The sequence below is a fragment of the Pelecanus crispus genome, chromosome 16, assembly GCF_030463565.1.
Source record: "Pelecanus crispus isolate bPelCri1 chromosome 16, bPelCri1.pri, whole genome shotgun sequence".
In the NCBI taxonomy this organism is placed as follows: Eukaryota; Metazoa; Chordata; class Aves; order Pelecaniformes; family Pelecanidae; genus Pelecanus; species Pelecanus crispus.
In genome coordinates, this window is record NC_134658.1 from 1,726,166 (window position 1) to 1,797,194 (window position 71,029).

Consider the following 71,029-nt stretch of genomic DNA (forward strand, 5'->3'; position numbering starts at 1 on the left):
TGTTCTCATGAGCTAATGGGATGCTGTAGTGTTTTAGGTGGAAGTTAAAACAAGCTGTAGCCAAACAAAACAAAAAGATAATGCCCCACATTGGTGGGGTTTTGAAAATGTAAAAAATAAAAGCTGACCTGTATTTTGCAAGTTTTAGAACTCATACCAATGGGATTTCTGAAAGGCTTGGCCCCACAAACATTCACTTCTGATACAGCTGACCTGCTATGAGCAAGTCCAGCAGGAACAACATTACTCATAGTAACCACGACACCTAAATACACGAATTTGCAGGGTCATGCCATAAACGATAATTAAATTGTATGACTCTGCCCCTTCAACTTACGGATCAAAATTCAGAGTAAAGACCTCTGGGGACAGTAATGACTAAGAAAAGGCTGCCAGATATTTTGGTTCAAAAGGAGATGGGAACTGTATTTTTTTTTTAGAGAGACATATAAAAACGTTTGAAGACATCTTTAAAGGATATTTCACTTCTCCAATCTTGGTATTACATCTGGTTAGGACATTGAAATTTTAAAAAGACGATACTGCACATAAACAGTTTCTGGAGTTCGTAACTCCCACCCTCCCTCAACAAAACCCAACTCAGATCAGTAGGGAAGGGGTTGGCTTCTTGCCCGGCCACGCCTCCTTTGCATATTTCTTCTTCTTGGGTTCATTCACAGCTTCAGGATTAAAGACAGCAGGGTTTGGAGCTGGGTTCATGTTAACTGTTGAGGGCACAACAGGAGTCAAGTCCACATCTGGGGCAAGATTGGGGTAGGGCATTGGCAGACCACCAATGAGTGCTGTCCCATGGACGCCATGCGATTGGGAACCTGCCTCATTGTGAGTTGGAGGTAAACCACCATATAATCCTCCACTATAGGGAAAGTTTTGCATACGTCGTGATGCAGAATCATCTGTGGTCAAAGAGCCTGGATTCTCCAAACGTTTTTTCTGTAGACGGAAGTATTTAAAGAATTATTAAAAATACATGAAAAGAGCAATCTATTTAAACTGGATGCCAACGTCATTTTCCCCAAAAAGGCACCTAGACCAGCCACATATGAAGTGGTTACAGACGATGTCCCAGTCTTTGTCCCAGAAGATTTCTTCTGGGTTTCCTTGAAAACCACTTAATAATAAACTCTTAGAGATGCACAATGCAGGAAGGGGTGACAGAGTTGAAGCTCAGGTTTAACTTCGATCAGGTCTGAGCACCTCTTTACTTCCTGCACATCCTTGTCAGTCTTGAGCTTGTCCTGAACCCAAGACCAAGGAGGTCTTCAGTCAGTAACACAGACCCTCCTTTCCCCACAGTAAGAAACTGCAACTTGTAGATCACTTGTGTGATTTTGTCTAGCTCTTGATCATTTGAATCTTCTCCTGCAGCCTGGGGTTTATGCAGAATTATCCTTTTCCACATACATTATTTAGTGTATACCAGCAACAAGCAAAATTGCTATTACACTGTTGCTTAGCTACCCTGAAGTTTTATAAATCTTCCCTGCTCCTAGGCATATTCAAATTAAATACAGCACTAGCAGCACACTCATCCTGGAGCAAAGTCTAAACCCTGCTAGTTCTAGTAGACAACCTTATGAAGTCTTTAGCACTTACAGTATTTAAACAAACAACCTATTATTTTTCCTTTTCATTTTCCACACTTCCCACAATTTTAACTGATGCCTAGAACTACCATACTGAATTTCTAGAAAGCATTTCTTTTTTTGGGGGAAAAAGTTGCCATTGATCCCACGTGTTATTAAAGAGAAGAGCTAAAGCTGGATTTGAAGGGAAATGGCCAAATCTGCTAAAAAAAAGACAATTGTGAAACACGAACACAACTTTTGCTTAACAATAAAACACTTTCCACCATAGAACATTATGTTTCTAAGATGTAACTCAAAGTGAGTTCATCAATGTAATGTATTAATTAGAAAGTTGGGAGTTACTCCGTACCTTAACAGGGACTACTGCTGTCTGTACCATGTTCCTGAAACGCCCAACAGAAGGGTCCACATCCTCTGTAAAGGCAAGAACAGTGAAGCTTTCAGTAGGAATACAGGAAAAGATAGAACATCTGTCAGGTAAAGGAACCGGTATGAAGAATTGGTATGTGGACCTTCTCTTCTCAAAGCCAGCACTCTAGCAGCTCTCGCTAAGCACAAGCATGCCCAAACAAAGAGGGGAGCTAAGGGGACACCTAGTGGCTTTGTCTCAAGGTGGGCTCATCAGATACTGTGGTAAGAAAGGCTTCCACTCAGCGGAGAACGGGGAAAGGGGACAGATGAACGGCCAGTTTGCACTGATCAGACAGACTGGAGTTTGGGCTGAAAGCTGCTGCTGCTGAGGCACTGCACAAGCTCAAAGGCACAGCAGCTAGCCCTGGAAGTCCTTAGGGGACCTTGAAGGAGGAGTCAGAAGAATTCAGTGTAGAGTCTCTGAAAGTCTGAAAAAATTACCCTTTTTGTAATGTGAATGGCTGCTGTTTACATTAGGATGTTCTGAAAACTAAACTGCATAACCTTGTAAATCAAAATAGTTATTCTAGGTGGCATACACTGCCAAATGAAACTAGCTGCAGACTGTATTTTAAAATGCATATTCATTAATAAGCTACTCTTATTAATAGGAATATTACACATATAAAATATTAATAGGACTGCCATTAATATAAAACAGCTAAGGGAGAAAAATGACTATTTAGGAATTGGATACATCTTCAGAAGCATCGTTTTGAATGAGAATGACTTGTTGCAGATATGCAGACAAGCAGCAAAAAAGCTCTAGCTTGAGACAAATATCCATTAGGCAACAGGTAAGGAAAGAATTAACAGACAGATGAAAAACTAACACGTTCAGTTCCCATTTAAATTCTAAAGAAGGCAAAGAATTTAAAAGAATTTCCTCCTTTTGGACCCATGAGATCTTTCCAAAATCCAACAGAATTTTGTAGAATGAAGCCGAGTGTGACATCCCTGTCCTGCACAAATCATGCAGTTATTTTACAGGTAGAAGAAACAGAGAGAGGTCACAGACATAAGCGAGACATGCGGCAGCTTCTCTGAAATAGCATATCCCAAATATTAACTGCCAAATTTCTGTTCTCCTTATCCATATGCAGCCATGGGTAATCCCTATGAGAATACTGGAAAGAGGGCCTTAAAGGCTAAAGATTCAACTAAATCAACATACTCAACTAAAGATTAAAGCAAAATACTTACCTGGATTGATGATTTCATCATCATCACTGAATGTCACTCTGGAGTTCTTCCGTTTTCTCTTTGGCCTCTGAATATCCAAGTTCCCTTCCTCAATGGTTAGCGTGGAAATTCTTTTGTTGTGGGCTGTATTAAACTCTGTCAGGTTCTAATGACAAATTTGGACACGAAATAGTTTAAGCAACTAGTGCATGAAGTCTGATTTAATCATGTGATCGTGCGTATCAACAGCACACTGTTTAGCTTCAACTTTAGACCCCTAGGAAGAAAAGAGTGCTCCAGTGCTGCAACAGGTTGCCCAGAAAGGTTGTGGAGTCTCTGTCTGCAGAGATATTCAGGACTTTACTGAGCACGATCCTGGGCAACCTGCTCTAGCTGACTCTGCTTGAGCAGGGGGGCTGGACTAGATGATCCTGAGAGGTCCCTTCCAACCTCAACAATCCTGTGAACGCCACACACACTGCTTTCTCCCTCTTCACTAGCTAACTGTAGGAAACAGGGCAGCATTCACTGTTACCTGGCCATGAGGAACAGTGTGGGAAATCAGCCCAGACCTGGGGTAATGCTAGTTGGAGAACATGTACTCCCTGGCAAGCCTTTGTGAGAAGGCCATTGGAATAGACGGATTATTAGCTCACTGATTCTGGGAAGCAGCATGATCACAGGCTTATCATGGCAGAACGAGATGGACACCTCAGACTATCTTCAAGGCCAAGAAATTAAGAACCGGAACCCCAGCAAACAAGTGGGGAATGCCATCCGTTCAGCTGGAAATGCCATCTAGGTACAATGTGCCATTGTACTCACGTCAAGTTCTGTCTCCTCCTCTGGCAGGCCCAGCAAGCCCTTGAGCTCTTCATCTTCACCGCCCATTTTCTCATCTCCTTTAACTGCTGATGGCAGCGTCTGAGGCTTCTCTCGCAGAGTATATGCCCGTGTAGAAGCGCCAAATGAAACCGTGGAGTCAATGGGTATCTGTTGGGGTTTGTGCGGTTCCAAGCGGATATGACCCAAGAATGTGCCATGTGCTGATAACATCAAAATGCAAAATAGTCTGTTAAGTCACCAGCTTGGGCTCACAGTATTCACATTCAAGTCTTGAGAAGTTCAGAAACTGGACATGGTTGCTCCAAGATACAAGTCACTGAGGTTCTGCTGAAAACATTAGCTACGTACATTTTACCTACCATCTCACAAGCTAAGATAACACACATCAGAAGTCCTCAAAACGTCATGGAAATAAATGACAAACACCATTTACTTTCTGGATTCTTGTAGGTCCCAACGTACCGTGTCTGGAATCATTCCATCAGTGGAAGAAAAAGTATATCACGTTTTAGATCTCGGGGAAACCACCCGCAGAAGAGAAACCTTCATTAAAATTGTGAAGGGAAGGCCAAGTCACTTTCCCCCTCTCCCTTAGCCTCTTAGTCTAGAAATGTTGTTTTAAACACCAAGTGAAGCAGATGTAAGCCGACTGGAGCAAACACTCCTTTGCTCCTAACCCTTGCCAATCTTTCACTAGGATGCTAATTCAGATTATAGTCATCTATCCACACAGTGTAAACACCACAACAAAAAAAAAGAAAAAGCGTCTCAGATTCAGAAATGCTTAAGCACCGAAATATTGTACTTCTATCTGGTTAAATGTCACACTACTTACTGCTGTTTAGATCTATGAGGAAAACCCTCTTGAGATGTTTGTGATAGACCAAGGCAGCATGGACCCGAGAGCAAGACTGGTGGTCAATGGTAAAATCGCACAGATCAGGATTTCTCCCAAAGAGATAGTATTTCTTCTCATCAATGATGAGTTTCTGAGGTAGAATATCAAACAGAGAAGCATATTAGACTCCTATAATCTTTCGGATCTTCCTGAAAAAATCCAAGAACATAAATAAACAGAGCAAATTCAAAACAAAGCATCAACATCTAATCAATATTTCAGTTTTGTCTGACACTGTTCAGTACAGAAACTCAAATCTTCTCTTTGTAAAATGAGAACAGCTGAACACGGAAGAGTCCCAGTTATTCCCTTCTTTAACAGCCAATACAAGACAGCCTGGGAAGGACAATAACTCTTCAAAGCATGAGACTCTGTCATACAAGAGATTCTCTCTCACACCTGCTTCCAATGATTTTTACACGTTCCTCGAGGCACATGACCTTGGGCCTTGCCTAAGCCAGGTATCTATGCTAAATGATCTCCAGTCCGATACAGAACGTCAGAATTATATTTCTGTACAGAAGAGAATACAGGAGATTTCAGACCTTTGTAATAAAGATGTAAAACTATACCAAATATGTACTGTGATATGAATCTGTATTAGCCTATTCAAGTAAGCCATTAATTTTAGGCATTTCTTCTTAAGTCATCCTAGTTCTAACCTCTTCTTCAAACAAGATCTTACATACTGTAATATCAGTTACATAAACCATCTCTGAAAAGCAAAGGAACATTTTGACACAGTCCTACAGCATACACAGCATATTTCTACTAACAATGTTGTTAAAAGGAACGCCTTGCGCCTAAATCCTGATGTACCTAAGCACTGCAGCCTTCTTTTTCACTGTATCCCAAGATCTTAATCTAACCTGTGTTTTCTTGCTTCCAGCTGCACAAGTCAAAGGCTGGCAATGCATTACAGATTTGTTAACAGACGGCTTCTCCTGCTTTTTGAAGCATTTACCAAAGCCCACACAACGTTTCAATAGCATGATCAAGGAAATGCTGATAATACATTTTCCATCAGAAAAAACCAGATCTTAGTTCAGGAAAGCATTGCTTTCATGAGACGGTCTGAGCTGAATGAACACTTTGCCTGCTAGACACGAGGATTTCTTCCCTTTCCCTCCTTCCACTCCCAGCTATACAACCCTCTCCCACACATCTGAGCAAAGTTTTCAGCTTGCAGAGCACTTTTTTGCTGTGTTAGTCTACTACTGTTTTAGTGGACTGAATCAGTTTGCCTTCAGTCAGATGCGCACCCCAGCTGGCTCTAGCGAAGCAATGGATGACACACACTAGGGCTGTGTGATGAGGAAGGACCTCCCTTCCTAGCAGTGACATTCACATCAATCAGCTGTTTGCTCCTCAGTTTTGCCAGCTGTGTAAACCACATGCTCAGCTAGAAAGAGCTAATGTATCAGACTAGTTACATGTAGGTAGTTTGCAATTTTTTCTGAGCTATCAGAAAGACTGACACAATGAGCACCTAGACAGTTACTTATTCCGTGGCACTACCAAGTCATACAGAAAATAAAGAGACAGCTTGGAATAAGACATAGTATTTATACTCCTCTGCCTTACCTGCAAGCATAAAAATCACATGGACCTCTTTTTCTACGACAAATCACCTGGCAAAGTTACATCTATTTAACTGCCCACCAATTATGAACTTCAAGGCTTTTAGCACTGCTGCATTCAAATGTCACTTCCCCACTGATTTTTTTTTTTTTTTTTCCCCCCAGATGTGTTCTACATTTTCCACGTTGGATTTCTCATTGTTCTGCTGAACATTTGTCAGCCCCCATGCTGCAAGTTCTCGCAATCTGGTATTCAGTAATAAGTACTTAATTTATTTCTGTATGTTTATTCTCTCTTTTAGGTCACTAGAAGAAATAATTGAACAACTCAACTCCACACTAGTATACATCATGACAACTTTACAATTAATTGGTCCCTTAGGTAATAATCTGCTAATGTCTCATTCCCAACTAACTCAACGTATACATTTTAAGCATGATTTCATGAGAGTAAATGCTTTGTGAAATCTACTGACTTACCTATTTTAGCCTGCTTTCTTAAAACAACAAGATTTAGGTGATCAAGCTGTGTGCATATCCATCAGCTCCTGACACCCACTACTAAACCAAATAACTTCTCAACCAAGTGGACAATTTCAACCAGCACTACAAGACACTAAATTTCAAGAAGTTCTGGGAAAACAAACAGCACAACAACTTCATCAGTATCCTCAGCGATACACAGGCTGGCAGAAAATGCACAAAAGTGCCAATACTTAAGACTTTAACTATATAAAAGAAAAAAAAAATCTTCTTGGAGTCCACATCTCATTTGATAAGACAGGAATCACAGCTTCATTAGCAATTCACCTTCAAGTACATTATCTGGTGACAAATGAGGTGCAAATGCAAAAAATGCAAGTGATTTTCCTCCAATTGGGACATTTAAAACATGCAGGTGTCTCCTCTGAATCTATTTGTGTCTGGTGGGGAATAGCATACCCCGAGGCCTCAGTATAATTCAGACAAAAAACCCAAGAAATCGATATACTGAAAGAGTCTTCTGGATTCTGCTCTCACCTGGCTACTTTATTATCACTTTCTGTCTCTTTACAAATACTGGTTTTCACAAGACCCTCCCCTCAGAATTAACCAGAAAGTGTAACACACTGACAAAGAGCTTAAACTAGCATATGGTTTCCTCAGTCCTTTCTGGTTGAATATTATTTCTTTTTTTTTTTTAATTCCACCTGTAAATAGATCAGTCTCCTCCCTATACATTCTTCATGCTAACGTACTTTTGCTACGCTTTTCCCTGCAAGCCTTAATCAACACCTATCATTCCATTAGTCTCAGTGATACTTCCCCTTAAGATTACAGTTGTTTCATCCAGCTATTGATCTGTGAATACCACAGCGTTTGTCCCAATACATCTTTTGAGAAATGCTGGTTAGGTTTTCTGGGGATTCAACTTCATAGCAATGGATTTATGTCCAGTATTATGCAGTATTATACCTTACTCATTCAGTTCAGCACTCTTGAGTCTTCCTAAATTCAATACCTTTATACTAATGAATTCTATGATTCCACTCTTTGCAAGAAAGACTTTGCAAGAAAGCACTAACTTTTCCTTTTATTCTTGTGTATTTGAAAAAAAAAAAATTCTGTGCAAACACAACTCTGATACAAACAAGTAGATCTTCAGAAGCTGATTCATTACTCCACATTTCAGTGCTCAGCTCTGCAAGCAGTTATCTTACGATTTCAAGTACCATAGAAATTGGTCCAATAATTTCTCATTCTTGTCCACAACTGAAAGCAAAAGAAGTGTTCCATAAGTTTTCATTTGCACCCGTTACACACAAAACAATACCATTCTGACTTGACAACATTTAAAGAGATTTTGCAAAGACACAAATTCATAAATTGGAACTATTGCAACAAATCAGAGAAAATAATTTTATTGCCTTTATTTCAAGAAAATGTTTCCAAAATTTTCTGTGCCTCTGAGTTATAACCCGGTGTTATCCTTTATACACTGAGCTTAAACACTTCATGGCTTGTTTTAATGTTGCACTTTTCAGACCCAGCAATCACAAGGTGTACCTCAGACCTCTGCACGAGACCTGGGATACGGATGGCTCGGTTAGTATCAAGTGCTTAGTAATCCACAAGATTTAAGAATGTTCCTTCTTGGTCACTGCTGTCTACCGTAAGACACAAAACCAAAAAACTATTTGCCAAAAGAAATTTTTTACCATGAGGGTGGTGAAGCACTGGCACAGGTTGCCCAGAGAGGCGGTGGAGGCCCCATCCCTGGCAACATCCCAGGCCAGGCTGGACGGGGCTGTGAGCACCCTGGGCTGGTTAAAGCTGTCCCTGGCACTGCAGGGGTTGGGCTGGGTGGGCTCTAAAGGGCCCTTCCAACCCAAAGCATTCAATGATTCTATGATTCATATGTACCAAAAAGGGAAACAGATGGATCACATTCAAACACTTAATTTGTTGCACAGTTCCCATACATACACACAGTACATTGTCTCACGTAACCACCACAGTCTGGAGGACTTAAGTCCTCACCTGCGTACAGTGTGCAAGGCATACACGCAGGCAGGCATGCTACGTGGAACAGTCTGCTAGAACTTCCCCCGCAAGCCAGCTCTGCTGACTTCAGCAGACAGAAGTACGATAGCAGGCCAGACCTCTGTGCTACACACGTAGGTGCCTGCGCCGGGTCACCACGTGCCACAGCATTCAGCACACATATTACACACTGCATGGCAGGCAAGCTGTACCTCACTGATCTCAGTGACATTGATAGCCAACATCAGATATTCAGGTGGTAAAACACAAACTCTACAGTCATTCTGTAACCTCTGTGTGATCACATCCTCTACCAAACCTCGGAGTACTTGGACAGCGAACTAGCAATGGCTGTTAACAGTGCTCTGCATGACAGCAACAAGAACCTCTTTCAGGTTATCAAGAGAGCTGATGGTAGAAAGAGGGAATCAGGATGCTTGTACCACCTACCTTCCCAATGTGGACAGAGACCCCAGGCTTACAAAGCCAGCTTGGGCCTCCTGTAGATCCAAAAGCTTTGGGCAGCACAGCCTCAGAGTCTGACACCACCAGGATGATATTCCTGACTGTCATTTATCAACACCAAATTTGCTCATCCACTGCCAAAACCAATGCTGCAAACTCAGCTTCCGTATGGCATTTTGCTGCGTTTTTTTCAGTCCTGACCAGGACTCCCATGATAGATTTGCCTAGGACCTGAGGATTAATTCAGCAGAGAGCTCCATATAACCTCTTTCACCCTAAAGCTCTCTCCACACTCAAAAATCCAAAAGAAACATGACAAGAAACAACCTCATCTCATAGAGTAAGTCTCCCAGGTGGGAAGGCTGCAGTACATTTGGCCACCTGGCACATACCAAAAAACCTGAAGTCACTGCCATTTGGCTTAGCTTGCTGAATCTCATCACACGGCCTCAAAGAAACACTGGAAGACCCAGTGCTGAGTACAATCCTTACCCCAGATGCTGCTGCTAGGACGGGTAGTGAGAAGGCTGAGCTGAGAAGCAGTCCTACTACAGCTCTCTGATCTCTGAAAATGATTCTGAACATGTAACAGTACCATGAGAAGCAGAATACATGGCCCATTGTTTGAAGACAAACGCAATGCAAAGGGCTTAAAAGCTACAGTGCCTAGAAAGAGCCAGTGAAGGATTGCTCCAACGTAGTCCAAGTAGCAGGTGTGAACCAACTCGGCCATGCCTTGTATGAGCTACTTTGAAGATGCAGTAAATGTACGTTAGTATCTAATTCCTTTCAAATTAGGGCTGAGCAAAGATGTCTTTTAGGTCAAGACTGGTTTTGCCCATTTTCTGTGTCTTTAAATCCAGAGCGAGAGCACTCTCTCAAAACAGTGTAAAACCAACAGTAATGGACTATAAAGAAAAGCCTCATTTTACTGGTTTCTGGTCTGGGAAAACACAAGCTTATTTGCCAGATACCTATTTGTGACATCTCTATCTGCTTTCCTATGCAAAGCATATTCTGGTAACTTAACCAAATTCTAACCAGTAAATCTCTCCTGCCAGACACCAGAAGGAACACTTAATACTGTCTGATGCTCCTGTGGTGGCACACATTAAAAACCAGCCAAGATTTTAAGGTCCCTAAATGTTTCTTGATCTAACACCGAGTTCTTAATTTTTCATGTTTCTATTCAGAAAAGTTGGCTCAGCTTTGCAAACTTTTGCTGCCCAGAAACATTCCTCCATTTCAGTCAATTGCAAGTTAGGAGTCTTTCCACAGCTAAAATACATTTGCTGGCTTGGGTCCTCTCTGTCAACTATGCTAAAGAGCCTTTTTTTTTTGTTATTTACTACTTTTAGTGTGATATAAGACAAAATATGAAATAGAGAATAAGGTTGTGTATATCAGACAAATCCCTTTGCTGTAATAAAAATAACTCATTGTATCTGTGCTAATCACAACACTGTTCACAGATCTAGAACATGGAATGAAAAATCATACTGTAGTTCATACTGTAGGACAGGACAATAATCCTATAAAATACAGGATGCCTAGTTAACCTCACTAGAGAACAAAATAAAAAAATAAACTGACAAGTATCTCAAACAAGCAGTACAAAGTGAAGAGTTTTTACTCTTACTCTTTTGTATTTGAGATTTCTTTCCCCGTGTTATTTGAGTTTCTGCTCCTTAAGTTCCTAAGACAAGGTGCCTTCTGTCTGCAGTCTGATACCTCCTATAAAAGTATCTTGTAGGGAACAAAATGTCAACTTTGGTCCAAAATTAAGTTTGCAAGAAATAAAGTCTCTGCAAAGTATCGAGTTTCCCTTATAAACATTTTATTTTTTCTCTCTCTTAGTAGGACAGGTTTAATGTTCACGAATCAGAGTGTCATTGTTTGCTAGCTGAGCACTGCGGTTTTGTATCCCTTCAAACAGTGCATCCAATCAGAAGATAACTGATGGAAGCATTGCATAGTACGAGACAGCCTTAGAATACAGGCAAGGGAAAATATACTTCGTTCTGAAGTTTCAGAGTAAAACGAACTGATTTGAAAGTAATGAGATGAAAGTATGAGAGAGAAAGGAAATACTTATGAGTAAGTGTGGAAAATGCTGGGAGATGTTCTACTGCTGGTGCCTATATATATGATATACCAAACACATACAAAACCTATTTTCATACCTCAATGAGTTTGTCTCCTTTGACTACATCCAGATGTAAGCCAGGTGGTGGTTTCCCTGCCCTGGAAAATAAAGAGAGGAAAATATAGTATCAAAATATTTAACAGAAAGTTTATTAGTGTTAGAGGTAATATTCTACTAGAGCTACAGACCAAACCTACACAAATGTAAGCAGAATTATTTTGGGGAAAATATTGAAATGCCATAATTTTCTTTTCCTCCCTGCAGACTCCTTCTGACAACACATAAAACATGATTTTTTACAATAAGAGTTAAGCTAACAGGACACGAGGCATTTCAAGCTTTACCTCTCCAGGTGAAAAATAGCTAATTTACCAAATGAACAGAGCAGCTCCTAAGAGAACATGATATGAGGCCAGGAAGAGGCTAACAACTAGAGAACGGGACAGGCTGGGACTGTTTGCTTAAGGGCCTGCTCAAGGGATCTGTGTTCTCACGTTACCTTCAAAACAGTAGATCTCTACCCTTAGCTGCTGAGAAGAACAGAAACTTCTACCATCTTTGCCGTCTAGGACTGGTAATGGCAGAAAACCTGAAAGGGGCTCAACACGTAGCTGTAATATTATAAAAATGTTGGCCAATAGCCAGCGCTCCTCCACACTCACCCTACAATCAAATTTTCCTACCAACACAGGTAACATGGAAGAGATTACAGTATTAGATAGCAGAGGGACCCCTACCCTACGATAGCACAATCCTCCCTCCACCAAATTCTCAAAGAGCAGCTCAGCTGCCCCAGCCCTACAGCTCCATCCCTGCTCACCTCCTGTGAAGCAGATTCACCAGTCAGACAGCATTATTCCCACGAGGGCAAAGGCAGCACAGAGGCACATAGGACTCGGCAATGCACAGCAAAACAACATTAACATGCGTGAGAACCCATGGGGATTAGCAGCATCAAAAACGTATTTGGTATTTACAGTGCTCAAAACCAGGACACCACTGTGGTATCAATACGCCGCCCTTCACTACATAGGATCTTTGGCTGTTGACAGCAAATGATCTTTTCCTGCTCAGATCTCTAAAAATCTGCATCTCTAGTACTTCTTCACTGATAATAGCACTGCTCCTTGTCTCTACGGCTGGACCAACTTTCTAGGTGATAGCAGTGACGCAGTTCTCAGCTGTACTGCTGCCCTTCTGAAGAATAACTGCAGAGGAGATCACATTCCCATTTACTGCTTTGCTCACTGCACAGAGGAAGCCAAGAGAACAGCGACAATGGGTAGTGACATTCTCAGCATGGCTGTAGAAGAAAGAAAGGTCACTTGTAATTGAAGTTGAGGAGGTTAAATACAGATGTTCATGTTTCTGGGACATGTCTTAAAATTTGAAGGCTTCTTCTGTGTCCCCAGGCTATCTGGTTACCATACACATGCTCTCCCAGATAACTTCATACAAGAACACAGTTCTCTTATTTCTACTTCATTTCTTTCTCAAGTATTGCACAAGCTTTTTCCATTCTTGCTCCAAATCCATTATACTAGCCTGCTCAGATCACTCTCTGGCCTTTCTTGAATATGCCAGTTGGGACTTTCACAAGTTTTCTTACCAAGCCTTTCTCTAAGATTGTGGATAGTACCATCCTAGCAGAATAAGATGGATATGGCTGATACTGGTTGTTATTCTTTTGGATGAACAAACAGCAGCAGCAAAAGCAGAGGATGCAAAGCTCCATGACAATCTGCTAATACGGTGACTGCTTCCTAGAAAAGGGATAACAGTGGTGTGGGGGAAAGACCAGCAAGTAAAAGTGCTCCCAAAGAAGATACACAGTCTGTCCGATGAGTTCTACAAGGATTGATCCTTCCAGTCACTCCAGTACAGCTAGGGGACTGCCTCCTCTTAAGTACTGCTCTAGGATCATCCAGCCAGGCTACACCTGAGTGTTGCTGTCTCTTCCTGTGCTCCCCTCAGATCTCAGCTCCCATTTTTCATTGAAAGACAGGTTTCATTCATGGATTCATGTCTACTTCTCAGTGTTTCCTCTTTCTGCCCCTGAGCACTGGCAAACTTGTTTTTCTCCATTCCACTGAAATTGCCAAGTTCTAGTTACTCTGCAACACAACTTTTGATAATTTTCACAAAGCCTGCCTTACTTTGATCAAACAAAAGCTGCTTCCCCCACCTTTTTTTTTTGTTTTTCCAAATAGGTAAACCTTTCAACAAATTAACTCTACAAGCAAGTCTACTTACTTACTCAATCTGGCCTCTGCTTTTATTTTCAGTGATCTCTTCCTGGATACTCAACAGTCAGTCTGTCCTAAAAACATTTTAGGAACATCCTCAACGTACCTGTTAGGTCACGAGAAAGCTCTCAAGTGCTCTAGCACAACCCCTTTCCTCTTCTGTAAACTGAATCCTGTCTGATGGTCATCTTCTGCCATATACAATTGCTGACTTTTCATTACCCCCTCTACTTCTAGTCTCACCCTTGCTGTTATTTTACTCTGCTTTTACCTTCAACTTTATTTTGAACACAGAAAAAGAGCCCAGCAACAGCACAAGATAGTGCCTTCCACTATGAGTTAAGTTTCTTGAAAAATTTATCTATTCTCTGGCATCTTTTGGACCAAGAATCCTTTGTAAACAGTATTTCCCCTATCTACCTATGCCTGCAAAACACTGTCATTTCTGATACAGAAATGATTTAGCCTGTCCCTTTGGAACAAACTAAATCAACACCACAGCTTAGGCTGCTGAAGTTAGATACTTGAAAAGTCTTTTAATTAAAAAAGTAGAAATATTTTCCAGTTCTATATTGGAAACTAATTAGTTCCAGTCACCAAAGGTCAAAAGCACTGGTTGTATTTGGAAGTATCAACAACCCCTCACGTGCTCTGCCCTATCAGACCCCTCACCTCATGCATCAAGGAAGTAAAACATTGAAAGGAAACCTCTTGCAAAAATCTACTAGAAGAAAGTCTCTTAGAAAGTTGGCACTGTGCTGTTAGAGGGGAGCAGGTTTTTCCCTCTTGTTGCCAATATTAAAAAAAAGTCCTCTCCCACTAACTAGTGTGCGAAAATACCCACTAAACTAGTTTTCCTACGCTGTTCTGAAGGATGGAGAATTACTTGAGGTCAACTGACTCTCCCCTCCATAGAACACATACAGACAGCCAGGCTTAGCACAGCTCCAAGACAAACGATCTCACATCAGAACTTGGCTCCAGCACAAGTTGCTTGCGTTTGAAAGAGAAACAAGAAGCTGTTCTGTACCTTCCAGATTGTGTATTATAGTCCCCATTGCCTGAATGTCTTCTGCTCTCTACAGGTCAGCGTTCTGCAAATGACCTTAAAATAAGACCTGCGAATGGACTAAGTGTTAATGATTGCTAGTTCAGCAAGTTTAACTGAGACAAAGTATGCTTAAACTGCCTACTGAATTGCCTAAGCCTTACTTGGGAGAAAAGAAGCCTTCCAGAGAATTAATGATGCTGATTGGCAAAGAGAACATAAGCATAACCGTATCATTAAATTAATTCTCTGGGTCAGAGAAGAGGTGAAAGGACATCCCACACTACAGCTTTTCTTCACTAAGAATGAGTCCACGGAACTCAAAGAAGTGTCAGAATAAGAAAGTTTGAGAATTGATAAGAAGAAGTAACAAACTGCAAAACCCAGATGGTATTCAGCCAAGCATTCTAAGAGATATCATACCAGTTTTCTACACTTAATAGCCTAGGAATCTGTTGTCAGAAAAATGGAAGTATCAACTGATGATGCTAATTTTAAAGCATATTTCAGGAGTGATGTGGAAACTACATACAGTAAACTCAAGCTCTGACTGGGAAACCGGTAGAATAGAGTATTTCAGTTCGAAGAGACATACAACGATCATCTAGTCCAACTGCCTGACCACTTCAGGGCTGATCAAGTTAAAGCATGTTATTACAGGCATTGTCCAAATGTCTCTTAAACACTGACAGGCTCGGGGCATCAACCACCTCTCTAGGAAGCCTGTTCCAGAGTTTGGCCATCCCCTCAGTAAAGAAATGCTTCCTAACGTCCAGTCTAAACCTCCCCTGGTGCAGCTTTGAACCATTCCCATGCACCCCATCACTGGATACCGGGGAGAAGATATCACCACCTCCCTCTCCATGTCCCCTCCTCAGCAATCTGTAGAGAGCAGAGCTGTAGAAACTGTACTACTGAGTAGAACTAGCAGCCAGATAGGAATTGAACAGCCAGACGAGAACAGAGTCATTGAATCTGCACTTCAATACTTAGCAGTAATTATCCTTTGGAAACATGACAATATGTGGGGCATGACAGTTCTTCCAATGCCAGCAAAACATTTTTCTTGGATTAAAGGAGGATAAAACTTGTTTTGAATTACACATAATCTGCTCCTTTCAGCCTTTGTAAGAATCCCAAGACAACGACCATGCTGAAAGAACGTCTTGTTTGACAGAATACAACCAAGCACTGAAATAGTTTCTGTTCTACTTAAGATGAGTTGAGTGTCCTGGGAAAGGAGTTAATGTAGTATCTGGATAAAATTGATGTTTCTTAGCCAAATCAGTTGACTTCTTGCAAGAGAAAGTGGGCGGACTCATGGATCATGAGAAATGAGTAGGGAATTGAGACTGTTGTTCACTACCTGTACAATGGATGGGGAATTAACAAAATGGACTGTTTTCATACTCAAAATACTCCTAATTGGATGTTGCAGTTTTGGGTTTTGAGGTTTGGGTTTGGTTTTTTTTTTGTGTGTGTGTGGTTTTTGGGTTTTTTTTATTGCAAGGTGAACTTTCCTTAAAATGATACTCCTGCAAGATGTGTACTATTTACACAGTGGTCCAAAAATACTGTATTCATGTTCCTTCAGACCATTTCTCTTGTAAAATGAGCACCCTATTTAATCTAGAGAGCAGTGCTGCTTCTGTATGACGTCAAGAACCCTACTTATCTTTCACATTCCTGTAGAATTGTATCAGGCAGATCGAACTGACAAACCCAGAGTAAGGAACCTTTTGCAAAATAAAAAATACCTCCAGTAACCAGTATCAGGTGCCTCACACAGAAATACTCTCCCAGTTTCCAACAGTTACCAACTCAAGGACTTCCTAAGCCAGAGCTTTAAAAAGGTATCTACATAAATTGCTCTAAGAACCCATGTAAACTTAATGCATTCACTGCATCTTACACAAACAATTTCATAGATCACCTACATATAGCTGAAGCACCCTCTCCACTATTTGGCCACAAATCTGGTTGCTATTAATTTAGCAAACTCTAGTAGTTCTCCTCAGAAGGACAGCAAACACTTGTCTCCTACAGACTTTCTGTTCACCATGCAAGACACCCAACATACCTCTCAGTTGTTATTCTTCCAGACTGAAGAGGAGCCTAGGCTAACCATCTGTAGCACAGCTTCCTGTATCTTCGACTGAGATAATACTTAAAAATAATACTTGAGCTAAAGAATTCATATGTTTTTTGAGGAGGCAAGTAGTATCACACAATCTAACAGAATTACTGGAGACAACCAAGAAGATGTAAACAAGGCTACCAGTACAGTAGACTGGCATTTTTAAGAAAGCTTTTGGCAAAATTATCAAGTGGTCATATGGAAATTAAGGTGCGACAGGGAAAAGAAACACTAATCCATGAGGGAATGTATTAAGAGTCAGGAAGGAGCAGGATTCTGCATGGGCTCTATGATCTTTATACGCAGTCTGGAAAAAAGGAGCCAGTGAACAAATAAGAAAAATCACTTATGACAATAGTTATGCAGGAAACTCATGACACTGAACTACTGCTTGAGAAAACATTGGGGCGGGGGGGAATCAGCACTCTTGAGTGCTAGTACATGCTAGAGAAAGACCACCTCAACCATGCAAACACAACCAGGAACTCCAAGCTCCTTATTGCCACTCAGGAAAGACCCAGAGCCATCGTGACTATGTTCAGAAAGAATCAGAGCAAAACTCATCAACAGTTGACAAAGCAAAGACATCATAAGGAAGAAACTATAAACCAATGTTTTCAGGTCATGAATGTTGTATTAGTTCTGGTTCTCTTGTCGAGAAGGGCAGTAAGAAGGATGATAACCAGTACGGATGACTACAAAACTAGTGTATTCATTATTTCTTGAAGCACAAACAGCAAGGTGCCCCAGATATGAAAACAAGGAAAGTGCCTTTTCCACTATTTGCATAATTTGTAGAAAGAACTGTCACTCAGTGTTGTGGAATTAAACTGTAAGTTAACAAAGAAAAGTCAGAAAATTTGTTGAGATTCGGTCTGGCGTTAGTTGTAACCATGACCACCCAGACAGAGTCCTCAGCTCATAAACCCCCTTTGCTTCTGATGGCCAAAAGCCTAGAGCGCAGACAAGAGGATGGAATACTTAAAGGCTTACGTGTAAGTTATTGGTCACTACCACAATATGATAGGAAACCATCTGGGCTGTTGCTTTCAATTAGCACGGTTGTTTTCATGCTCTTTTCTATAGAAAGAAATCAGGATAAAGAAAAATCCTCCTCTTACCAAGATGCTGGTTGAACACAAAGTTGTTGCTGATCTTGTGCATTAGCGATGGAAATGAGTCATATGCCTTCCTCAAAGCACAGCACATACACCACAGAAACTGAGACCAAGCTAGCACTGGAATTTGTTTAGGCGACTTAGTTTTGACAATACAAGGAGGTCTTATGACAAAGTTGAAGTCAAAATCTTTTGGGCAATTATCTTAGCTCACGCAGAATGGTTCCTTCCCATGTGGAAGAAGAGGACTAGATAAAAAGCTGACCAATAATTGTGATCCAACCTTGTTATGTCTGGAAGAAATATGACGGTTAGGGCATTTGAACTTTAAAAAAAAAAAATGCAGGTTGATGGGAGGCATTTATGATTTCCTCTACTCTTAGAAGCATTAAAATAATTCTTGCCAAACTTCCAGTTGTAAGAAATACAGTTAAAAAAGCTTGTGGTTCAAACTTGATGATTACAGACCCTTCCTGAACACAAAAAATTGCACTGTGTTTTAGGAATATTTTATGGAAGATTTCTGATGAGAAATGTAGCTGCTTCAACTGAACAAAGCATTCCATTTGTATTAAAGCATTTGCCCAACTTCACCTTGGCACTGTGTATGTTTTCTTGTTACAATGCAGTTTGACAGAGAACTAGATTTTACTGGTTCACTCTGGTTCCCTTGGTTACTTACTCAGGAACAAAGTGTCCATGAAATACAGTGAAATTTGGAAATTGTATACAAAATTTAATTCCTGAGAGCAGGCCATAAATATTCTATTAGAGAGAGCTACAGGTTTTATGACATCAAAAAAATGAATTCAAACGGCACTGAATTAAATAGGAAAATGAATATTAAGTAGTGAGCAACAATGCGATGATTATTTGATAAGATTATTCCTACATTTTCAGAGCGAGAACAGGTATGTTGGAAGTATAATTTACTTGTAGAAGTCCAAGGAAGAAAAGACAGGACCTCCAGAATCAGCAAGTCCAGCCACCACTGTTGCAGGTCATCTTGCTGTAACCTTTATGCCTACCAGAAAGCTGTTCTGAAGTTTCTTATTCTGACAGTTTGAATTCCATCCTAAAGTTTTGATCAAATCCTTCAATTCCCATCCTAAATTTTTTGTTCTTTCCCTTCAGCTATAAAAATTCCCCCTCTTCAGCCACTGAAAACCAGTATTGTTTTTATTTTACTACACAACTAAAGCTCTGTTCTGTCTTAAAGTAAGATGGTTGTTTCCCCATCAATGAACCTTCCCACTGCATTTGCTCCAGTTTGAATTGAGCTTTATTAAGTACAGGTAACTTAGACTATGCATTTTTATCAGTGCCTTCTACAACAGCACTGACGCTTCCCTACCTTACAAATAGATATATATTATTATACATCTGGTAATTAGTCTTATTTATTTTTGAACAGTTATAAGTTCCTAGTGATTGATGGTCATTCTGTGATTAGCCTATGTACTTGTGTATATGTCCCTTTTATTTCTGAATATGAACTTGTGTCCTTTTACTTCTGAACAGTGATTTCTGGGTTTAAGAAGTCATCTTGTTCTTAGTCCCTATTTTCCACCTTCAACACTTCTGTCTTCAAATTATACCCAAAAGACTGGATAATATTCTGACCTCTATGTTGACTCTATGCTTGTGTCACTAGTGAGTATGGTGGTCACTTTTGTCAAGGTAATTAATAAAAAAACCCCAACACTAAAAGGGTCAGCCCACAGACTCTATTCACATGCTAGCGCCTCCTCCAAGTCAGTTCCTTATACGCTCACAGTTCTTGTATGAACCCCTCTATTGCTCCCTAAAATGATCATTTCCTGTATGTTCTGAAAGAAACAGTCTTGAAGAAAGCTGGTTCATCTGACAGTCAGCCTTTGTCAGACACAGTACATCTACTTCCCTGCCTTGAATACTTAGTTCCTTCACAATATATTCTAGCAGCTGGACATGGTGAAGTTCAGGTTTTCCCACAGCAGCTACATGTATGGATTTGTTGGCCTTGGAGAAGATGCCAACTGCTTAGAACGGTTAGTAATGAAATATTTAAGAAGGATGTCACTGAACAAAACCAAGTTCCAGCGTAGGTTTTTAAAAGACCAAAAAGACCACCTACGAACAAGAATTCTTTCTTCTGTATTAGAAACAGAAAAACGTGTTTCTTCAGTTTCTTCACCTTGTGGTCCACAGGCCAGTCCACTGCTCTGTACATTACATCAGGATGATTCTGTGAGGAATCTGTATAGATTATTTCTGCTATCAATGGCAAACCCTCTCCTGCAGAACTATAGAGCAATGGGAAAAAGCAGGGACAGACAACTAAGAAGAGGAATAAAAGCCCAAGCTGAGCTTAACCCTGGAAGGAGCACACTGAGTAACAAAAATAAAACATTTCAGAAAGAGAAGACAAAGCCATTAATGCTTTGGGATGTGATGTTAGCTAGAAGCACCGAATAACAGAACTGAAGTTTTACAAATTAGCTGATGGTATCTCTTTGACAAGGCTAAGATTCAATGTTGACGTGCCAACTGGGTTACAACAGCTATATCCAGTTGAAACTCAGCAGCCTAACTGAAGTAAGTCCTACCCAATCTAAAGAGAAATTTTGAGTTGTAGCTATTAAGGACATAGGACAACTTTAATTCTATTGTGTTAGTTTAAAATTGGGTCAATTATTTAGGTTTCTAAATGTGGTCTCAGAAGCCTAATTTTAGCCACTTCCTAAAAATCTTGGCCTATGTGACTCCTATACACACCATCATGCCCAACTTCAAGGACAAGGTGGAATTTCCAGAACTCAAGAGCTCATCTTCTCCAGAAATTTGTGCACAATCATTGCCAGGAATAGCTTGTTCTTGGCTCAGAGAAACTGAAAAGGAACGATTATTGCCTTTAAAACATACTATTTCAAATATATGTACATTCCAGAACAAGCTTGACTACCAACCAACTAATGGTGCGTCAAGATAGAGAGTAAAGAAAGATTCACGATCCCAAATGTAGGTTAAACCAGGACAAAAGGAGACAGGCAATATCCAGTAAAATTCTGATGGTCACCTCAAAACTACACCGCAGACCATTTGTACCTCATGGAAATTACTTTTACTCACTAACACCACCTCAGAAGGTATGCAAAAATCTTATTAAAACTAGGATATGTAACCGTTATTGAAAGACGTTTTCTAATCTCATCGTATGGCTAAATTTTAATCTATAGAAAGTATTGGCAATATCTTTATTCCAACTTTAAATTTATAGCCCATGTCTTTGCTAACATGTACGGAGGTATTACAGTACATGCATAAAAAAGTACTGGCAATAAGCGAGCACTACTAAGACAGCATTCATTATTTTTCATCTGTCCTGAACTAGTTTAACTGTTGGAAACACAAGGAAAGAAAGAATAAATATTTTATGGACTGTGAAGAAGTAACCTGTAACGGCATAAAAACTAAATCAAAGCCAGAACTTAAACCTGATGAAAACCTTGAATTTCAGCAGAGAAGTCTTTTCTGGAAACTGGATACTAAAACACTAGCCATGTTAGGAAAGAACAGATACAATGATGGAGGCAAACCTCAAAAGCATGGGCAACGATTTAAAGACAAGAAAAAAAGCGCTATTTCTGTTGATTATACTGAAGACCTATTTTTCATATGATTGGTGTTTGCAGTCCCCAAGGCAGCTCTACTTAGGGGCAGAAAAATAAACAGCTAGGTAAAGACTGTGATTCTGATTTTAGTATAGGTTGATGAGACTGAAAGATAATTCACTGCAGAAGCTGCTACTGACCACGAAGACTCTCCGCAACTCCATGTTTTTCGGTCACGCAAAGCTCTCCCTACAAAGATCTATACTGCTACCTATACAGTAGGCTTTTCAGTGCTTGCATAAGACATCAAGGATCCTGCACAATACGTTTACACTGGGACTTTCTTGGTAGCCAGAACTTCAAATTGGTCCAAGCCTGCTACTGCAAACCATTTTCACTCTGGAGAATCCTATCCGTGAAAGACCCATCACTTACTCAACATCATAACTGTGTGCTCTTTGGTTTGCTCTGAAAGAAATACATACTTTAAAACTGCGCACTAGAATCTGTAATTCAGTAGATGACAGCAGAATTCATGTAAAGCTTTAACATGAAATATATTCTACTTTTTTTGCAGACTAGAAAAATAAACTGTAAAAGTAAATAAATCCACCTGGTAGGAGAGCTCCTCCCTGCTACTGGATGAGCCAGTGGAATACCACCAGCCATAACTACCTAATACTTCCCATTTTCAGTTGCCTATTCAGCAGAATATAAAGACCATAACTGGAAGTTATCTGTATTTATATATATGGCTTCCTGCTACAGGTTTTTGTTTGTTTATTTGTTTTTTAACACTTATGAAACAACAGCTTACCTGTTTCAAAAAAAGCATTAAGGAAAAATGTTACGTTTTTCCACACAAAAACAAATCTTTCTCCGATATTAATTGCCACATCTACGCGTGACAATTTGACTAAGATCAAACTGTATCAGGTACACCTGTCACTACACTGGTGTAAACATACAGCTCGCCCACACTCGGTCTCTAAAATATTACAATATGCATATGTACAACAGAGGTGCAAGGGAAAATAAAGAGCTTCCTTAGAATGCATAGGGACAGAGTCCATATACGAGCTTTGTTTTACCTGAGAAGGATTTTAGAACATTATAGTGAAAGGACACTCAGGTTGCAAAAAGCAAATTACTGAAAATCTTAGAAATGTCGGAATGAAACAGGCCCTGGCACCTGAACATGACCCCCTTACTCCTAGGTGTGAAAACTCTGGCTTGGATCATCTCCCTGATGCCCCTTCCACCTCATTTCTCTAGCATTCGGCGCAATGGATTGTGCTTCAAAACCACATCAGGTCAGCACCAGCACAGCGAAGCAAGCTGTCTGCCTGTAAGACCCTGCCCTGTTTGTAGCAGAAGCCAGAAAGCACGTAGCTAAAGAGGCCCTCGCCATTATAGCTGTTACAGTCCTCCCCTCCAGATGGTATTTATTTAGGAATTCTTCTGCAGTAGCGTGCAAGTTGCTGGAACTAACCATTTCACAACTTATACTTCTCCAGCTGTCTAATCTATAGCTTTCAAATGCAGAACTCACTCAAATTTACCATTGAACATAGTGCAAGTTGTGAGCACTTTTTTATAAAACACTAAGGAAAAATTTAAAGATATGATATTTAAAATTTCAAGTCGAATATGCAGAAAGTACTAACACTGAATAATTCTTGGCTTTATCTACTCTACCGTGACATCATTTTACAGAGCACCATCTTGTCTCATATCGATGTTTGTCATTGTATATGTTCAGCACAAATAAAATACTGGAATACATGAGCAATTCTTTTCCACAAGAGAGTTAATGGTTTTACTAACTAAAGCAGGCAGTCATAAAACAGGTCAAAATTAAACAGCATATTCCCTAAGCATCCATTCATTGTGTACTATCATCAAAGCACTGAAAAGTAGGGGCCCTACAGTAAAAACCAGATGACTATGCAATCGCAGACTGCAGTCATGCGTGCACATACATAGCTAGCTCATGCAAACAAACGCTTGACTCTTCAGCTGTAACATTGTGTCATTTTCTGTGCCATTTAAAAATATAACTGCATACGTCCCCCGAATCATCAATGCTCTGGCACCCAAAGAAGACGGTACAGCAAAGATCAAAGCAGTAACACATCAAAAAATCCAAAGCAAATGAGACGGGCCCCCAGGTAACCTTATCTTAGGCCCTGCTTTCAACAGAAGGTCGGACCAGGTGATTTTCAGAGATCCTTTCCAACGTGGGCTTTTCCACGACTCTCAAACCAGCCGAACTCATGGTTCCGATGCTGCTTCCCCAACACATCGCTGTCCCCTGACTTCTTGACTCAGTATAATAAAAACATCCAGGCTGGTTTCAAGCCGGCAGGTTTCTCATACTGAATACGTAACTTGAGCAGAAAATTCAATGCGTACTACACCACATTTTCTGTTTGAGCCCTCGGGAAGAGACGCAGCACCTCCGCGGAGCCTCCTAAGCCCCAGCCAGCGCCGCCGTCACGCCGAGGCCGCCCGCAAGCGGCCGCTGCCGACGGGGGCTCCGCGACCCCGAGCCCGCGGCCCCTGACGGGCCCAGCGCCGCCGCGGCAGCGGCCACCGCCTCGGCGGGCTCAGGGGGCGCGGGCCCCGGCGGGCGGCCTCAGCCCCACGGCCCTCCCCACCGCAGCTCCCCACGGCCGCCCGCCCGGCCCGGCCGGGCCCAGCCCCGCGGCCCGGCGCCACTCCCCCGGCGCGGCCCGGCCCGGCGGGCACCCGCGCTGCGCCGCACACCGCAGGAGGCCCGCGGCACAGCGAGAGGCGAGAGGCCCCGGCCCCGGCCCGCCCGCTCACCAGCTGGGGCACTCGAAGAGCGAGAGGCCGCCGCCGCCGGCGGAGTTGGCGTTCGCCGCCATCTTGCATCTGCCCCATTCAGGCGGGCCGGGGCAGGATGGGAAGCTGGCGGAGCGGCGCGGGAGGCGGTCCCGGCGTGCCCCGCGCGGCGGGGCGGGGCGGGGCGGGGCAGGCCCGGCCCTCGGAGCGCGGCGCCGCCGCCTTCCGCTGCCCGCCGGCCCCGGCCGCCCCCCTCGCTGCGGCGGGAGGAGGGGGCTGGCGGGGGTCGGTCAAAAGTGCAACAGCAGGGGAACAGCCCAGATCGCACCCTGCTGCAGCGGGTCTTCCAGACGCCATTCTAGCCAGCGCTTCAGCGTCTCGGCTCTTAGAGAACAGCAGACGGAAAACAGACGGTAACGCGGGCCACGTACTTTCTTACACGTACAGGTAATTGAGCTTACATGAGGGAGAAATCGCGTTTCTCCGGTGTTATCCCCGTGAGCTGCAGCTCCCCAGGAGCCGTGGTGCAGAGGCCCTCGCACCGCAGAATGGCGGCCTCGACGAGCGACAGGAGCGAGCTTATCCCCGCGCTGGCTCTCGGCGAGCACCGGCCCTCCTAGAGCCGGCGTCCAGCATCCCCCAGAGTGGGAGAAAACACATCTGAGAGCCTGGAGCGCTTAGTGCCAGAATGCTGCAGCAAGAGATGAGAGTTTCCAACAGTGATTTTTCACGCTCAGAAACGTTAGTCAAGACCGCTTGTTAGAAACAGTTTCTGCAGCAGTTCCACCGCTAAGTTCAAGGATGTGAAGGAAGAGGAGAAAGGAGTCAAGCGATTACAGCAGTCTCGAGTCTGGCAAGCTGGGCTGGCATTCTCAATTCCAGTTTCCAGAGGACTAAAATAGGCTAGAGTGAGGATGGATCCCACAACTAATGCACCCAGGCTCCCTTTCAGGCATGGGGATGAGGTAAGCGCCTTCATTTTCATATGGACATGTGCCATCCCTGCAGCAGGCAGTGCAGAAAGCAGCAGGCTCTACCATTTAGGAGGAGTATTTTAAATAAGGAGCAGAACAATACACAGTTCCTTTCCCAGATTTTACCCTACAGGCTCAGCAAAGACTTGAAGTTCTAGCAACAGGCAGCTAGTCAAAATTGACCTAACACTGTTCTGGGGCATCAGATTCATTTTTCTGTGATCAGCTTTGTACAGAGCTCTGCACAGGAGTTTTGTGTATGTCCACGTGAAAGTCATTCAGTGTTTCCAGTTAGTTTCAGTCTTAAGCATCAGGGACCACAGAACTAAAGCTGGAGGAAACACTGCTGTCACCGATATAAAGTCATCTACCCTGCTTACGGAGGGATCTGCAAACATACCCACGCCAATATCTAAACTGCAAGAGAAAGAAGCTCTGACATAGGCTTTTAAAAGTGTTTATTGATGGTTATTAGATGGAATGATGGTGCAATAGTGCAAACCACTGTGCAATTGGGAGAACACACTCCCTTCCCAGCTTTCACATTTACTTTATTGTACAAGAGACATGGAATAAGGATTAAATACAAAATGGGTCAGTATGCTGCATTTACCACACTCTTTTGGGCTTTGGACAGATCACTGTTCCCTCAGTGCATGTCAGTTCAGAGCTACATCGAAGCAGGGAGTGGCTGCTACGTTCTGTCCGGCTCTACTAGCAACACAGTTGGAACCAGCGATCTTTTTCTTTTGCACGCACATCCTCAGTCTGAAAAACCTAGCACTTCACTGAGCTGGTTTCTGCACTTTCCGTTTCATAAAGAATGGAAAATACCAGATGTTCACAAACTACACATAATATTTACTAGTATGCTACAAGTGAGCTTCAAGAGTACTTCTTCAGAAGAAAGCTTTCAGCTAGTACTCATCTATCTTGCTAGCTTGTAAACTTAGGTGCCCACTTTCTCATCTTTGAGTGATTTTCTCCCTGGAAGCTTCCAAAAAACCAATTAGAAGTCAGCAGCTAAACTTTGCATTTCTAGTGCTTGAGAGTCAGCATTAGAAGAGATTTATTAGTCCAATAATAAACCACCAGCTAGTTTCTCTAAGGAAGTCGCCTTGTTAGATTGTAAGTCAAAGAACATTCTGTCCTCAAATGATGCATTTTGGAAAAAAACCAACCCCAACCACGCTCAAAAAATTAAACAACATACAGTTACAAGTCTCAAGGCTAAACTGACCAGCACGCAGTGGTTCCAGCTATCATCCATGCATACTTCTCCTTGCTTTTCAAACCTGTAACAACATCTTTCTCTTCCAGAGAATCTAGAACCACAGCGACTTGGAGACTAATAAAACCATGGGGCAGATACCGGAGACTTTAGAAACCACTGGATTAAGGTAATGTGAATTGGTGTTGTGCCCTCTTTGAATGTCATTCTTATTCCAGTCCAACAAAGTTACCTATACACATAAAATGTTAAAGTTGTGCCACTTGTTTTTGACAAGACATCTCCAATTATTCATCACACTTCAGCATACAGTTGGGACAGGGAATAATACATTACAGAAAGCAAAACCACAAGATTTTAGTTACATAAAACAATATAATTTGTATATAAACTGATAAATACTGTCTCCATGGTTCACTAATTCCAAATACTAGTTATCTGCACATTAGTTGCTAATATCTATTACTAGTAGTTCCAGCTTGTGCTCTCTCAGGGTGGTTAATTCATTTCTGAGACTAGTCAGCCTGCTCGCTCTGAGGGGAAAAAAAAAATCTCAGCAATGAGACTAGGTTCCACGTGAAGATTTCATTTTGCTGTCTGCCAGATAATGAATCCTATGATTATAGAAGCCACAACAAGACCAAGAATCAGGATACAGATCTTCTTACGGGATTTCTTCTAATAAAAGAAGAAAAAAAAGCCACTGACACCAGGAACAGATGACAAGAGGAAAGAGTAAGTCTACCAGTTAACATTAACTTCAGCAAACTAGAGGACTTGATACCCATACTTATTCAGAAGTAACCAGTATAGTGTGAACACTTTTACATGTTCCTTAACACATGATCTTACAGATAAATTTTTTTAGTTTTAGGGCCACAGTGACCTAAGAGATGCAGTTAAGTCAAAATGTGACAAGCTTTGCTTCTCTTAAGGAAAATGCAAGCTGTACTTCAACTTGACACCACCTACCATGTGCTTTTCATCCTAAGGGACAACACCATGGCTTCAAAGGAAAGCCAAACATCTCTATAGCTGCTTAGATTTTCCAGGTAAGACTAATAAAACCGCTAGGCAGTTCTCAGATACAATCTCCCCTTGGCCACTTGGAGCTGGTGTAGAAACAGTATTGCATTTTACAGCTTAAATTATTTAATACACACTTACTGTACTTTGATTTTACAGCTTTGATTATTCATCATAGGAAACTACAGTCTGTCCATATACACCAAATATTTTTAACTTAGTATCTAAGGATTTGAGGATAGGTATATATAACCACTTCCTTCCCCATCCAGAAAAACACATCCAGTGCATGTCCAATAGCTCCCAAGCTTAGATTTATAACAGACATCAAAACTTTATAAAGGAAGCCATGGAGAGAGCCACTACTACTAAATACTGCCAGATGGTAAAAGCTACTTTCCCTCCCTTGCAGCAGCACTGGAGTTTTATCGCCTTCTAGTACCTCCCCACTTAACAGCTTGAAAGAGTCCAATTTTTTATCTTGTGTGGAAGCCTGAAGTCCCAGCAGTGAAACTCTGTATAGGACTGACTGAAGTAGAACCCTTGTTCCTTCACAGAACCTGAACCTACAGGGACAATAGTGATGAAAGGAACCTACAGAAAACATAGAATATCATACACAAAGGAGATTTAAGCAGCAGTGAGAACCACTGCAAAAGATTTGATGGGACAGGGAAGACGGACTACAGGATAGAAACTCGGCAGTTAGAAAGAAGGGTGCTGCAAATCCCAGAAGTTTCCCTGAGTCTAGGCAAGGATTTTTGCACATCAGTGTCTTGGCTGATATGTTTACAAGATGGATACAATATGAGAATTTGTTCTTGTTTAACTGTTCTGCTAACTCCTGAGAATGGCAAAGACAGCTAAACATTTAAACTTGCTGAGCACACCTACACGAAGGAAAAGACTGACTACATACCTCTGAAGGAGAGGGGTAACTTCAATACTGTGTTTTTGACTCAAGTGCTTTAATAATCCTCACAGCAGTTTTTGAGTGAGTGCCAACTTGCACAAGCTGTTTTTAATAACTTGTCTGGTGTGCTGCAGTCACAGAATCATTGAATGCTTTGGGTTGGAAGGGACCTTTAGAGATCATCCAGCCCAACCCCCTGCAGTGAGCAGGGACAGCTTTAACCAGATCAGGGTGCTCAGAGCCCTGTCCAACCTGACCTGGAATGCTTCTAGGGATAATCCTAGTCCTCAGTATGTGTTGTTATGCCTGTTCCATTATTGCTCAACTGTACATTGACAATAATGCAAGCATACAGAATTTACCTGATAATAGGCAGCTCTCTGTAACTGCTCACTGGCTCTTTCCACATGGACTTCTGCACTTTCCACATTTGCCTCTATGCTATCTATGGAAAAATAAAGAGAACTCATTGTAAAAATATTTCAGAGCTTCAGTGTTTAAAAAAATAGTCAGAAATACAATACTTTTTACACAAAATACTGGAAAATTTCACCTACATAAGCAAAATATGTAATTGAACTAAAAAGAAACTTCCTAGTATCCAAACAAACTTACCAATCATATCTCCTTGGTCATGAATCATCATGGCTAAATCCTTAAATATCTGATTGACATCCAAAATGTCTGCCTGAAGACAACAGTTTGACAAGTTACAACAAACATTGGTTACAATTTTTCTAATCCTCATTCTTAGTAACCTCTTCTGACTGTCGCTTAAAGTGTCAGAACAGATACCGTCATTCACTGACTGAGGTGACTTGATGCTACTATCTATGGAACTTGGGATTAACACAAAAGCCTATAATATTCCTGCTACCGAATATGTGTTTCATCACAATAGCAATTAGCACAGTATGGAACTGAGATGAACATTGTAACATGAGTTGCTCCTACCAATCCTGAAGGACCACCAGTCAACACTGAAGGAAAATATACCTAGTCTCCTTCAACAGGAGCAGGGAGATTGATCTTGGCATCAATCCTCTCTACAAGGAACTCTGTTCCTCCACCTTCAGATCTCCTCAGCCCATCCCATTAGTTAGCACTGCACGACTTCTTTGGTTTATCTCCCAATACTGCTAACTGTGCAGGATCTACTGGTCACCTCTAATTGCCTGATTGCTGTTTCTCTTTCTTTAATGAGTTCAAGGTCCTGTTCAGTTATTGCCACATCTTCTTCCTGAGACTGCATTTGATTCCAATCTTCACCACTGGAAAGAGATGGAAAGAAAGTACGACTTTTTCTCTGAGTACAGGTACTTCCACACTCCATTTATAGCAAAGCACCAGCGAGTTAAAGTTGAAAAGTTTCCTACAGAACAACCCCCAGGTTCCTGGCCCTGCCACTGTATACAGAGACAGGACTGATTTGTGACAACAGTTACGAATTGGAACAACTGAAAAAAGGGACAGGTCAGGAAAAATGAAGAAACTGGAAAGCAGTTACATGCATAGAATACTCTGTTCTCGGATGTGACAGTCATCTACAGCATTATAGAAGAAACCTCCTTCTTTCAGTTCTGCTTTTTTTTAAAAAAAAAAAACAAAACAAAACAAACCTGTGCCTTCCTTCCCTCTCACCATCCTCCAAAAAGGGAGAAATCAGGGTGAAAGTTTTGATAGAGAGTAGCCTGCAAGCGCAACATTTTCAGAACAAAAGAACTCCTGACAAGCATCTGGATTCAAAGATTCTCACTTGCATTTGGAGATACGAATAAAGCGTTTTAGTATTTTAATGTATTAGTCTAGTAAGAACTTCAAATTACATCACACACCAAAAGAGATGTTAAAAACCAAGCAATTCTGCATCCCAGTCTACCTCTCTCCTGATGCGCTGGTACTTCGTAACTGCTGCACAGTTACACCAGTTATAGTGAAGGCGGTACCTATAATCCAAGGCCAGCTATATGTTCAGCATAGAAAGTTCTTCAAGGGCAACATCCCCCTCTTCTCAACAAAGAGGAGTGTGCTGGAAAGCACTGTAACATTCCAGTGCTAGGTATACAACACTAAATAGTAAGTTTTAAAGTCTCGAAGTGCCAGAAGAAATGAAGATAAACTACATGACTAGGTCAGAGACAGCTGACCATCAATTCAGCTCTGAGATGACAGTAGGTTTTTTAGATATTTAAGGCAGGAGTTTCTGACATGTAACACACAAGAACAACTTCCAACATGGAGTAGCTGCTGTGTGCCACTATTTCCCGCTGTGCTAAGAGCCTATGCATGAACAGGTACCTGTCTGGTTCCCCTTGCTTTAGCAAGCAAGGCCTTCAAACTCATCATAGCATCTGTCTAAAACTGGACAACCTGGGGTTTTCACTCCTGACTTGGTATGTGAGAGCACAGTGCTAATGAAGGGGATGCAAGCAGCTGATCAGGTGAAGTGCAGTTTGCAGAGAGAGGATGTACAGATGACATGTAAGCTAGGTCTCTCAATTTAAAAAGTTAAAGGATTTATATAGATGGGCCCAACAGATTTCATCCCAGTTTTCTCAAATATACATACAGTAGAAACTGACACAGTAACCACAGATACTTCTGGAGTGTCTTGAGTTCTCTTTACTCACACTGTAGAGTTGATATAACATTTTACAAACCTACCTACTATACAGGCACACTGTTACTGCAGAACTGATACAACTGTCTGACAGGTGACAGTAATGCTGTCTTCTGCATGTTCTAGGATTAGTTTGCCAGTGCCTAAGGTCCAGGACTTCTGAATTTAAGGCAGCCTCAACCACTACTCTGTAATAGCTCCAACTGTGCTGCTAGGTAACACTCAAACCCATGAAATAAATATACAGCTCTTTGTGGGAAGATTCACAGTGAGGGAAATCCTGTCTGGTAATCTTGTGCCCACAGTCCAGAAAACCAGGCGCTCCAACTGCCACATACTAGGGACTCTACCATTCCCCTCAGGGCAGTAATCACACAACCTCCATTTAAGGAGGATGAAATACTGTCATATGCCATTAATTTTTTACATTGTATATTACAAGTACCATAATAATTGCATTTCAAATCTTTTTGCTTTACATTCAGCTAGCAGACCCTGGCCCAAGTTACAATACCTTACCACAAAAACTTTAGTTATACATAGTTAAAACTATACATCAAGAGTACAAGAAGCTGTTACCTATCAAATGAAACAAGCTGTTCTTCTCTGAACCGCTCATCAGCCTGGAAGAGATAAGTGACTTATTAGTCTTGCAGACTACCAGGACCACTTGCAAAATCAACAGGAGTATCTTAAGACAAAGGCATATATTGTCCAGAGAGTTCCTTGAGAATGCCACTGTCACTTCAACTTTCAGATTAAACTTAGGTTAATTAAGATTAGATTTAGATTCATCTTTAGATTTAATTTTTAGATTCCAAGTTCTCTGCAAATCAGAGGTAACCGAGAGATCAAAAGCAGCTAGTCCATTTACTCAGACCAGCTGCCATTGTTTGTCACTTCCTTTCTCAACACGTAGCAAAAAAATTTGGAGCGTAATCCAACTGATAAATGTGTTCCCTTGTAGAAGTTAAGAATGCATACTTAACACAAAGCCCCAAGGCAAGGTGAGAAAAATGCTTTCCCTGGCCTTTTTATTATGAATTCTTAGTAGCCAGAGGGGTTTGTCAAAACATAACATGGAGAAGGTTTGAACATACATTGGAGATATTAACAGGACAGAAGCTATAAGAAAATAAAGAAACATAGTGTGAGATTTAAGATTTAAGGTGTGATAAGCTTCCAACTGACCTCTTAAATTTTATAGTCTCAGGCTGACATCAAGCAAAGAGCAGCCTGCAATGCTTTGCTATTAATTATACTTTGACTCCCCATCTCATCTTCCACAACATCTGCAACTACTAGGATTCCTTCCCTCCTCTACTAACATTGACAAGCAGCATACTGAAATGAGTGCCTAGTACTTACAACATCTGGAGTGACAAAACTAATGCACCAAGGCCTCATCTGCTCTCAGTAATGTGTCAGTAGACAGCTATGAAGTTGGTAGGCAAGTACAAGATCTCTCAAAAGACTTTAGTTCACTGTATCAATACAAAATTCGTATAAATACTTACAGAGATACGGGAGCCAGCTCTTGCCCTTGCTACAGTCTCTTTTTCCTTCTCTGACACTCGCCTCTGTATTGCCTGGAAGTTATTTAAGGCTGCGGAGAAGTCATTCATTAAACGTTCTTTCTGAAGCCTCTGCTGGCGCTAAAGAATTGAAACAAAAACAAGTGTTCAGATATTCCCATTCATGATAATGTAACTGTCAGACTCTCAAAAAACCCATCATCTTAACAACAACAACAATGAATGCTGGCATTCAAGTGATCTTTTGGTTCCAGCATTCTGGGGCACTGGAGAGAACAAAAAGCCCACCACGTTTTAATTTATTATGTCAAATGCTCTACGCCTTGCCTATTGCAGAACAGTTTTGTTCTGTAATTTCAATCTAGTTTTAAGTCTGAGGTAGACAGGTCTTCTACACCATTACTTTTATTCAAATCACATTCCAGTAATCTACCACATTTAATTACGTACCTTTTGGATACCTACAGTGCCTTTTGGATACCTACAGTGCCTTTACCCTCTATTCCTCTACTTAGCCAACCTGGTAGTGCTTAACTTTCTCTTGTCCTGATAAGACAACCCCCTTAACTTTCCTACATTCCAGAACATTACATTCACATTTCCAGAACCAATGACAACACCCATTACCCCAGTTTCATAAGCTGTGTCTCCCAGCCATGACAGACTACAAGCCTGGTGTTATTTGATCAGAGAATATCCTTAGTCCTGATAACCATTTCAGTTTATCTTTTCTCCAAATACATTAGTTGTAATATTCCTTTTCATCCTCATTTTACAGTGTCAATTTATTTAGCCTGCACAGAGTATCTCCTTCAAGTGTTGTGACATCCTAGTTATGGAAACAAGAAGTTGTGAAAAAGCTTGTCCCAAGGACACTCAATACTCTGGTGAGTTCTTATGTTTTCCATTAGAGAGACTCCCAACAGCTGTCTCAAATTGCAGGCTTTCCAGTATTGTAATCTTTCAATGAGTTTGTATCAATTCAACAGCCGTTTCAAGGAAATAAATGTTTTCAATTAATTTTTTCTATAATAAGCCGCTACAGCAGCCTCATAATACACTGCAGCTTCCATCTGAGCCGTCTGGAAGTAACAACCCTTCTGCCAGAGGAGATCCTCAGCATGTTGATGCCAGCTCCTGCAGATTTTGACTGGATTGCTCCAACAGGCTTCACTAGGCTTCAAAAGTCACTGCTACATTCAGCGAGATGCACGTGACAAAATTTTGTTCACCAGAGGGAGATTAACTGAAAAATATTTGCTGAACAAACAGGCAAAACATGGCCATGCTTACAACTGGCATATAAACCTTTAAATACAGAATTAGACTATGACAACATCTGCTGACCCATATCCACAGATCATCCCACAACAGTACCACAAAAGCAGATGCATCAGTATTGTGGTAGTGATTTAACGTAGAGCAAGGAAACATCAACAGCAGAGGACTGTCCCTTCCCGTTCCCATAGGGAGGGGGAATTCAAAGGACTATTTGGCAAGATAAAGTCATAATCCTTGCCTCACTATATTTTGCTTTATTCAAATATGAGCAAGGTGAGTCAGCTTTTTCTTCCCCTGCTAATAAATCACATGCAAGGGAAAGCTTTTTGGTGTGATCACATTTCATACTGACATGCAGTTTGCTATGAGTTCTTATCCTAAAACACTGCCTTGCATCACCAGGCACTTTGTAAACAAGATTATTTTTCAGAAATTTACTCAGAAAAACAGAATAGTGTACTCAGCTCTCCCCAGACATTTAGGGCTTCTTATTCTCATGCAAGTTAGTTCTATACCTATTTGCCGTTGGGAAACATTGTTTTCCCAGTGTCATATAAGCAGCCAGGATGTAGCCACTTTAATGTGTTTCCCTACTTCAACAACATTCTTTATTGCAAAAGCCTGCTGTCTCTTCAGCTGTGCCAATTCAAGCTTTGTGAGGCTGTGGTCTATGATAGTTTCATGAAATGAGTGATTTAAAAATATGCCCAGACAAATTCTGTGTGCCTACCTGTTCAGAAGCAGATAGAGGAAGTGGTAGAGACCCTAACTCCTTCAGGTATTCATTGGTCTCTTTGGCAAGGCAGTTTGCAGAATGCTGTAGCTGTTGTCTGAAATGGAAGTTCAAAAGCAGTTATACAAGCTTCTACCTAAAAAGCAGTCTCTGAGCTTTTCAGTTGCCAAAATAATGACCAAGTAAGGGCTCTGAGATCACACATCTTTATGGTGGGTTCCCCCCACCCAATGGAACAGAGATGTACTTTTAGCTTTTTCCATTAACTTGACTCTGGACTATGTTTAAAAAAAAAAAATAAAAAATTCAAAGACGTTCTGTGCTCCCTGCTAACTAGTACAATTCAGTAGTTTTAAAAAGATATTTTTCTCCAATGGCGTAAGAGAGAGAAATTCAAGGGAGAGACAGCTTTATTCACTGGACATAATCACTCTTTCAGGGTGAATTCCTTGTGGTACCAGTTGGTAACTAACCATTCACTTGACAACCGCCAACTCCATTGGTTAAATGTACATTTGATAAAAGTACAGAGACTCAGCGCTATTAAATTCCTATGTTTTTGTGAAAATTAATGGTCAGAGAGAGGAATGATCCAGCTTCTACTTTGGGAAATGCAAGGCTTTCCCTTGAGCCTTTATGTTTTCCAACAATATTGCAATTCAAAGCTATTGTTGCAAAGGATCTAGTGCAGCAGCACCTTTGTTAGCACACCACAATACAGAAAGACGTTAGTTACATTGAACTTAATGTAAAGACATCATCTTGCACATCAAAGATGCAGTTTATTAGAAAGAATGCTAGTGCTTCACACAGAACAGAACCGCAAATTTTATTTTGTGGCCATATGCAAAAAAACTAACAGTGTAGATGAGGAAGACACAAAATACTAAAACAAGAACCAACGTTTTTTGGCATTCAACAGATGCAAGATGCTTAAGTGAAAGTCACCTATTCAGCCCAATAGATACACAAATCAAAGTATTCAGGCTGCATTACTGTATAAGTTGACCTCCAATATGCGAGCTGAATAAACCACCCATGCATTTTTATATTAAATTTGTACAGCAGCTGACCATTTGTGGAGTGCAACCACTTTCACCTTAAAGAGGAGGGCCATTTCTACAATGAAATTAAATGGAAAGACGTTTGTTTTGTCCCCCAGTGATTAGTTCTTTAATCTACTGATTAAATACAGATAGAGTCAACTGAGCAGCTCAGGCAAACAAATTCTTTTCTCTCCCAACTGGGATCTGGTCTCATCCTTCAAATGTAGTGTATATAGCTATCACCACAAATTATGAACTTATCAAAAAAATCAGCTATTATCAGCTAAAAAACAGGGAAGTTGTGTATTCAGAGATTCAAGGTACAGTCACATGAAGAGATAAGGGAAGAACTTACTTTTAAGTTTTCTTTTATGACTCCAGCAATTATTCTTCTTATAACTTGCTATTTATGCTTTACAAGTTTGTAAAAGATGCACAGACATACAGACTCCGTGTTCAGTCTCCCTAGGAGTCAGTTTGGACTATGCCTGTTTAAATGTCTTCTATATTGTCCCCCACTGGCACATTATTCTTCTGAAATTACATGTAGCATTTTGGCTGCCACATAGGATTGCTAATCTTTCTAGTGTCTAAATCCATCTGTAATACAAGCTACTTTTTCATCAGTTATGGGTCTTCCTTGCTGTTTTTCCTTATTGGTCTTATGTTAGGACCAAGTACCTAGTACGGTATTCATTTCTTCTAAACCACAAGTGAAGCTACTATGGCTAATCCTCAGAGTAGAGCTAATGCGTGCCTGATGTACTACTACCTTTTTTAAACAAACTATACCGTTTCTAACCATTCCTATCCAGCAGTTTTGAATGGCTTCTCCAGAGTCCTGCAGAAACACCTTAATTCGTCCAGTAAGCTACTTAACGCAGCTAGTAATTTTTGGTTTGTAGGAGTGTATTAAATTTATATAATAAAGCATCTCTCCAAAGCAAGTAACCCAGTTCCTCTAAGAATACAGACAGAAATGAAAGAGAACCTATACAAATGTTAGTTCATTTAATACTTACAAGCTCTCCTGAAGCTTGCTGGAATCCTGCTTGGTTCCCAGCTGGCTCATCAAATTCTTTATCTGAGCAGCTGAAGATAAAGAGATCACAAGATGAGTTAGTAAGACAAGTTCTGGTGTATTTTATTCCTTCTTGAATGTATTCTTCTAGCTTCCCCCAAAGGATTTCTCTCAATGTTTCACTTAAGCCGGTAGGACAACACTTACATTCTTTGCTTTAAATGCAACGTGTATTTTAAACATCCCCATTTAGACACGATCCAGCCTAACAGACTAACTTTCAGATAAGAAAGTGATAGTGAGGCATGCATACCCTGAAAACAAGCCTGTGGAGCTAAAAGCTTATGCACTCCTCTTCCTTAACCTTTTTAGACCAACTAACATAGCTGTTTGTTTCTACCGGCCTTGCTATTTCTGTATTTGAGGCTATTGCTGCTGCAGAACAACCTGACTACTCTGTGTTGCCACTTTTACATATTCTAAAGTTACTTATTAGTGCTCTGTTAAAAAAAAGAAATAAGAAAGAGCCAAGGGTTGCTATCAGTTTAAAAAAAAAAAAAAATCTGAATTTTTCTACTCATGATAGCCCAAACCTTTCGCAATACTGGCACAAACTATCTTTCAAGAACAGCAGATAGCAGTGGTGCACTTCATGGTTAGCTTGCATCAAACTGAAATCATGCTGTAGTGAGAAGAGATATTCTAGCCCTCTTTCTCCCCTATTTTCCTTGTGTACGCACCAGTGATCACGCAACCACACAACGAATCACATCAAACTGTTAACCTACCTGAAAAGCAAGTACCATCTTCTCTCCCCACTCCCTCTACCTTAGAAGATTATTTTTTTGACAGGTCAACAAGCTGATCCACTTTATTCTGCAGCTGCACAATTTTTAGCATTACTAAAGATGCTGGGCGCACCACTTATGACAGCAGTACAAAGTTTGATTGGCTCAAATCGATCATGAAATCTATGCTATCTCATCAAGCATCGAGAGAAGCAAGACCAAGAAGGATCAACTTAATATAGTTCTATAGGCAACTGAATTCAGCTGAAATACCCCATCAGTTTAACAAGAGCTACTGCCAATTCAGTGACATCCTACCAGGGTAATTTCCGCTTTGAGCCTGGAGCAAGCCACTTCAGTTGATTAAATGTATTGCTGAAGAAACATCAGATTCCTACAATGGCCACTTCTTTTAAAGTGATGTCCAATCGCTTATAACAATGGCAGCTCAGCTAAGGCTGCAATATGATTTAATCAGTAATTAGGCAAGTATTCTAACTTTTGCATCCAGCGAGAGTATTCTCACTGAGAATTCTAGACTGCTGTTAGCTCCTACGGTGAGGAGTTGTTCAGCAACTTCTACACTCAGCTGAACACGGCTTCTAGCAAGCAAGACTGCACGTACTTCACAGCTCTGTCAGCCACAGGAAGGTCAGAAAAGTTCATAATCAAGTTAAACTGACAAATGGCACATGGACTATATACCCTGCATGTGGATATCAAGGACGTTGCAAATGGCATTTGCACTATAATGTCTAGATACCCTGTGATATATTTTTTTTCTCCATTGGGGGAGATTCTTGAGCGAGTCCCATTTCCACGCCAGGCAATGTGCTTTCTGTCCTGGTCTGAGCCAGGTTCAGCAGTTCACTATATTTAGTTTATCTCGGCCAAGAGCAATGCAGAGAGTCTAGACAAAATGAGAGCAAAGTGCCTGGGAGGGCAAAGGAAAGGGCTGGAGCTCTTCACCTGTATTCTTTGGATAGTGGGTATACATATCAACACAGAGAGCCCCCTCAGCCGACAGCTTTCAGTCTCCAAACCCTTTTAATTTTAGGCTGTAAAGCCTTCCCCGTACTGACTGGTTTACACTTAAGATTACTTAAAACATTTCAATTACCTAGATGCTTAGGTAACACAATGGTTTTGCCAGCTCAGGTGACCAGTTTTCTGTATATTTGTATGAAATGCTAACTCTGTAGAGTTTCCCAAAAGGAGTGAGTAACAGTCAGCTGTGCCCACTGTTTGCTTGCTGTTTTCCTTATAGGGAATGGAAAGAGAAATGAGGACAGGCTCAAGGCTTCAATATCTCTTCTCCTCCTAGGCTTGCATGGAAAGCTTTTATAAAGTGTGTAATAAAGTTAATTACCATAATGTTAAGTCAGATGTTCTGTGTGTTCCCACCCACCTTGATAAAAACTGTAAGGCTATTTGTTTCATTTGAGATAGGCAGTGCACTGAGATAGGTTGGCTGCTGGTCATGAGACAGTGGAAGCTTGTCCTATGAGAAAGAGGAGCTGAACTACTTAGAAGGGGAGGCTCACAGAAGTCCCATGGAAGGGAGGGTGTAAAGAGAGAAGGAAAAAAAAAACAAAAAAAAAAACCAAAGAAGGAAAAAATCCAGACAACCCATGTTATTTGGTGAACTCAGAAGCAACTAGCAGCTGTACCTATACCAAGAGGAAATGAACACAACCGAGCAAAAGCAAAGCAGTTTCAGCAATATTAATAGCTTTGTATAATCAAATTGGAGAAGTCACCAACTTTCAGCAGAACCAACATGTTCAACTGACCTTGCCCCTAAAAAACTGCAGGGTTACTTGGACAATTAATGCCTTTTTTAGCAAAGGCAGCATCCTTAGGAAGGGGTTCTATCAAAGACTCTTCTGGAAGTGACTCATTTAGTAAGCACTATTTCAGTGATCAATATTAGGATTGCAATAGTTAGCTTATGGTACCAGTAACTTTCTCTGCAGCAGCAGCTTCTCCCAGATGCCCTGCGCATGGCAGGGTGACAGCCTTTGCCTCCCTGCTTCCCCGCAGGCACCTCACCGAGGGCACCTGAAGGCGAACGGGAAGCCGGGCTCTTGCCGGGACTGACCGGGGGCTTCATTTCCGCTGGGGAAGAGCGCAGCCCGGTAGAACGGACACGAACACCGCGTCAAAAGCGACGGGAGCGCATATTTCGCCCACGCCAGCGGCCGAGGAGGAAGCTCAGCTGCCGGCCGGCCCGTGTCCGCGGCCACAGGGAAGCGAGCCCCCCCCAACCCCCCCCGCCCGGGAGGCCCCGGTGCCGGCGGCCGGGCCAGCCCTGGGCACTGCGGCCCGGCACCGCCCCGGCGGCGGCTCCCGCGGGACCCCGAGGGCGGCTCCTCCCGCACCACCGGCGGGGCGGCCGCCGCGCCCCGCGCTCCTCACGGGCCGGGCCGGGCCGGGCCGGGCCGGGCCGCCGCTTCCCCCCCGGGCGCACTCACTGTACTGCGCGATGCGCTGCACGTTGGCGCTGCATGTCTGGATGATGCCGCCGAAGTCCCGCGGCGGGGGCGGCGCCCCGGGGCGGCGGGGGTCCAGCGGGCCGTACGACATGGCCGGGCGGCAGGCAGCGCGGCTCCGCCGGGCCCGGCTGACAGCGCCCCGCCCGCCTCTGCGCCTGCGCGGCCGCCGACGGAGCGCCCGCAGATGCGCGAGGCGCGGCCGCCGGCGCCTGCGCGCTCGAGGGGCGGGGCGCCCGCGGCTGCCGTGGCAACGGGGCGCGCGCCGCGCCCCTCCCGAGCGGTGGCGCCACCGGGCGGTGGCGGCGGGAAATGGCGCCCGGGGCCGCGGGCGAGGCGGGGCCCGGGGCCGGCGCCTGTGCGGGGGCCCGGCCGAGGCCCCGGCGCCCCCCGGCGCCGCTGCAGGCCCGGGGGGGCCGGGGCTCAGCGGGCGATGCCTGCGGCGCAGGCAGGGGGGCTGCCGGGGGCGGGGGAGGTCCCGCGGGGGCGCCTCTGGGAGGCGGCGAGCGCGCGGAGCTCTCTGAGGGGCCTAGCATCGCTGGAGGCGCGGGAGGCGTGACAGGGTTGAGGAGCGGAGCAGGCCCAGCAGTGCGATTGAGCTTTGTCCCTTCTCTCCCCACTCGCACAGAACTGCCGAAGACAACCACGGGCTGCTCTCCGCACGGTGCTGCTTCCAAGCGCATCTCAGAGCAGCACTCCTCGGAGACGCCTTTTTCAGACAGCAGAGCCATCGAACAACCCTTGTAAAATCTGCTTGGGCACACAACTAATTTTAATCAAGGCTGTAAAATTACGTTCTTTTTTTCATGTTTTAATTTCAGCTTAAAATATATAATGAACTAAATTATAGGTGCTTTTTTAATGTCGCCACCGGAGGCAATCATATCTGAACTTAAAAAAGTGATTGTAGTCAACAAGCAAAAACATTCCTGCCAGTCCTGAAGATACTGAAGTGGTATTCGCTCTGCTGGCATAAATAGCCGTGCTACCTGAAAACGCAGCCTCTAACGAAGAAAACTGCTTCACGGCTAACAGTGCCTTCCAGTAACTTAACAAGGTCACCGTGAACATTTATGACGCAGGTAAGGCCATGTTCCAGGCTTCAGTCAAAGGCGAAACCGTCGGTGCCTGCAGAGCTGCTCGCACTGGTTTCAGGCAGCAGGTGCTGATGGAGGTGGACATGTCACCGCGCTGAAGCAATTCAGTTTTGATTTGGTCCAGCTCAGTATTTGATTTCGCGTTTCAGTGTCTATTTGTTAGTGAAGCTGTTGGTGTGTCCCCCTCTGTACGATAAAACACAATAAAAATGAGATATATTGATATAAAAAGCGCAAATACTTCAATGTGTATTCACAGAGATTACAAAATAATATCAGAATATAAACTAGGAGGAAAACAATTAGAAATACAAAAAATAGAGAACCTTTTTAAAAGTTGAAACCAATTTACATTTTAAAATCCTTTAAAAATTCATAATATTTTTACACAAGTTTCTCAATTTACCTCTTTTTGTTCATCTAGTAATACAGTGCTAGCTTTCAAATCAAGAGTAAAGAAATTTAAGTTAACCTCCATTTCTGCTACCTACTGCAGTTGAAAGGAAAAAGCTATAGTATTTTAAGAAAAGTACATCCAATCTTTGAATAAAAATCTGAGGTCATGCCCTGTAAGAAGTAAAGAAGTCGTATATGTATGATCAAAAATAAGAGTGTAAATATTTCTTTGAGAAATGCCTCATACAGGAGCAAATTTCTCATTACAGAAGTGTCCACAACAGCTCAAAAATACGGTAAATATAGAGCAGGGCTATGTTGGAAACCTGTATGTGCAATGGATGTTTATTCAAATTTAAGCACATGAGCAGTTTGTGGAACTTGGTTTGACCGCTGATTTGCTTGAAGCAGCATGTGGGCAAGTACTTGCAGGTCCTGAACTGTTAAAGCACTTGTTCACGTTCAACAGATCTTTGGAGAGCACAAATCGGGCTTATGACAAAGAAAGCGGTGTTGGAGAGGGCACCGAGTGTAGCACAGACAATTCCCAGGCTGACCCTATTTGTGACAGAAACTAATTTGAAGTAGAATGTCGTAAATTCCAATAACAGTCCTACAAATTTTAGTGAAGCACCGCTTTTTACTCTGTTTAACAAACTGGAACTTGCTTTTCAGCTTCAGGGGTATGCTGGGAGAAGTAACTGTCATGCCTCCAAAATTACATTCCTAAGAAAGACTTCGTAAAATAAATGGAAATAAAGCAAACATATGGTGGTGTTGGACTGCGCTAGCAAGTAATTGGTACTGCAAGTGGTCTCTTTTACATATGCTAAATAAGCAAACCATTGTTAGGAGATGAAAATACACTTTAAAGAAAAGCAGCAGCACTTTAAAAGGGTTTTCTTTGTCTCTTGACAGAAGGTTACTGTGAAAATCCAGATCCCTGTCTTGGCTGCATCAGATTCATGGTTCCTGAAGATCCGTAATGATGCTGGAATTGTTTGGCTGCAGCTGAGATGTACAGTATGTTCTCCTGGATGAGCTGTTCTTCTGAAAGAGTGTCCATTTTAGCGTGGTGCATTTGCTGTGATAAAATCCCACACTCCCTCCCTCCCTTTGAAGAATAATGACACTCTCATCTGAGAGAATAAGAGATCTTTTTCTTTCTCTTTTGTTCTGTTTTGTCAGTGTCGGCTCTGAAGGGGTGACAGACAAACAGCCAGTCTCTTGAAGATGGACGTGCTTTATTGTGTAAATTTCTGGCCTGATAATTTACCCACATTATTGTCTGGCTGAAAAGCACCAGCATCTTCTCTAGGTGCTTTTGTGCCTTGGGAGGTGGTGGGTTTGGGGTTTTTTTTGGTGTTTTTTTTTTTTTATTGAAAAACCAATAAAAATGTTAATTCCAAAAGAAGGGGATCTCTGGGTCATGAGATTTCACTGCACACATTGACTGACCCATGGGGGAGGAAGGGAGAGCAGCTCAAGTTTCGTGATGCCAGCTATTTCCCACTCCCTATACATTCATCATCATCAGGCATAACTGTGTGATTGCAAAATCAATCCGTGTTGTGTACCTCGATCTCCTAGCTCCAATTCTGTTCACCCCTGTGGAAAAAGTAAAGCTTGGTTACAAGAAAAAAGTTTATAGTGGTTTTAAGTTGGGGAATTTATTCAGTGTTTGTACAATTGAATTCTACAATTCAATTGTAGAATTGCCAATATCTTATTTTGCACCTTTCTTCAATGAAATAGGTACATCTATAGAGAAACGAAGCCTGCAGACCAAGTGAGCAGGAATGACTGACAGACCACAGAGGGGATCTCTTGGGTCTAAGGAAGCTGGTGGCATACACAAGGCGGGGCGATGCATGTGTCCTGCACTGGTGCTCGCTGCTGCCCTTTGGGCGTTGAACCTGCATTGCATTTCTGCCTACAGACTCAGCAGTGTGAATTCATCCTAATTTCTAGATCGATCTAAAAAAATCTCCAGCCCTCCAAGGAAGATTAGTCCTTTCTCAGTGGTACATTTCTCCTGGGACTGAAGGAACAATCCCCCCCCAAGAAACTGCTGTGGGGAGCAATAGTGGGTGGCAGAGAGGGCATGCATATGCAAGGAAGGACAGGCTGGATTCACACCGCTATCCACACTGCATTACCATAACAAAAGTCACCAGCTTGCATGCTGCTAGCATGAATTTAGGATCTTTCTTCATAGGCTAAATCCAATCATGGAAGAAAACATCTAGCACGTCCGCAGTGCCTTTAATGCCTGTTCATGCCAGGGTCTTCAAAGATCTTTCAAAGAACTTCACAAAGATAAATCTAATTTGGAATGATCCCTGGAGAGGGAAACAGGATGTGGAAAACATTGTGTCCGCTTGGTTGGATGCACTATCTGTTGGATTTCCTATCAGTTGAAAGGAAAATTTGGAAGCACAGAGAAGATACAGGGAAGGAAAACTATGAAGAGGGCAGCACTGTGGGTCATCACAACCGAGGCGATGGCTGGCAGCCCAGCCAGCTGCGGTTCTGCCCGCTGGTTTTGGTTCTGAGACCACAGATGTGCATAGGTGCAAAGCGGCATTCCTAGTGAACACAGCAATGTTTGACAGGCAAGGAGGTGATGTCAGAGTTGCCTGTCAGGATCCGTTCTGCTCTGGAGGTACTTTTCATATCATTGCTACTTACTGCTCCCAGTCAGCAGTGGGAAGCAGCTCACTGGCAGGTGGAAGTGCTCTCTGGCTGGCAATGAGCAGGTCACAGAGGCCTGATGTTTGGAGAGCTTGGAATCAGAACAGTAAGGAAAAGTGGGGTTGGGAAGCCCTGGAAACCTCTTCAGGCATCATGCACTCATTCCCGCTTGGGTATGTTACCTAAGCATGACCTGTGTTTCTGCTGTGTTTTCAAATGACCTGCCTTATCTGTACCGCTCTGAGTTGGAGGATCCTCCTGATTGTGCTGGAGGAAAAAAGCGGCACTGGAGCTCTGATGGAGAGTGCCTCTCCAGGATCCCATGCTTGGATGACTGTCACTGGTGGGATGCAGAGGACAGGTCAGTGGTGATGACATGTCTGACCATCTGGTGCACGTCGGCATAGACATGTCTACGTCAAGCCATGGCAGAGACCTGACTGCATTAATTTCCTACAGTGCCTCAAAGTCCTTGGAAAGTCTCTAGATGCCTGGGAAGGAACTGCCCTGTGAGCAGAGCTGCCTTGCTGCCTGTGTACCAGACAGCGTCCCATGCGCTCAGCCATACCTCGCTTCCCCTCCACCAAACTGACGGTGTGGCTTGGCGAGACCTCCGTGTTCCCGCTGTGCTTACAGCAATAACCAGTCTCCACACCAGGCAGAAATGAAGTTGTTGTCTCTGACTTATTTCAAGAGAGGCTACGGCAGTGTTGATTGGGAAGTCAAAGGCTCTGAGGAGCTGTGCATCTGAGAGGGTTTTAAAATTAGGCTACAGGTGGTATCCGGCACTGGTAAACCAGGGACAAGGCCCAGCTACCCATAGCTGGCAAACCAAGAGCATCTGTATGACAGTGATGTGGTAGAGCTGAGCCAGCACGAGACAAAACCTTTTCTTACAACTCACATTTCACTGTTAAAGTCAATGGAGTTCCTGATACTGGAAAACCTTGCACAAACTGGACAGCAGCACTCGCTGCAGACAGGGAGGCGGGGGATGCTCGAAGGCGCAGGGGAACATGTGGCCCTGGAGCAGCATAGCTGTATCTGCGTACCACCAGTCCTGGGCTGGGGAGCAGGTGGGACAGTGGGCTGCAAAAACTTGGTTAACCACAAGTTTTTCAACATCATCTGTGTTTTGTTTCGTACCAAGAACAAGGTGATATTTGATGGCAATTCAAAACAATTCATGTAACTGGCCTATGGAACTCACGGCTGTAGGAAGTCACTGGGGGATGCTTAGCAAAAGGATGGGATGACAATGAGAGCAAAAAATAATCCAGAGAGGCTTTCAGCAGTTTTCAAAGGGCTGCTGTGCTGCACACATCAAAGCGTAGGCTCTCTAAAGATGTGTCTCGTGGCAAATCGCTCTGCTTCTGGCTGGAGCAGCTGGTTGGGGCTGCTCATGCAGGCAGCACCGTGGATTTGGTGGACCTCAGATTTGCTGCAGTTGGACAGTTTCTGTGTGTTGGTGTTGCCAGGTGATGCAGGATTTTGGGAGTCTGTAGAGCTCAGTGCTACAGCCCTGTTCTAGTGCATGGCCACAAAAGAGATTTTTGGAGAAGGATGCTCCTGGGTACAGCAGCATGGGTTATCATGCACTTCATACCTGTGTGACCTGAGCACAGGGGCAATGATCACAAAGCTCTTCTGAAACATAGACTCGGCATTGTTGAGCAGAGGGGAAACTGGAACGGGGGGGAGATTGAATGATTTGTCCAGGACTTCACAGGAAGTCTGTGGCAGAGCTAGAAAGGAGACCTGTGCCACCTAAGTTCTGATTTAGACTTAGTAGAGACCGTGATTCTCTGACAGTAGGTGCAGGAATCCAGCCCTGTGCTGCTGTAGTGGCTGGGCCATGCTGCCCTCCCTGGCACATCCAGCTTCCCCGGGCGCAGGGCACAGAAAGCATCTGAAGGCACTTGCAGCTTCCTGGCCTGCTAAGCGGTTCCGATGCGTGAAACGCTGGTGCGGGAGCCGAGCTGACGGGCAGAGCGGGATGGGCTCTGCCCCAGCTGGAGGGGGCAGCTGGGGCGCGGGGAGCTCATGGGGCAGAAAAGGCGTTTTGCAGAAGGGGTTAACGCAAGAGAAATAGGTTTGGGGGAGATCCCCCTAACGCTGGCGTGCTTACAGCTGTTCTGCTTCAGCAAGGAGGAGGGTGTCCAGGGCCCTGCCGCCTTGCTCTGATCTCTGAGGGTGCAGAGTGCGAAGGAGCCGCTGCCGCCGCGCACAGCCCGCGGCTGGAGCAAGCGGGAAGGAAGGGGCCAGCGCCGGCTTCCGAAAAGCGACGGCGGTGGGGCGAGAGCCAGCGCCCCCGGCACCCAGCAGCCGGCCGGGCTGTGCTTCTCGCCCGGGGCACCGGGGGGCAGCGGCGGCCCGTGGGAGTTGGGCTGGCCCCGCCGCCGGGGGAGCGCAGCCTCCCCGCCCCCGCCGGCCCGCGGGGGCCCAGCTGCCGCCACCGAGGGCCCCGCGCAGTCGCAGCCCCCTCCTCGCCTGGGGACAGCCCTGGCACGGCACGGAGGGCTCGCTGCGGCGCCCCGACCGCTCTGCGCTGGCTCCTGCGCTGCTGCGCTCCAGGCCCTGGTGTGGAAGCGGACCCAGCAGCGGACCCAGCTGTCCGTGGGGCTTTGCCTCCCCTCCACCCTACGAATGGAAGAAGCCTCCTGTGCCACTTTCCACTGGGCGTCAAAACAGTCCTGGGCTCCCAGAGACGAAGGCAAAAGGGAAAGTGCAGGTGTGCTCTTCAGAAGGTGCCAGGATTCCAGAAACTGTGTCTTTACTAGAGAGGTCTGAGAGCTTCTTTGACTTAAACTGGGTCCTTAAAGAAGTTCCCGTCTGATGCTTAGGGACTGAGCTGTCCTGTGCTCAGAGCAGAGGCCGCAGGGTCCCTCCCTTTGCTCCTAGCTCTGTTGTTGCCACTCTCACACCACACCAGAGAATTCACCTATCCGTTTTTCACCTGGTATACTATGTATTTGAGCCCGTGGCCCAGCTTTGGTGATTTGTGACAGTGCGGTAAGGTGCTTTAATGAGGAGCCGTGCCCTTGCACCGTGGGAACTATTCCAGCATGCTCAAGCCCCTCATCATTCTTCTGAGATCCCATATAATATAGGTCAGCAATGCAGAAATGAGGGAACTGATTGAGCATCCTGCTTTAACAAGTCCGCCTTCTGCCTGGTGGCCGTGCAAAAACTGCAGCAAATGCTTCTGCACAGGATGTGACCCTGGGTCCCCTGCCTGCCTCCCTGCCGGGCCGAGGGACTCCTGCCGGCTGCCGTGCCCTGAATGCCTGAGCTCGCCGAGCACAGGGAGGCAGATGCAGGGTTTTGCATACTGAGAAGATAAGGAGGGCTTTTTTCATCTCTGAAAGCTGTTTATTCTTTACAGTGTACTGACACCAGAACGGAAAGTGCCTTTTCCTGAAACTGGCTATTTATAAACAGCCTGCTGTGCGAGCCTCCTCTTGCAAGGGGGCAGGAACTCTTGCAGCTTTTCTTCCGCTGCCTTGAATTCACCCAGAGATCCTTCAGACAGGATTGAATAGAGCAGATCTTGCTGACCATCTGCTGGGGGCACGCTACAGCAATGACAGCTTTTAATAACTCTTTGGAGTTACCAAACTTCAGTGAGTATCTAATTCAGCCTTAAACACTTTGGCTGTGCAGTTGGTGCTGTTCACAGCCCTGGATCATTGCAAAGGCTTTGCAGGAGAAATCAGTCATTTGTGGCAGTCATGCCTTTAACGCATGGAACAGTTGTGCTTGTCCAAAGGGCATGATCCTTGCAGCGTACAGGCAGGGATCGGCAGCAGTTTTAGCCGTAACCTTCCAAGCTGCTGAACAGCACAGTGTTCACTGCATGCACACACTTGGGGTGGGATTTGTCTGCTCTGAGTGTCTAAAACATAGCCTCCAAGCCTTAGCTAGCTTTCCTTCCCTGTCAAAGGAGAGAAATAGGAACCTTCAAATCTCATTTCCATAAGATGCCTTTCTTAGGAGTTTACCTAGTTGAATTGTGTAGGGATGCTGGACAACATTCTTCCTACCTCCCTCATCTTGCTCCAGCAGGCCGGTGGCTTTGTGGGGTAGTGCCAAACTCCTCTTCCTCCAGGGACACTAGGATCCTCTTTTGAACCCCACCAGAAACTCCGAGGAAGCTAGGACTGGGTTTAATTATTAAAACAACTGCTCCTTCTGACAACTGACCTAGCTGTACCCCCTTCGCAAACAGGGTTTGTTCTTGGCACTGCTCACAGTACAGCACCGCTGTATTACCCGGAGTTTCCCACCTGTAGTGATATGGTGGCTTTCGGTTGTGGGTTTTAGTAGTCTGGCACAGAAGACCAGTGTGCCTAGCAAAACAATACACAGGAGTTCAGCTGAGAATGAAAGAATGAAATAAAACCCTCTGTCTCCTTCTGATGTTTGTCTTGGTTCTGTCGGAGAAAGGAAGAGGTGTGCAGAGGGACCGGGAGAGGATGGGGCAGCCTACGCAGCTCTCCAGCCACGCAGGGAGAGCCAGATTCCAGTGTGGCTCTGCACACCAAACACAGCTGGAGTAGTGAGGATGGACACGTGGCTCAGAGCCAACAGAGTGGGAGAAGATCGGAAAACTGTTGAATTGAGGTCTCTTCACCCCCTTGGTATTTCAGTGGTCACAAGCAGGTCATGGACTTTTGTAGCAGGCTGAACTTGCAGAATTCCCTGGAAATGTGAACTCAGGGATATTTCTGGCAAATCTGGAAAGGAAATAATCTTCCATCCGGAGGCTGCAGGATGCAGCACAGCCCCCTGCATGCTGAAAGGTCCCAGTGCTTCTGAGCTGTGCATATACAAAGGGCAGCAGGACTTGGCTGACTTGTCAAAACTTTTCTCAATTCACTCTAATGCCTTGCAATCAACTGTCTTTTGTATTTACAGTTGAAACAGGAAAAGCAGGACTTGGTCCATACCTTGGTGTAGCAATTGTGAAGCAACCTAACGGCAGACTGTAACCAGCCTCTGAAAATCATGAGTGTTGTAATGTGCCATAAACAACTACATGCCTCAGAAGAGACCCTCAGCCTTCAAAGACTGCCGAGAGGTGGGCCATAGAGTAACCTACTGTGCTTGCTAATCAGCAGAGTTTTATCAAAGAAATGAGGTGCAGATCCCCCCCTTTCCCCCTCCTTCAGGGCAAAGGCTGAACTGGGAATCAGGCTGGGATCAGATGCTTGCAAAAGCAGTCACTTGCAAAGCTTTTACTGTGGGCTTAGTCCTTTGTCTCTGGAATATCACTCGGATCTGGCAAAGAGCTGCTTTCCCTAATCCCCATTCATACAGGCACATGTGGAAGCTCCTGGGAATCCCTGCTGCACTAGGGGCTCAGCTGCAGCAAAGTGGGACTACACCCCATAAGTACTCAGCCCCTCTGCATTGGTCTTCTTGACTGTGGTGTCCTTCCCCATGGTCCAGAGATGTGAGAATACACAGAGCTGCTGACCCAAAAGAGATGAAACACTGAGCCAGTGCTTTCAGAGCCCCATCTGTGTATCTGCATACCAAGCCCTGGGCTGGCTCCTCCAGATCCACAGGGATGTGCAGGTGAGCTGTGGTAGGCTATAGCTGAGCTTCCCCCCGCCCCACAGCGCTGCTTCTCCGTGCAAAGACTGGAGGAGATGGTGCAGGAGTAGGGCACCCCACTTTGCCCCCCGTCCTGGATAGCAGGGTGTTACTTCGTGTGATGCATCAGAGATGTGTGTCAGCTCTTCCCCATGGACGCTGCTGTTTACTGAGTGTTGGTTCCTACCTGGGGAGCCCATGTTTTGCAAAAGGCCAAATCTGCCCTTTTGCGACTCCAAATTTAATTTGGTGCATCATTAATAACAAGGAGGTGAATTGTTACCTATTTCTCACACTGTTTTCCCAGGACAGACCTGTCGCCTGGTTCTTTGCTCTGCTGCTGTTGCAGGTTAAACCCAGCCACAGTGGCTTGCAGAGGCAGCCTGGAGGAGGAAAGGAAAGGAAAGGATTTTTGAATGAGGTGTATCTAAGCACTGTGGTGTGTCCGAGTACAGGGAATCCCTCACGCATGGCACTTCCGTTGATGGCAGAGGTCAGGAAAAGGAGAAGGACATCGTCAGCCCCAGGCTGCAGCTGTGTGCGTAGCGGCGGCTGAAGGAGGGTGCTTCAGCTGCAGATCTGAGATCTGAGACCTTCGTCCACCTCTGGCTTTCTCACCCCTACCCAGTGCCATGGCAGTGCTGTGTAGGTCACACCAGCCCTCACAGTCCAGTGCACAAGGCAGATAAGAAAGGGGTCCAGAAACACCCTAGCCTGATTCTGCCATTTCCCTCATAGCCCAAAGTCCTCCCTTCTAAAGATTTGTCTCTTATGGAAGAAGCCAAGAAAGCCTCTAGCATCCTTTGCTACAGCCACAGATCTCTCTTCCCACTGGTCTGCCAATGCTTAGCACATGTAGGACAGGGCTGGGACTGCAGCTCTTCTTCCCACAGCTATCAACAAAGGACATGAAAGCAGGTCTCTCGGAAGTCTCCTTAAGTTGGAAAAGAAAAGTCATTTCACCAAAGCTGTCATTCCAGAGCCAGCAGGTATATGATATTTTTCATGCACACTTGGTGCTGGTGCCTGTTCACAAAGCTACATTTTTCTCCCAGGATCACAGCAGCCTGTATCTGAGTGAAGGACTCTTGCTTCTTTAGGCACCTTCTGAGGTTGTCTGCCAGCAGTTTCAGACTCAGACCAGGGATCAGCCTTTCTCTCAAAGTTGGATCATTTGTTGGATCATTTTGTTGAAGTCCACAGAAGGACCTGGCTTGTCCCCTGAGACACAGAGCAGCCTTCATATGAAGGCAGGTGGCTTCTTTGTCAAAGCTGTGTGCACTTGCCAGGGCTCCATCCCTCCTCTGCCTTAATCGAAATGCCTGAGCTACCAATTCCACCCCTCCAGCCCAGGGTGCTGTATCTACTGTGCAGTCCAGCAGAGAGCATGATATACAGCAAGAGGTTCTTTTAGGGGATTTGTAGTGCCTCGGCTGTAGAGTGTTTACAAAACTCCTGTATTCTGAGCAGGTGACCATGTCATATGCTAGTGGAGGAATCTGGATCATTGTGAAATGCACGTGTGCAAAACCAGTCAGTTTCTTTCTCTCCAAAGAAACAAACTCACATTTCATGATTTTATTGCAAGAAATTCTCCAGTTTCCTTAGCAGAGAACTGGATCTGTTAATTCACCGATGTTTTGCTCATTTGTTCATGTTGGTGTGCTGCCCTCATGGTTTCATTTCTGCTGTCTTATTGAGAAAGCCATATAATTAAGAAATGAACTAGGACATTTAGGATGGAAAATACTGTTTGAAATTGCTACTGTTTGGAAATTTGGTGTTGCAATGGATTTGCTGTACAAGTCTAGTAAAGACTGTCAGTTCCTTTTGCATGGCAAATGTTACTTGAGAACAGTATATAAGCCCCTCTCAAAGAGATTTATATACTTGAAGAGATCTTTAACTGCACAGAACAAAAAATACTGTTCTTGGTCCAGGACTGTAATGTCCACTTGGTCTTGCCTGGACTAAAACATCTTCCATGAGGTTTTTGAGGTCAAATCTGGCAGATAAGATGATGATCTGTAATACCTTTACTCCAGGTTCTCACTCAAACCTTTTTATCCATGTAAGAATGATACACCCAGATGTGACAGACCCCAAAGGTACCTTAAATCACATCTGAAATGCAGCACTGCTGATGTCTGAACAGTACTAGGGGCTCCTCCTAGTCTCTGACTCCTGTTGAGAATTTACAAACAACAGACTTTATTTTAAGGTTTACCAATTTCTCTTTTAGACTTTCCTCCTTCAAAGAAACCCAGGTAAGACTTTGACCTGATGTCTGCCGTATCCTGTAGCTCTGGGAGAGCTGTTATTTCTTACAGGCTATCTGTTGTCATCTACATACAGGTGAATCTGCAATCATGTGGCATTAGCTTTGTGGAAAGGAGCCATGTGCATTGCAATTATTTTTGTCCCATGCCTTGTTTTGAATTTTCAGTAGAATTTACTTTCAAATCAACACACTTTTTCCCTACGAGACTGATTTTTGACTGTTGGTGTGAACCCTAGGCACACACTCTGGGCTCTGGAAGCAGAGGAGATGGTGAGCACCAGCAGTGGGACTGGGAACACCCCAGCGCAATGCTACCCGTTCCCTATACTCTAACCCTGCTCCCTCTCCTCAGTTGCAGGGTTGGTGCCATGGTAAAGCTCAGTTTAGCTCCCTTGGTTCCTCTCACTGGTTTGCAAAGCTCAGCGTGAGCTGTGCTGGAAACTCACTGTGACACGAAACTGCTGCTCAGCAAGTTTGGTTACAAAGATACGGGACTTGTGAGCTGATCCTAAATAATTTGCAAAAGGAAAGTCAGGCTGGATTCAATGTGTTTCAACAGCTACGGCTCTCTGACAAGTGGCCCAAAGTTTGTGTGGCTTCACTTCTCATACTGACTTAGCAGCATCAGGAGTAGGACAGAGAGCACCTCTTGGCTCCTCACTGGGAGCTTCTGCATCAGGGATGGAGCATGTGGCATGTGGGAGCAGGAACTTCCTATCCTCCATTCTAACCTCAGCACCAAGCAGGAGATAGCTGATATTCAGTGGTGCATGGACTACATGGCTAAAGTAGGACATGTCAAAAGAGGACTTCTGGAGCTGCTAAGGGACTCAGGAACTGATTTTGATCTATGCCTTGGAGGAGGTCATTGACGACTCTTCTCTCAGGCAGGTATCACCATGCATCTCAGAGATATCCTCATCAGCAGGTGCTTGTGACCTGAGGATTCGGAAGAGGGAACACCACAGATGTTTCTGGCACTCACATAACCAGGCTTAACTCTAGTTTGTGCTGTGAGCAACAAAAGCCCCCAGTACATGGGATGCCCTGCTTGGTCCCCTTGGGGAGAGGCTGCAATTCCACACCAAGCCGAAGTGATTCTGCCCCATTGTGGCAGCTGTGAGGCTCTTGTCATCTGTTTGCCATTGTCTTCTTTCATCCAAATTGGTCTTTTTCTGTGACAGTGCAGTGAGGCAATGCTATTGGCAGGGAGCCCGTGCTAACAGGCAATAACCAAGTGTCTCGGTGCTGTCCAAACACAGTGTGTGATGGAGTTGGAGGTGGGGTAATGCTTTCCTTGGGAGGCACCAGCCCCACAGCTGATACGTGCCCCTGCCCCTGTCTGTTGCCATGTACCCTAGGAGCAGAGCTGGGACATGAGGAAGGACTTACCTGTAAGACAGGACTGGAGCTAACATGCAGAGCCTTCCGTTAAACCCCACTGTAGGCGCAGTGCCATTGTTTCCGTGAGGGGTGTCCTTAGCAGCCAGCTTGGCTTTTGCGGCAAGTGCTGTAGTTTGGTTTGGGAACTGCACAGGATGACATCACACACAGCCACAGTTTTATTTTTACAAGACATCAGTATTTGACTAGGAGCATTTACAGTGTGGCTAGAGGAGAATAGCACATCTGAGACAGTGCTCTTGTAGCTAAGAATATGAAAGCTACTTGACTGAATATTTCTTAGTAACAGTGTTTTGGAGTTTGAGGATGAGGTAAATTGTAAAATCCCCTTTCTTCCTCACCCTTCTGGTAGTGCAGAGGACTCACAAGCAAAGTCAAGTTGTCTCAGGAGCAAATTGTATTCTCATCCTCTCTGTCTTCAGTAGGAACAAACTGTCCCCAGAAATGTGCTGCAGAGAAGCAGAACAAAGCTTATTCCTGCTATTTTATAATAAAAAAAACTCAAACAGGTTTTTCTAAAGGCTTGAGGGGAGAGGGATGCAGAAACTGTGAACTCCCAAGATGAAGAGGCCTGGCAGCATAGAGAAGAGGAGCAGATAGGACTCCTCACTGCAAACTTCTGAGGCAAATGCAAACCCCGTGATACAAGATTTAAAAGAATGACGGAAAAAGAGAGCCCTAAAGCTAAAATGAAATCCGGCCTTGAGCTCAGGAGAGTGTCACCCTGAATGTCACAGGTATGATTGCTTGTCCCTTAAATACATGTCATATGACAGAAGCCATCCAGGATCTCACAGGGACAGCACTGTCTCCTGAAGCTGACACGGCCAGGGCAAAGAGGTGCAGGGAGGCGTGTTCACTGATGGGAGGCTGAGGGAGGAAACGGTATTGTACCACCTCATGAGCGGCAGAGGGAGGAACATCTCGTGGCAGCATGGTGTCAGTCTGTGCAAGCTGGCAGCTGAAGTGAAGATGGGAGAACGACTCTATTGAAGATGCCCCTGGGAGGTGTCTGAGCTGGTGGGAGAACCAAGGGCTGGTGCTGGGGTGCAGTTTTTAGGAACATGGGTATTTGGGCAACAATTGGACTTGTATTTTAGATGTGGAGGTGGCCATGCACCATCTCCTAGGCCAAGAGTGCTCACAGGGGAGAGGACCCTGCCAGTACATGCAAAGGTGGCTACAAGTATGGTATTATCCCTTGGGAGAGATATCTGGAGTCCCTGCATACAGATCTCTGAAAACATTAGGTCAGTGCCTGTGCCAGCCAGCAACCAACTGGAAAGGGAGAAATTAGGAAAGAAATGAGAGCAGTGCAGCACTGAAACAAGGGTCTGGAGAAATCCCATCCTCTGAAGTTTTCAAAATTTGATTGGACAAGGTCCTGAGCAGCCTGCCCGACATTTGAATGCAGTCCTGCTTGGAGCAGGAGATTGGACTGAGTGACCTCCAAAGGTCCCTTCCAGTCTAAATCTTTCTGTGGTTCTGTAATGAATGTTTGAAATACAGAACAACCAGACCTAATTATAGCATTGGAGAAATCCATGACACTAGCTTAACCAGTGCTGTTACCCGCCCCATCCCACAGAACTAGAGACAGGACAGAAAAAGGTGATCACAACAATCTACAACACAAAGTGATCCTTGAATGGGGAGAGACTCAGGAGGGAACATCACAGGAGCTATAAAATCATTACTGGTGTGGAGAAGGTGACCAAGAAATGATTGGGAATTAGGGGACACCCAAAAAAGTGAGTGGGTGGCAGGTTTAAAATGAAGAGGAGCTTACAGAGCTTGAGCTTCTTGTGAAGAGCTTGATTACATCTTCATAACTCCCTTGTGGATTTCATTGGCACAAGATATTGCTGAAGTAAAATTACCTATGAATTAAAAAGTGATTGCAGGTATAGGGTGGGTAGGTCCATAGCAGGGCATTTAACACGGCAAAAACATAATCTGTGGCTCAGAACTCCTTGGACCACTACTTTCTGAAAACTGTGAAGGAGCATCATGAGAAGGACCATGTACAATCACTTGATTTCTCAAATTTCCTCCCTGACTACCCAATCCCAGAGAGCAGGTAGGGCTAGATGGGCTTTTGACTTGACGTTCCCTGGCAGTTCTCACTTGATGTTCTCAATCCCTTTGGCTACAAATGGGACTTTGTCTCTTTTTGGCAGTGTTATTCTGGCTCTTGCCAAAATTTCCAGTTATGGCCAGTGAGGGTGGGTACACGTGCAGATAGATGGGTAACCCCCAGGCTTGGTCAGACCACAGGTTCCTGGGGTGCACAGCACTGCCTCAACCTGTGGCTGACAGCAGCACCTAGGGCAGAGGGGATGCTGGCACACTTGCCGTGGTCCTTCCCAGGTTCACTCTCCAGCACTGATCTGTGGCTCAAAGACTTCCTGACTCAGAAACAGGATCTTTTTATTAAGGTGCATTTTTTCCCCCAGGTCTTTTGTCTATCTGCTCTTCAAAGCCATGTGTCTCAGCACCTATCACACCCTGTGGCATAAGAGGTGTCCTGGGTCAGGCCAAAAGACCTGACAGATAGTTTCATATCCTGCCTCCAACATTGTCCTCAGTAGATGCCTTCAGCAGAACACAAGCACAAGGGAAACATACATGATACTGCATGCTTGGCCAGTTTTCCAGCCCTTAACTCTGTTGCTCTCGCAACCTCCTAAGACAGACATAATCTCTATGTGCTTACAGACCCTTCATGGATTTCTCTTCCAGGAACTTGTCTGGCCATCCCTCAAACCCTCAGCAACCTCACATATTCACAACATCTTGTGGAGGGGAGTCTCACAGCTCAACCATTCATTGTAGAAAAACCCACCTCCTCTAATTTGCTTTGAACCTGCAACTTGCCAGTCTCCTTTGATGCCTTATTGCTTGCATGGGAAGAAGACTGAACAACTGCATCCCTTCTCAGATACTTTCTGAAGAGTTGTGGTTAGTGGGGCCTCAGACAGAGGCTGCCCCACAACTTTGATCATCCTGGTTGCCCTTCTCTGAGCCTTTTCAATTTCCACTCCATCCTTTCTGAGCCAGGAAGATGGAAGGACAAGGACAGCACGCAGTGCACAAGTTGGAAGTGAACCATGCAGATGTACAGTGGCATACAGCGATGGCCTCTGCTGTGTCCTCTGGTCTGCTCTTAGCAGTTTGTAACAGTCAACCAAGTTTATGGTCATACAGAAGAGTTCATGTACCCTCGCAAGTGTTCATGTATCTCCCATGTTGTCAGAAAGAGCTTCACTGCTTGAGCTACACATTGCATGCAGAGATGCCTCTGTTCACTCAGGTTTGAATCTGGCCCCTGCCACCTAAATTTGTAGAGATAACAGATATCTTCCATTACACCTGGGGAAAATAATTCCCTAGTCACCTTCCCCTTTCACTTGTTTATAAACCTCTGTTACCCAGCCTTCTCCTTCCTGACTGAAGACTCCCAGTCTATTTTGTGGCTTCTTTTGAGAAACATTACTCAGTTGTTTCCTCTTTGTCTACAGTTTCTCTAGTTTTACGTTATCATTTTTCTGATGAACAGACCAGAATTTTGGACAATTCGCTAACGTGGGCAGTGCACAGGATGCAGCTGAACTGCAGGGCATTCACTGATTCTGCTTTCTATTCCTCTCCTAATGATTTCTAACCTTGCCTTTGCTTGTCTGGCTCCTCCTGAACAGCAAGCTGAGATTTTTCATAGGAATATTCATTGTAACGCTAAGATCTTTCCTGAGTGGCTGTAGCTAGTTTAGAGCCCAGCACTGTGTGTGAAGTCAGGGGAGATCAACCCTACACATATCATTTCATATTTACCAGTCATTGCTCATCTTATTGCCCAGTCACTCACCATTAGCAGATCCTTCACCAGCTCTCTGCACTGGACTTTCATCTTTGCTACTCTGAATCACCAAGCATTATCAGCAAACTTCATCACCTTGAGAGCACATGTGGTCAAAGACAGGGATGTAGAGAAATGCCTCGTCTGTCTGTACTTTCGCAGAGGCTGCCTCAAGACCTGGTCTTCACAAGAATAGCTACAAAGTCTATTTGGAGTGTAAGAGAGGATCCAGTAAGGGGACAGGGTGGCTGTGTCCCAGCCATCCCATCTGGACTAGGCAGTGGAGTGGGAGAACTTTCCTTCTTCCCCAACACAGAAAACAGACTCCTGGTATCTCAGAGTAGAGGCACTTCCCAGCAGTTGTCTGTAAACACAAACTCTCCACGTGAGGAGTTCGCTCATGTCCTCAAAGCTCCCGAACTGACTGGCAGTGTCATTCAGCAACTGTTTGCAGTGCTCTGCGGTGCCTGTCAGCCCCCTACAGATACCAGTGCTTTGGAGCATCGCCCTGCTGCCCTCCTGCCTGCTGCCGGATAAAGAGGTCAGTGTCAGCTAGGTGGGAAAAGCGGAGTTCAGCCCTGTTAGATTTTTGGTGATCTCTGATGACTTTGAGAAACTTGTCTGCAGACCCAGGTAGCTGGGTCACCCCCTTGTGCCATAAAGCCAAGTGGAGAGGGAGAACTAGAGCCGTCCAAGCTGCAGCTCGTACTTCTTAGCAGGTCCTGTGTGCCTAATGCAAGGCACACAAAGCAGGCAGCACGAAGAGGGGTGGTCTAAACTGCACCTAAACCGAGAAGGCATTAGAAAGGAGGTGATCACTGGACTCATCCAGTCTAACCCAGCCAGAAGCAATAGGCCTGTAGCAGAAATCGTAAGTGTTTTTGGCCTGGGTTATCTAGGAAATCACAAAGGCTGACCACAATTAACAATGTCTTTTGGGGAAATGAAGAGGTAATACACCCAAGGAGTACATTCCTGCTCTGAAGTTTGCATTTGTATGAAAGCTGACATTGAAATAATCTCAACTGAGCCTGCTAGGACAGACTCCCAAGAAAATCCTGACTGGGACCCCCCAGTCACTCCACATCTCTGGTAACATCAGCTCCCCTGCTCCGACTTAAATCAACAGCCCCTTTCCCAGTGCACCGCACAGCCCTCCAAGAGGATGTACAAGCATATTCCTCTGCCCCATCTACATCAAATGCCAAGTGCTTCTTGTAGAGAAACACGTTCCTGTTCCTGGGAAACCTCTGCAGAAGTTGCTAAAGTTGACAATCCTGCATCTGTGGGCCGGACGTAGCTCCCCACTTGCAGCTGGGACACTGTAGGCCACAGTGGTGTGTCACACAGCCTGCATGCCCCACAGCTGACAGCCTAGAACATGCCTGTTTATTTGGGGGTTCATCTACTTTTACTCTGAGGAATAAATCCAGTTACCAGCTCCTTGCTGCTTACCTACAACCTGCTGACCAAATCATCTGCTATTCTGCAGATGCACAGAGAAAGCAAAGCACTTCCAGGTCTCAAATAGCCCAACACTGCAGAGCTGACAGCCCAAGGAGGGCTCTCCCACCTGCAACACAAGCCCTGCAGCTTACTTTTTGACCAGCTCTCCAGATTGTACAGGCACAACCACCAAAAGGACAGGACAGGACTTTGCTCCTGTCCAATTGCTCAAGTTGTCCAAGGAACAAGACCAGGGGACACTGACAGGCAATCCAAAGTGTGGTCAAAGCGATCCAGCCACTCCAGGGCAGGAAAGAGACACGTGGGAATATTCCTGAACTCTGCAAAAGGAGTGGCTGGGATCCCTTTAAAAAAGAAAAACCCTAAGCTCTGGAAGAGTAGGAGATCAAAGGCTGTCTTATTTTTAGAGCCTCTGTGGTATAGAAAACTGCAGCAGAGAGCTCCTAGCAGAGCTGCACCCCAGCTGCCAGAGCTGCGCTTGGTCTGAAAGAAGCGGAAGGAGTCACCACCCCCTTGTCTGAGCGCCTTGGGTCAGCCTGCAAGGCTGCAAGCAACAGCAGCCACTCTGCAACAGGGCAGCACCACGCGTATTAGGAATTTGCCCTCAGTACAGAGGAGCATCTCACCCTCCCAGCCACACTTTGAGGATTGACTTAATCCCAGCATTAAACTAGAAACACAATCCTTACAACTTAGGTGTCAGGTGGGGGACACTAGTGACTGGATCCACACCCCACGACGGGAGCGAAGAAAGCACTTCTCCCCAGTGCTCAACACCACACTGCACCTGTGCCAGAGATGAGCACTAAACAAATGCACACTGGAGATATTTCAGCTTTTATTTGCAAATTCATCTGTACATTCTCACTTGGTTGTTGAGTGACAGCTGCCAGGAGCTGTCAGCAGCAGGGGGCAGCAGCAACTAGGAGTTAACAGGAGCTTTCCACAGTGCCTGGAAACAAGAGACAGCAGAGGAAACAAAACCCCACTAGCTTTTACATTTAACCTTTTCTGAGTAAGGGAATTAGAAATCGAGTCATCTTTATCACATTCAAAAAGGTGTTGGATTTACAGTCCTATGCGTTCAGCATAAAGATCTCCGGTAGAAGTGACTATCTGCAGAGTAGCTTGAAAACTATCCCAGGCTTTCTTTTTTTGAAGCCAGCATCTTAAAGCTGCAGTACTCTCCATGCATCCTTCCCAGCGGTCCCAAAGCCAAATAACAAAAGAAGCCCTTGCAAATAAATAATCATAGGAAAATAAATAAGACTAGATCTGGAATATACAGTTACATGGTCTTTATTTGGTTTCAGAGGTGGAAAAAAGTGGAGCTAGACTGCAGCTTTAAGCCTTATGCCTGAATCAACCTCAAACACTTTGTAAATTTTACAGTTGATTAGCTGTACAGGTTGGAGATCTGAAGTTCCACAGAGATGAGCATTTAGGCACATATGCACACCCTTCCCCAAGGCATACTTTATTTTGCTCAGCCAGTTAAAAAAAAGCCTGCTGGCAGGGAAGTGCCCCCTTTCCAAGCTGAACAGACAAGACTGACCTATTTACTGTCACAGTAAAAAGTCCCAACAAATATCTAACCCCACCCATGTTTGCAAAGGGAAACTGGTTCAAACCATGCACAAGCGACGATCCTCTCTCAGGGGATCCTTTAACTTTGCTGGCACCACAGAATCCTTGAGCAAATCCAGCTACTGGCAGGGCTGCCCGTTGCCCATCGCTTCCTGCGCTCAAAGCCTCGTTGTGGAAAGTCGTAAGTCCATTATTTCTACTTAAGCCAGAAATCCTGTTAATGCCATTTAGAGGCAGCTCTACAGCAAGAGCTCTTGATCTGCTTTCTGTTCGGGGTACACACCCCCTCCCCAGGGACTCCCAAATGAAAAAAACACACAGAAGAGAAAAGCAATCCGTTGCAAGCCAGTGTCCGATGATTGTCTCTTGGGGAGGTCAGGAATCCAGGACAAGGCAAGGCAGGGGAAGGGAGGAGGGCGGCAGGTGGAGAAGGAAGTTGGAAACAAACTCAAAACCACCAAGACACAAGGAGGAGCTCAAAGCCCCTCAACAGCTGATGGCACTGGGTTGCTGTTTGCTAACAAAGTCTGAAATGAAGTCGAACTCGTTCTGTCCCAAGAATAGCTCTGGCAGCTCCTGAATCCGGTCCAACCCCAGTTCCAGGACAAGGGATGTCAAGACCTCCTCATCTATGAGATCAGTGTCCATAACGTTCAAGGTCAGCGCTGGCGAGGGCATGTGCTGCATGCCTGGGTGCTGGCTCGGCCCCACTCTGTACTGCTGGGTACCAGCCCCCATGGGCCCGTTGCTCATACCCAGCGGGTGGCCCTGGTACTGGGTGTTGAGTTTTTGTAGGTGCATGCTAGCCATTAGCTGCTGGGTGCCCACCGGCCCCATGTACTGCTGCTGCTGACTCGGGCCATTGAACATCATCGCGTTCTGCATCTGGTGGTGGCCCATCTGTCCGCTGAGGCTGGGTCTCGGCCTCATCGCACCATCCATGCCGGCCCCTCCGTAGGGCATCATCTGACCGGCGGCAGGCAGCGTCCTCAGCACATGCTGCCCGTGCTGCGGGGGTCCCTGCAGCCCACTCACCCCCATGCGGTAGCTCTGCAGCCCGGTGCCGCCGTGGCTCACGGACATCATCATGTGCTCAGCCATGGTTCCAGGCCCCTGCAAGGCGACACACGGCTCAGGGCAAGGCTCCCGGGGACAGCACCGCTTCCCGCTCCCGTCCGAGCCGGCTCCGACCGAGGATCCCGCAGCACCCCCCGCTCCGCCCCGGGAGGAAGGCGCCGCGCTGCAGCCCCGCTGGGAGCCGAGCCGCCGGCGGAGAGCTCAGCGCCCCGCGCCGCGGGGAGCCGGGCCGTGCCGGGCCGGCCGGGGGGTACGGGCCGGCCGGGGGGTACGCACCGAGCCGGGGGGTACGCACCGAGCCGGGGCTCCGGCGGGCGGCGGCTCCGCGCTGGCTCGGCTCGGCTCAGCCCGGCTCCGCTCGCCGTCTGCGGGCCGCCGCGCTCCCGGCGCTTATAGGGGCGCGGGCAGGGGCGGGCCGCCCGGCCCTGCCCCCCGCCGCCCATTGGGGCGCGCCCGGCGCTGCCCGGCCCCCGAGCCGGCGGGAGCACAAAGCCCGGCCCGGCCCGGCCCGGCTGCTGGGGGCTCCGAGCCGTGCCCGCCGCACGCCCCTGGCCGCGACGCGCCCCGTTGCCACGGCCCGGCCCGGCTTGAGGGCGCCTGGCTGCCTGCAGCGCGTAGGGCGCTGGGGCTGGCAAATCCCCGCTGTCAGGGCTCTGGGAGCAGGCGCTCTCCTGGAGCCGAGGTGCAGACACCTTGGGTGGGCTGGGGAGGAAAGGAGTGGATGGCATCCGGGGCCCCCAGCCCAACACCCCCAGTTTCCCACAGATACCCTGCGGGGGGCCAGGAGCCCCGCGCTGCACACTCCGTTCCTGAGCAGGATGCCAAGGTCCAGCCACGCTGCCTGCTGTTACCATCCCCACACATGGTGCACGCGCCGCCCTGTTTGTCCATGTCGGCATCAACAAGGGAAGGGGCATGGAGGTGGCTGGGAACAAGGGATAGTGTCCCCGGTGTGCTGGGCTGGGGGTGCCTCAGTGTGGTGCGGGCACCACAATTCCTCCAGGGATACTCGGCTGCAGAAAGCTTGGGTCATCCCTGCTCAATACCCCACTTACGTGCCTTGGGGTAAGGATTGGGCCTGGCGCGGCTGGGGAACCTCAGGCAGGTCATTTCTGCTCCCAGCCGATGTGTGCTGGGAATGGTGGTGTGTTCATGTGAAGCAGTAATTTTGAACTGTATTTGCTTGCATTGCATTCACTCCGCTTCCTGAGCAGTCTGCCTCTGACGCTGCAAACAGCATAAGATGAGCTCTCTGGAAAGAGCCATCCCTCCAGTGCCCTCCTCTCCCCCAGTGTCACTCTGACCAAGCCTTTCTACCTGATCACACAGCTGGCTGGGGCGCAGGTACCCGCTGTGGAGGTCGTGCCGAATTTCCTGTTCGTACTGAAGGATGTGCACACAGACCTTTGCCGATTGCTTCCAGGGCCACTGCACACTGGCCCCTGCCAATGTGTGCCCCGGTGCAGCAGGCTGGTGGCCGTCATGCGAAGGGTCCTTGCTTGGTGGCAGTTCTGGTTGCAGGCTCAGCAATGGGATGCTACCGTGTAGCGAGACCTTCCCAGCCGAGGTGACTCAGGTTAGTTAGTAGCATCAGCTAGATGGTTGGTTACTCTGCCAGTGTTGCCTGCCCAGCAAGGATGCACTGACATTGTCTAAACACAGCTGGTAGCAAGGTGAATGTGACAAGCAGAGATTTGCTGGTATAACTCCGTCTGCAGCCGATTCTTTCACCTCTGAGTGGAGTTTTGGCTCACAGGGTCCCAGCGCAACCCACAGGCTCACCCACTGAGCCACGCTAGCCAAATTATTTTACCATGGGCCTAGACTGCAGTGGCACTTGTGCTCTCTATAGGACGTGATGCTTTCCAGTAACGTACGAAAGCACAGTGGTGATTTTTCCCCTTTATTTTTTGTTTTGAAGGAACCCAGAGACTTCTTTTTTAAAGATATTAGTGTTGCATGGTTACCCACTTGGAAGACAGGTGACAGCAAAGTTAAACCTGCTTCCCCATCTTCATTCTGTCTTTGTTTGTGCGCTCTCCTGTGTAGCCTCTAACTACAGCATTACAGATCACAGCTCTGCTAATAACAGACAGATGTTTTCTGGAGACTTGGAGCAGGCTGTTTCATGGAGTTTTAGGTGTTCTGCATATTCATTATGCTCATGGATCCTGTTGAGCAGAAGGAAGTGCCAACAAAGTGTTTCAAAGGTTGCCAAAGAAGTTGTTTGTTGCTAACCATATTACTTGAGAAATGAGGTCTAAGTATGTCTGTCATGAAGGGAGTGAAGTTAGGCAGCACGAGCATTTTGGGTGAGTGCCTAACCACACAGTACTGACCTGAAGAGTTACTTACATGACATATCTCTATATCAAAACACCTTAAACCAGCAGTTCAGAGCAGAAAATGCCCAGAAGCCATCAGCTTCCAGATGTGAGCAGCCAGGAATGGAAAGTGTCTTCTCTTACCTGGATAGAGCACAGGGCCATTAGCCTCCAGGACATTCTGGGAGTCGCTTTTGTTTGTGCTACCTTCTGCCTTGTTAAGTGGCTGGGATGGGTTTCAGGTGTTGTTGGTGAGCCTCTAACTGATGAATCAGTTGGTTAATTGTTTAATGTAATTACGTAATGATTGTTTTTTAACTCTAGAGATTTTGACAAATGCATTTTTCAGTGCTAATAAACACATGCTCACATACATATACCTGCCTGTCTGTGAGTTCACATGCAGATGCACACCCAGGTGAGGAACAAATACAAGGGGAGTGTCTGCCCTCTTCTTTGCAGATGCATCCAGCCATAAAAGCTTCTCTCACTCGGAGGAGAGGTGTGGTGTGTGCAAGTCGTGATCAGGGGTAGGAATTCTTGGACAGGAGTAACAGGTGGGAAGGGGCTCTCCACAGCCATTTGCATTACAGAAGACACCAAGGGCTGTAAATGGCCCATCATTTTGGAAACAAACTGGCAGATGAGAGAGCAGACTTGCTGAACACAAGTGTGAAAGTCTCCTCCATCTCTGTGCTGACTTATATCCCTTCTCCTTTGGGAAGGGCAAGCCAGATCAGCAACTCATCCAGTCTGAAAATAATTTGACCAGAAATGGAATTGTGTTGGCTGGGATCAGCTCTCTGATCTAGCTTGTTACATTGTCCCCTAGATGTTTCACCAGCATAACCTGGGGTGTTTTGAGAGGAACCAGGACCTGCATGAAAGGAAGGGTATGGGGGGCTGGGAGGCACTGCGGTGGCGAGAGGTATCCACAGCCTCCGTGTTTGCCATGTTGTGTGCCATCGCTCATCAGCCCACGGACAGACCGGCCTTTCTGGGAAAGCGGATAAACTGCCTGTATATCAGATCCAGCCCCGGGGCTGCCAGTTGGTCAGCCCTGACTTAAGTCACCACATAAGCCACCTCCAGAAGTGTGTCACTCACAGCTTCCTGACATGGGACTTCCCCAGTCTGGCTGTACTGGTGTCATCAGCCCTGTGTTATTGAGGGTGGATTATCCAGGCTGGAATTCATCAGATCGTTGCTCCGGTGGCACCAGCTGGCTCTGCATGATTTGGGATCTGGAAGTACCGCCTGTGTGTCTGTGTCCCAGGTCAAGGCATCCATGTGGGTGGGCATCAGTTTAGGGATCTGATCACCAGCACATTGCAGACCTTTTCTTTTCACTCTTAGGAGGGTTCTTACAGCGTGACGTACAGCTAGTCTGTGTGGCATATGATTTTATGTAAGATGTTCCCTCCTCATATTTGACCCCTGATCATCATGCATCGACTGCACAGCTCCAGTGGTATTACTGTGGTAAAATCATGTCCCCAGTGCCCCCCAGGCATGAGAGGTAGCACAGGCAAAAGCTTTTTGTAAGCAGAGATGTGAACACTTTTACCTCGCAATGTTTTGCATGTGTCAGAACTGGTTCTTGCTAATTCCAGTTGCTGATCTACAGTCCAAGATCTCTTTTTTTCAAGAGTCTGAGAGCCTCACTTTTGTGGGGGAGGAAAAAAAAAGAACATTTTTATAAAGAGCTTTGTAGGATGTAAGATGTATTGACAAATGGAGAGCAGGGGGAGGGCTTTTGGGGAATTTCCTCTGACCAAGCGATTCTCACTATGCATTTCAGTTACAACCCACCCACTGCTGTGGGGTGTGATTTACCTTTGCATGGAGATTGCAGAACAATTTCAGTAGCAATGTGAGCTATGTGTTTGGGTGTAGACAGAAGGATCTGAGGAACCCCATGATTCAAAGACTCCTGGATGCCCATGTAAGCCCATGCTTGGCCCTGCAGAGCTCCTGCAAGTTTCAAAGCAATTGAGATGTGCAGGCAGAAGATAAAGCAATTTGAAATATCATCTGTTAAAGGAGAAGCTTGCCTTTGAGGGACAAACGTCCAGGAGAAGCCCCTTTGCAGTCCTCCACTCACTGAAGGACAAATACAGAGGGCAGAAATGTGCGGTGGAAGGCTGGAAGTCTGCAGAGTTGTGACCTAAACTGAGATCCATCGGGCACCACTGTCTGATGTTGCTGTATCTGGGTCTGACCGTGGGCAGATACAGGGCAGCGGTGTGCATAAATCACCTCCACATCAGCTTATTAATTCCTGAAGTATTGTTTTTCCAGAAGATGCCAGGCATCAGGTGAGCAGCTCCTCTTGCATGCTGTTGGCTTGCAGTAGCTCCCTTGGGCACAGCAGCTGGCTGACTGTGGCATTTGGGAAGACCTTGGGTTGGATGAGTCCAGATCTGAATCACTAAACATGCATTTTATTACATGAAGGATGGAAAAGGACACACAGCATACAGGAACATCAGCATCAAGGCAGTCAAACATGCGGCAGCAACCAGTTCACATCTGCCTTTGTCTCCATAAACCTTCTGTCCTCACTTAATCCGCCCCTCGTCATGTAAAGATGGCATCTACACTTTGGGTGCTTAAAAAAGGAAGGGCAGGAGGGGTCCCTGAGGAAGATGGCAGTGGGGATGCGTTGCAGCTGCTAGAGCAGCTCACCAACCCATGGCCAGCTCCTCACTGGTGGTGCAGGCTCCTGGAGAGAAAGAGCCTGAACCAGGCACAAGGTAGCTAAACAAATCTGCTGGACTGAAAGTGGCCAGAGCGCACGTTGCCCACCCTGCAATGTCAGATTTTGCCAGCTGCTTTTCTCTTTCTGGTAGAAGGGAATCACAGTCTGATTCCTTCAAGGCCTGTCTGGGGGTGCATGTGCACTGTCTCTCCCTGCACTGCCAAGGAGTTGAAAGCTTTTCTACCTAATGTTTGACTATGTTGGGACATCCAATTAAATAAAATGTTCACTATCAGCTGCTGGAGTTCTCTATACAGTACCTTGAAAGGATCTGAGTGAATCTCTGCTGCACATGTAATGCTTTCCTAGGAGATTCCTTTATTGGCAATCAGGAGGTGAGAAAGGGATACAATGCACTGTCATTTTTTTGTTTGTTTAGGAATGATCACAGTGGTTTGCAAACCTTGACTTTGAAGCAGAGGCCATGGTGCTATAAACACTGAACCAGGAGCAAATTCCGATGGAGTTTCTCCAGTTTGGCTTTAAATAAGTATGTCAACAAGCCAAGATTTAGAAGTTAAATTAAATATTAAGCTTCTTGACACAGAGTGTAACTCTGTGTCTTACAGGAGTCTCTGACAAAGAGGACTGGAGGGATACTGGCCAACAGCAAATTATTTCAGACACCTGTTACCAAACCTATTTCTTGTCTCCAGATGGGTCTGATGTGGACAAGTGAGGGGACAAGCACCATTCCCTAGGCAGAACATGGGGAGCCTGCGGTGCCATCAGGGCCATGGGTCCCAGCACAGCCCAGCAAGGAGGTGTGGTGGATCTGAGTTCCCCCAGGGCTTTGCAGCAGGACACATCAGCTTCTCCTGGGAAGGTGCCCCAGGCACTACCTGCTTGGTGATGGGTCTGTGGAGTTGTCACCCCACGTGGTCTACAGGAGAGGACTTTGCCTGGTGCAGTTATGGCGTCCTGCCTTCCCCGTGTACTACAGATGCATTAGTACATGTGGGGCAGGAACAGGCTCGTGCCAGCGTGGAGCTTCCTTGAGCAAATGCCTCCCAGATAGATGCACAGGGGAGAGATGAGGCCAGTGTGGGTTTCACCGAGAGCAGCCACGGGTGTCCAGCAGAAAAGATTTTTCGTTAAGATTTAAAAACAAACAAACAAACAAACAAACAAACAAAGACTATGGAGGAAAAGCAAACAGCCCAAGAAGGGCACCATGCAGCTCCTCTGCAGGGTGCGGGGCAGTAACAGTGCCTCCCTGTCTGGTAGCTGGGCAGCCGTACAGCAGCAACATAAGGATGCACTGAACAGCAACCCAAAATTACCTCTCCCTAATTTCTGCATGGTAAAAGAGCCCTCCCTCCAGGAGAGCTGAATCCAGGTGCTACATTATCCTGTGATTCCTCATCTGCATTTAGATGGAAACACTTCATGAAAGGTAGGAGGTGTTAGGCAGAGAGTAGCGCTGCAAATGGCCCAAGGGAGGGTGGTGAAGGGCAGATTGCTCCCTGATAGCCCCGCTGGATGCAGGGACTGTTAATGCTGAGAGCAAGTGTGACTGGTCTGCAGCTGGTGGCCAGCTCCAGGGAGACTGGATCCTCCGTTGACTCTGCTGGGATTTGGGAGCAAAGATGCCAAGGAGGGGAAGGCTGTGTCCCTGCTCAGCTCTGTGGGAGCCTGCCAAGCGTGCAGGTGGCTCACACGCAGGCTCCCTGCACACGTACTCCAGGACACATGGCTTCCTGCCTGCACTGATAGCGATGTGGGACCATGTGCCTTTCAGCAGCATCTCACCTGCCAGAGCCACTAAATGGTGCAAAGGTGATTGAGACCAAAGCAGGGTGTGGAGGGGTTTGGTGCCTCTTCTGAAGTGGCAGACATAGCCAGGCTAGCAGCTGACCCCAGAGTGCTCCAACCACTGAGCTGGCTTGCCCAGCTTGTAAACAACTTCTTACTTTTTTTTCCTCTGGGCTAATCTTGCTCTGTGGGGGCAGATAACATCACTGGAATTTTTCCAGTGTCCTTTGCAAGCGCCTCCTGCTTTGGACTTTGGCTGAGACACACACGAATGAGACACGAGCTTCCTCAATTGCTTTCTCTTGTTTGCTTTCCTCTGGGCCTGCCATGCACCCCTTGTGCTGGCTGCTTCCTGCTCTGCTCCCTGCTCTGCACTAGCGACTTGTTCTCAGTCTCGGGGGAAGGTGGCACGGAGGTGAGCCCAGCACAGCCACGTGCCTCCCTGGATGTCCTTGTGGGATTGGGCCCAGGCTGCTGGCAGGGAGCAGGAGGGGGAAGCGGGGTCTGGCCTCTCCTTGCTGATGCCTGCAGAGCCAGTGTGGGACTTGGCAAGGTCCTGCTCAGCATCCTGGCTCTCTGACCTGCAGCTTTGCCTTGCTCTGCTGCACTTGTGCCAATGCAGCATTTTGGGTTTAGACCTGTACCATGGCAGGCATTGGATGCACTTTGAAGGTCCAAAAGACTTCTAGTCCTGAGGCAGAGCCAACCCCAATACAGCTGGTGTGGTACCTGATCCTTAGTCCACACAGCTGCCTGTCCCCACTCTGCCCAGACATCCTACTTATCACCCCCCGAGTCCTCAGGGACCTCCCTTGTGAGGTCTGACAGCAGAAAATCAGTGCTGCTTTGGAGAGAGCTGGCAGCCTGAGCATTACCTCGCCATGGACCTGCAGCCTGAACCTGGCCCAAAGGGCTCCGGCTGCTGCTCCGACCATGGTAGGTGCAGGCAGCCTGCCAGACCGGTTTGCCGGCACAGCCTCTGACGTGGTACGGGGCTGCACATGTCACCAGCTCCTGCCTCAGCTGCACGTGTCGCCACTCACCTTTTCCTGGTGCTGTCACCCCTTCCCAGCACAGCCCCATGGCTTGCCGTGGCCAAGGAAGCCAAGGCACCGACCCTGTCCTTCTGCTGGCTACAGGCTGGGCCACCAGCCTGCACAGGCCTTGCTAGTGCTCCGTTGGTGTTTCCCATTTCTATCCTTCCTTTCCACCTTGGAGTTTTCCAGGTTTCCATATCAGCTGGTGTCTATGGTCCATGGACTGCAAGCCAGCACACCGAGCCAGCTCTGGTGACAAATGGATGGTCCACATGCAATATCACGGGGCTCGGTTCTTGCACAGCCCCTTCAGTCCCATGACTGTCCTGCCCAGGTACCCCAGCGTCTCCCTTTCCCTGCTAATGACAAGCCAAGGAGTAATCCCCTCTCACGCCAGCAGCCCATCGGTCTGCTTCAGGTTAAGAAGCTGCTTTGCCTGAGGCCTGGCTCACATTGCTGCCTGGGCATATGTTTCCGCCTGCCTCTCTGGATGTCTTGGTCATGGCGATGTCCCTCAGGCTGGATTTGAAGCAGAGATGGACAGAGCAGTGCTGTGGTTTTTCTGGTGATGAGCCTATTGAGTCAGGCATCACAGGTCAAGGCTACTGCGTCTTGGGTCCCCGTGCAACGCCCTGTCCCTCTGCCAGTTCCTCCCAGGATCTGGTCCATGGCAACGGGATCAGTGGAGATGCACAGCAGTGGGGCTTTCCCACCCGAATGACTGCATCCCCTTGGTTTCTGCAAGGCACAGTGTCCTCCGGGCCATTGAGTCAGAGAGGTTTTAGGTTATTTCTTCTTATCTCTTGGCGCCTGTGTTGCTGCTGTCTTCAAGAAGATTAGCTGGTGGCAGTTTCCCTGGTCTGCTGAAGTTGCCTCATGCAACTGTCTTGCATTTGGAGGTGTGGGGTAGTCAGGGCCATGGTGGTGAATCTTTGGGGGGGGCTGTAATGTGGTGTTTCTTGCATTATCATCAGAAATAGCTGTTGCTGTTTATCTGCCTTCTCTTTCCTTCATGTTATGCAACCTCCTTTTCAAATGGCAGTGGTTGTTTTCCCTGGGTTGATGTAGCAACAATGCTCTTCCTGGTATTTCCAGACCCTCATGGCTATGGCGGTGCTTCTCCAGCCTCACTCCTGCCCCTTTCACTGCCCTGACTGCATTAGGATGCCCAAGTGCTTTTCCACGTTCTAACCAGTCTGAGTGTTGAGCAGGGACTGTGGCGAAGCCCTGGGAAGATGTGAGCTTGTGGGTGGGCTGGGTGCCCGGCAGCTCTGGTTCGCGTGGCTGGGGGAGGAACAGGGCGCGTGACTCAGGGTGACTGAAAGTTTTGTCCTGGGAGAGCTGCCTGGGATCCAGGTCGCCGGGACCTGTTTGTCAGGTTCCTATTTTTGTTATTCATCAGCTCAGTATTCCTGAAAACAAAT

The 71,029-nt window shown here is 45.6% G+C and overlaps 3 protein-coding genes and 1 non-coding gene across 5 annotated transcripts; all 4 read right to left on the minus strand.

Annotated features, from left to right (window-relative positions):
- Nucleotides 1–570: 570 nt before the first annotated feature.
- Nucleotides 571–4,130, minus strand: PPP1R8 (protein phosphatase 1 regulatory subunit 8). Its single transcript, XM_009489442.2, has 4 exons — nucleotides 4,029–4,130; nucleotides 3,225–3,369; nucleotides 1,960–2,024; nucleotides 571–954 (listed from the first exon to the last, which is right to left on the minus strand). Exons 1-4 carry the CDS (start codon nucleotides 4,092–4,094, stop codon nucleotides 601–603), a joined length of 630 nt encoding a protein of 209 aa, XP_009487717.2. The 5' UTR covers nucleotides 4,095–4,130; the 3' UTR covers nucleotides 571–600.
- Nucleotides 4,131–8,463: 4,333 nt separating this feature from the next.
- Nucleotides 8,464–8,629, minus strand: LOC142595068 (small Cajal body-specific RNA 1). The gene has a single exon (XR_012831689.1).
- A 17,422-nt stretch (nucleotides 8,630–26,051) lies between these two features.
- Nucleotides 26,052–40,365, minus strand: STX12 (syntaxin 12). Of its 2 annotated transcripts, XM_075721769.1 has the most exons (9): nucleotides 40,254–40,365; nucleotides 36,993–37,062; nucleotides 34,922–35,021; nucleotides 32,893–33,030; nucleotides 31,955–31,998; nucleotides 29,921–30,026; nucleotides 29,371–29,443; nucleotides 29,118–29,200; nucleotides 27,012–27,494 (listed from the first exon to the last, which is right to left on the minus strand). In XM_075721769.1, the coding sequence occupies exons 1-9, from the start codon at nucleotides 40,363–40,365 to the stop codon at nucleotides 27,402–27,404; spliced, it is 819 nt and encodes a 272-aa protein (XP_075577884.1). In that variant the 3' UTR covers nucleotides 27,012–27,401. The 2 variants fall into 2 exon arrangements, with proteins under 2 accessions (XP_075577885.1, XP_075577884.1); XM_075721770.1 differs by lacking the exon at nucleotides 40,254–40,365 and having other exon boundaries at nucleotides 26,052–27,048; nucleotides 36,993–37,136.
- Nucleotides 40,366–59,968: 19,603 nt separating this feature from the next.
- Nucleotides 59,969–61,752, minus strand: CITED4 (Cbp/p300 interacting transactivator with Glu/Asp rich carboxy-terminal domain 4). The gene has a single exon (XM_009489110.2). The coding sequence runs from the start codon at nucleotides 61,750–61,752 to the stop codon at nucleotides 61,138–61,140; it is 615 nt and encodes a 204-aa protein (XP_009487385.1). The 3' UTR covers nucleotides 59,969–61,137.
- Between the last annotated feature and the right edge of the window lie 9,277 nt (nucleotides 61,753–71,029).

Bases quoted from the DNA above. Each gene is read 5' to 3' on its own strand.
- PPP1R8 (XM_009489442.2), bottom strand. From the start codon at position 4,094: ATGGGCGGTGAAGATGAAGAGCTCAAGGGCTTGCTGGGCCTGCCAGAG. The intron at 3,370-4,028 runs GTGAGTACAATG...ATTTGTCATTAG, and splicing joins AGGAGGAGACAGAACTTGAC to AACCTGACAGAGTTTAATAC. The intron at 955-1,959 runs GTACGGAGTAAC...TTCCGTCTACAG, and splicing joins CAGCAGTAGTCCCTGTTAAG to AAAAAACGTTTGGAGAATCC.
- STX12 (XM_075721769.1), bottom strand. From the start codon at position 40,365: ATGTCGTACGGCCCGCTGGACCCCCGCCGCCCCGGGGCGCCGCCCCCG. The intron at 37,063-40,253 runs GTGAGTGCGCCC...CTTTATCTTCAG, and splicing joins GCAGCGCATCGCGCAGTACA to CTGCTCAGATAAAGAATTTG. The intron at 31,999-32,892 runs GTAAGTATTTAT...TATCTCTTCCAG, and splicing joins GAGCTGGCTCCCGTATCTCT to GCTGATGAGCGGTTCAGAGA.
- CITED4 (XM_009489110.2), bottom strand. From the start codon at position 61,752: ATGGCTGAGCACATGATGATGTCCGTGAGCCACGGCGGCACCGGGCTG.